This window comes from Salmo salar, chromosome ssa05, assembly GCF_905237065.1.
Source record: "Salmo salar chromosome ssa05, Ssal_v3.1, whole genome shotgun sequence".
Classification (NCBI taxonomy): domain Eukaryota; kingdom Metazoa; phylum Chordata; class Actinopteri; order Salmoniformes; family Salmonidae; genus Salmo; species Salmo salar.
In genome coordinates, this window is record NC_059446.1 from 30,131,625 (window position 1) to 30,203,713 (window position 72,089).

The following is a 72,089-nucleotide window of genomic DNA, read 5'->3' on the forward strand; positions in this document are numbered from 1 at the left end:
TTGTTTGTCAACAGGACAATGACCCAACACACCTCCAGGCTGTGTAAGGGCTATTTGACCATCAGATGACCTGGCCTCCACAATCAGTCGGTTCTCAACCCAAGTGAGATGGTTTAGGATGAGTTGGATCGCAGAGTGAAGGAAAAGCAGCCAACAAGTGCTCAGCATATGTGGGAACTCCTTCAAGACTGTTGGAAAAGCATTCCAGGTGAAGATGGTTGAGTGAATGCCAAGCCAAGCAAAGCTGTCATCAAGGCAAAGCGTGGCTACTTTGAAGAATTTCAAATATAAAATATACAGCATACAATTCTCAGGGAGAAGTACATTTTTAATAATCTAAAAAATATTCATATTTTTCCGTCATTGTCTTTTGATGAACGAAAACATGTTCTATCATAGTAGCTCAAAATTGATCAGAAATTACTACTTTGCTTTGCTCTTTGCAATTTAGTTTTTTGTTCTTCCTCCTCCTTGTACCCCTATTTTTACAGTACTGTACCCTGCATCTCACAAACTTGTCCTTTGTCTCTGTGATACTGTAATTCTTGTTCTTTGTTGATATGAACGTGCAACCTGTCAAAATCTATTGAGCAGTCAGTACTGTTAATAAATGGAAAGCACAATGTTCAGGGCCATACAATTTGTCCATTGTACAGTATACAGCCTACAATGCACTGTACTACAGTATACAATACTAAAAGGGACAAAAATCTAAGGAGTAAACATGTGATCAATGTGCTTCTTCTTGTCTTTGGGCTGGGTCAGGCCAGAGCACTTCGTCGACATCACAAGCAATATTCTCCCTCCTGAGGCAAATGGGGAAGAAGCCTCTTGTGTGCCGTATCCAGCCCTGACATGATTCCTCACCTATATCACCACAGGCTAAATGCATGGCTTGCAGCAGATTTACTCTGGTATAGGGTTGTCTATCATACACTTTCCATCTCCAAGAGGAGAAAAACTCCTCAATCGGATTCAGGAAAGGCGAGTATGGAGGGAGGTACAAGTTCATAAACTGCCCATTGATGTTAAACCATTCCCTTACCTGAGCAGCTCGGGGGAAACTGACATTTTTATTTATTTATTTATTTATTTATTTATTTATTTTATTTCACCTTTATTTAACCAGGTAGGCAAGTTGAGAACAAGTTCTCATTTACAATTGCGACCTGGCCAAGATAAAGCAAAGCAGTTCGACAACATACAAAAACACAGAGTTACACATGGAGTAAAACAACATACAATCAATGATGCAGTAGAAAAAAAATGTGAGCAAATGATGTGAGATAAGGGAGGTAAAGGCAAAAAAGGCCATGGTGGCAAAGTAAATAAAGTATAGCAAGTAAAACACTGGAATGGTAGATTTGTAGTTTGAAGAAAGTTCAAAGTTCAAATATAAAAATATGGTGCAAAGGAGCAAAATAAATAAAATAAATAAATACAGTAGGGGAAGAGGTAGTAGTTTGGGCTAAATTATAGATGGGCTATGTACAGGTGCAGTGATCTGGGAGCTGCTCTGATAGCTGGTGCTTAAAGCTAGTGAGGGAGATAAGTGTTTCCAGTTTCAGAGATTTTTGTAGTTCGTTCCAGTCATTGGCAGCAGAGAACTGGAAGGAGAGACGACCAAAGGAGGAGTTGGCTTTAGGGGTGACCAGAGAGATATACCTGCTGGAGCGCGTGCTACAGGTGGGTGCTGCTATGGTGACCAGTGAGCGGAGATAAGGGGGGACTTTACCTAGCAGGGTCTTGTAGATGACCTGGAGCCAATGTGTTTGGCGACGATTATGAAGCGAAGGCCAGCCAACGAGAGCGTACAGGTCGCAATGGTGGGTAGTATATGGGGCTTTGGTGACAAAACGGATGGCACTGTGATAGACTGCATCCAGCTTGTTGAGTAGGGTATTGGAGGCTATTTTGTAAATGACATCGCCGAAGTCGAGGATTGGTAGGATGGTCAGTTTTACGAGGGTATGTTTGGCAGCATGAGTGAAGGATGCTTTGTTGCGAAATAGGAAGCCAATTCTAGATTTAACTTTGGATTGGAGATGATTGATGTGAGTCTGGAAGGAGAGTTTACAGTCTAACCAGACACCTAGGTATTTGTAGTTGTCCACAAATTCTAAGTTAGAACCGTCCAGAGAAGTGATGCTGGACAGGCGGGCAGGTGCAGGCAGCGATCGGTTGAAGAGCATGCATTTAGTTTTACTTGTGTTTAGGAGCAGTTGGAGACCACGGAAGGAGAGTTGAATGGCATTGAAGCTCGTCTGGAGGGTTGTTAACCTCTTAGGGCCAGGGGGCAGTATTTACACGGCCGGATAAAAAACGTACCCGATTTAATCTGGTTACTACTCCTACCCAGTAACTAGAATATGCATATACTTATTAGATATGGATAGAAAACACCCTAAAGTTTCTAAAACTGTTTGAATGGTGTCTGTGAGTATAACAGAACTCATATGGCAGGCAAAAACCTGAGAGATTCCTTTACAGGAAGTGGCCTGTCTGACCATTTATTGGCTTTCTTTGACATCTCTTTCCAAAACAAAGGATCTCTGCGGTAACGTGACACTTCCCACGGCTCCCATAGGCTCTCAGAGCCCGGGAAATAGCTGAATGTGGTCATTCCAGCCCCAGGCTGAAACACATTATCGCCTTTGTCAAGTGGCCGATCAGGGGACAGTGGGCTTAGGCGCGTGCACTGGTCGCCCCCGTCTTTCTTTTTTTTCCTCTATTTACCGAAACGCAGATTCCCGGTCGGAATATTATCACTTTTTTACGAGATAAATTGCATAAAAATTGATTTTAAACAGCGGTTGACATGCTTCGAAGTACGGTAATGGAATATTTAGAATTTTTTGGTCACGAAATGCGCCATGCTCGTAACCCTGATTTACCATTTCGGATAGTTTCTTGAACGCACGAACAAAACGCCGCTGTTTGGATATAACGATGGATTATTTGGGACCAAACCAACATTTGTTATTGAAGTAGAAGTCCTGGGAGTGCATTCTGACGAAGAACATCAAAGGTAATCAAACTTTTGTAATAGTAAATCTGATTTTGGTGAAGGCTAAACTTGCTGGGTGTCTAAATAGCTAGCCCGTGATGGCTGGGCTATGTACTTAGAATATTGCAAAATGTGCTTTCACCAAAAAGCTATTTTAAAATCGGACATATCGAGTGCATAGAGGAGTTCTGTATCTATAATTCTTAAAATAATTGTTATGCTTTTTGTGAACGTTTATCGTGAGTAATTTAGTAAATTGTTAGTAAATTCCCCGGAAGTTTGCGGGGGGTATGCTAGTTCTGAACATCACATGCTAATGTAAAAAGCTGGTTTTTGATATAAATATGAACTTCATTGAACAAAACATGCATGTATTGTATAACATAATGTCCTAGGGTTGTCATCTGATGAAGATCATCAAAGGTTAGTGCTACATTTAGCTGTGGTTTGGGTTTATGTGACATTATATGCTAGCTTGAAAAATGTGTGTCTGATTATTTCTGGCTGGGTACTCTGCTGACATAATCTAATGTTTTGCTTTCGTTGTAAAGCCTTTTTGAAATCGGACAGTGTGGTTAGATAAAGGAGAGTCTTGTCTTTAAAATGGTGTAAAATAGTCATATGTTTGAGAAATTGAAGTAATAGCATTTCTAAGGTATTTGAATATCGCGCCACGGGATTAGACTGGCTGTTGCGTAGGTGGGACGATTTGGTGCCACCTACCCTAGAGAGGTTAACACAGTGTCCAAAGAAGGGCCAGAGGTATACAGAATGGTGTCGTCTGCGTAGAGGTGGATCAGAGATTCACCAGCAGCAAGAGCGACATCATTGATGTATACAGAGAAAAGAGTTGGCCCAAGAATTGAACCCTGTGGTACCCCCATAGAGACTGCCAGAGGTCCGGACAGTAGGCCCTCCGATTTGACACACTGAACTCTGTCAGAGAATTAGTTGGTGAACCAGGCGACGCAATCGTTTGAGAAATCAAGGCTACTGTGTCTGCCGATGAGGATGTGGTGATTAACAGAGTCAAAAGCTTTGGCCAGGTCAATGAATACGGCAGCACAGTATTGTTTCTTATCGATGGCGGTTACGATGTCGTTTAGGACCTTGAGCGTGGCTGAGGTGCACCCATGACCAGCTCTGAAACCAGATTGCCTAGCGGAGAGGGTGCGGTGGGATTCGAAATGGTCGGTAATCTGTTTGTTGACTTGGCTTTCGAAGACCTTAGAAAGGCAGGGTAGGATGGATATAGGTCTGTAGCAATTTGGGTCAAGAGTGTCACCTCCTTTGAATAGGGGGATGACAGCAGCTGCTTTCCAATCTATGGGAATCTCAGACGACACGAAAGAGAGGTTGAACAGGCTAGTAATAGGGGTTGCAATAATTTCGGCAGATAATTTTTGAAAGAAAGGGTCCAGATTGTCAAGCCCAGCTGATTTGTAGGGGTCCAGATTTTGCAGCTCTTTCAGAACATCAGCTGAATGGATTTGGGAGAAGGAGAAATGGGGGAGGCTTGGGCGAGTAGCTGTGGGGGGTGCAGTGCTTTTGAATGCAGTAGGGGTAGTTAGGTGGAAAGCATGGCCAGCCGTAGAAAAATGCTTATTGAAATTCTCAATTATAGTGGGCTTATCGGTGGTGACAGAGTTTCCTATCCTCAGTGCAGTGGGGAGGAGGTGTTCTTATTCTCCATGGACTTTACAATATCCCAGAACTTTTTAGAGTTTGAGTTGCAGGAAGCAGATTTCTGTTTGAAAAAGCTAGCCTTGGCGTTTCTAACTGCCTGTGTGTATTGGTTTCTAACTTCCCTGAAAAGTTGCATATCGCGGGGGCAGTTCGATGCTAATGCAGAACGCCACAGGATATTTTTGTGTTGGTTAAGGGCAGTCAGGTCTGGGGAGAACCAAGGGCTATATCTGTTCCTGGTTCAAAATTTCTTGAAAGGGGCATGCTTATTTAAGATGGTGAGGAAGGCATTTAAAAAAAATAACCAGGCATCCTCTACTGACGGGATGAGGTCAATATCCTTCCAGGATACCAGGGCCAGGTCGATTAGAAAGGCTTGCTCGTTGAAATGTTTCAGGGAGCGTTTGACAGTGATGAGTGGAGGTCGTTTGACCGCTGACCCATTACGGGTGCAGGCAATGAGGCAGTGATCGCTGAGATCTTGGTTGAAAACAGCAGAGGTGTATTTAGAGGGCACGTTGGTTAGGATGATATCTATGAGGGTGCCAGTGTTTGCGGCTTTGGGGTTGTACCTGGTGGGTTCATTAATAATTTGTGTGAGATTGAGGGCATCAAGCTTGGATTGTAGGATGGCTGGGGTGTTAAGCATGTCCCAGTTTAGGTCACCTAGTAGCACGAGCTCTGAAGATTGATGGGGGGCAATCAGTTCACATATGGTGTCCAGAGCACAGCTAGGGGCCGAGGGGGGTCTATAGCAGGCGGCAACGGTGAGAGACTTGTTTTTGGAGAGGTGGATTTTTAAAAGTAGAAGTTCAAATTGTTTGGGTACAGACCTGGATAGCAGGACAGAACTCTGCAGGCTATCTCTGCAGTAGATTGCAACACCGCCCCCTTTGGTCGTTCTATCTTGTCTGAAAACGTTGTAGTTAGGGATGAAGATTTCAGAGTGGACTTCCTAAGCCAAGATTGAGACACAGCTAGGACATCCGGGTTGGCAGAGTGTGCTAAAGCAGTGAATGAAACAAACTTAGGGAGGAGGCTTCTAATGTTAACATGCATGAAACCAAGGTTATTACGGTTACAGAAGTCATCAAAAGAGAGCGCCTGGGGAGTAGGAGTGGAGCCAGGCACTGCAGGGCCTGGATTCACCTCTACATCCCCAGAGGAGCAGAGAAGAATAAGTATGAGGGTACGGCTAAAGGCTATAAGAATTGGTCGTCTGTGACGTCCAGAATAGAGAGAAAAAGGAGCAGGTTTCTGGGGGCGATAAAATAGCTTCAAGGTATAATGTACAGACAAAGGTATGGTGGGATGTGAGTACAGAGGAGGTAAACCTAGGCATTTAGTGATTATGAGAGAGATATTGTCTCTAGAAACATCATTGAAACCAGAAGATGTCATAGCATGTGTGGGTGGAGGAACTGAGAGGTTGGATAAGGTATAATGAGCAGGGCTAGAGGCTCTACAGTGAAATAAGCCAATAAACACTAACCAGAACAGCAATGGACATTGCATATTGACATTAAGGAGAGGCATGCTTAGTCGAGTGATCAAAGGGTCCAGTGAGATTCAGACAGCTAGCCGGGCCATAGGTAGCAAGCTGGTGGAAGATGGAGGGAGGTCTGTTTTTAGCCACCTCGTGAGTTTCCATCTGTGGGTTAGTGGGGTTCCGTGTGGAAGGGGGGACCTGTCCAAGTTGGCAAAATAGTTAGTTATAGTGGCCCAAGAAAAGTGTCCGATAGACCTATTCAGATCGCAGCCGATAAGACAGCTAACGATTAGCCGGCCGCAGATGGGCGATCAGGTTACGTCGCGACAGAGGGGCCAGTTGTATAACTCCCTCGGGCAGATAACGTCGGTGGTCCAGTCGTGAAGACCCGATGGGGCTCCGCATCGGCAGTAAAAAGCGTCAGGATAGGTGATTGTAGCCCAGGAGACACTTCAGCTGGCTAGCTCAGGAAAAGCCCACGAGTGGCTGACGGAACTCTTCAGCTGGCTAGCTCCGTAATAATGTGTGTTAATTCCGTGACCGACGTTGCCAATAGTCACTCAGGTAGCAGCTAGTTAGCTGCAAGATCCAGGTGTAAATGTCCAGAGCCTGCGGTAGAAATCGGGGAAAGGAGAGAGAATAGGTCCGGTATGCTCTGGTCTGAGTCGCGCTGCACAAAACTGGCGATAGCTTTTCGAGCTAATGGATAGCTGAGGACAGCTAACCGTGGCTAGCTGAACTCCAACATTAGCCAGTGAAAAATGGCTAACCTCTGGCTAGCTTCTGTTGTGGAATTCAGATGAGGTAAATAATACTTTCTTTTTTAAATTGGTGAGGCGGGTTGCAGGAGAGTGCTTTGAGGTTGAGTTTTTAGAAGAAAAAAATGTAAAAAGATAAGTGAAGAAAAATATGTAAATATATATATATACACGGGACACGACAAGAGGAGGGTAGAGGACGTCTGGACTGCTACGCCATCTTGGAACATTGTCCCACACTATCACATAGGTGGGAAAGGGATTCTCATTTAGCTCTTGACCCTGCTGCTCTTGAACCTGCTGCTGAAATAAAATATCTCTTAGATTGGCAATAAATCTTAGAAGGTGCTGGGTGTTATATGGCCCGATTGTAACATTGTGATGTAGAACACCATGGTTGCTGATAGCAGCACAGATTGTGACAGTGCCACCTCGTTGACCAGGGACTTCAACAATGGCCCGCTGTCCAATCATGTTTTGGCCTCTCCTTCTCCTCTTTGTTAGATTGAAGCCTGCTTCATCCACAAAGATTAACTCATGGGGTCTGTCCAAGGATTCCAAGTCAAATATTGTCTGTGTAGAAATACAATATACTGTATGTAGGATTTTGTAAGTCGTACAGAGACAGTGCTATACTGTAGAGTACAATTAGGCCTACTGTATGCACTTCTGATTCACATACATTGTATGTACTGAAGAGTAATGTCATTCACATAGTATGTGTTAGTACTGTAGACAATCTGGATTACAGTAAATGTTTTTGAATGTACACTTACTTGCACATACTGAGCTCGCAGTTCTTTCACCCTTGGTGAGTTGCACTCAAAAGGTACTCTGTATACTTGTTTCATTCGCATCCTGTTACGATGGAGGACACGGTCAATTGTGGAAATGCTCACACTGTCGATTCCCTGGAAGTGTGTGTTGTCTTGTATCACTTGTTCCTGGATTTCTCTGAGTCGTATTGCATTATCTTGAAGGACCATGCCAACTATAATAGCCTCTTGCTCCCGAGTGAATATAGCTGTCCTTCCACCTGCATGTGGCATGCAGTACAATACATACAGTGATTAACTTTACAAATCTCTATTGAAACAGCTGCATATAGTGTAGTACAGTAAATTTGCAATTACAAAAATACAGTAGTATACTGTACCTGTTCTCTTCTCTGAATGTCCTTACTATGGTGGACACAGAAAATCGGCTCAAATTGGGTTGCACTCTAAGTCCTGCTTCCCTCATTATCAGTCCATGGACAAGAACATGGTCTATAACTGTTGCTCCAATTTCATCAGATATTTCCACTCTGTCTTCCTCTTCCTCTTCGTCCTCCTCTTCCGCTTTCTTGCCCTCCTCCTCCTCTTCCTCGTCGTCGCCCACCTCGCATACACACTCGTCCTCATCCTCTCACATTGTTTCTTCTATCCATTCTCAGACTTTCTCCTTCCCACCTTAAACAACCTGTTTGCTCTCTGAACTGGCTTATATTGGTTGTGTCGCATCATTTGAAACAGGTTACAGTTTTTCTCAATTGTTTACACACAAATACTGGTACTTGAGACACAATGACCACAACATGTAACTCATGCACCAACCCCCTGAACCAATTCTGCTAAACTACAAGCACAATTCCTGCTTTACACTCAAATTGCAGTTCTAAAACACACTTTTTTTCAAAACACTACACACAATTCTTTGCATTTGGCACAATTTTCATGCAGAAAATCTCTTGTTTTCACAATGAACACACTGCCATTCAAATATGCACACTGACTCATCACATGGGCAAACACCCGTCACACGGTTTTACAATTAGCAGTCAGAGCTTTAGCATAAAAGGGCAACAGGTGAGCTCTTCTGTTTTGGAGCAATGGATGCCAACATTGGAAACAGAGGCAGAGCCAGAGGAGTGAGAGTAAGAGGAGGTGGACGGGGAGGACAAGGACGAGGACAAGGACGAGGACAAGGACGAGGAAGGCCAAGGACCGTAATCTCTGATGAGATCCGAGCCACTTTGGTTGATCATGTGGTCAACCATGGTCTAACAATGAGGGAGGCTGGGCAAAGAGTACAGCCAAATTTGAGCAGGTACACTGTAGCATCCATCATCCGGACATTCCGAAATGAGAATAGGTAAGAAATCTACTCTCACTAGAAAATTGCAGTACTGCATATCAATACAGTACTCAATGAGTACAGTAGTACAGTATTGCCTGTGGACTAAAATAAAGTATGTTTCAAGTATTTGGGAAATGTATTCCTACTTTGTATTTACAGTATTTTACTATTTGTTTGGCAGAACTGAAAGATTACCAACACAAGGTGGTCGGAATGTGTTCTGTCTCCTGAACAGGAAACTGAAATCATGAACATGGTCCTAGAAAATAACGCCATAACATTACGGCAAATGCAAAGAAAAATAATAGAAAACAATGAGATATTTCAAAATATTGATAGGGTAAGCTTATCAACACTGGACCGTGTCTTGCGCAGAAATAATCTCAGGATGAAGCAGGTCTACAGGGTGCCATTTGAACACAATTCAGAAAGAGTCAAAGAATTGCGATATAACTATGTGCAAGTGAGTCCTATACAATCCCACAATTGATGCATACTCTCAACACTGTATAAATTATACATATTTCAGTATTGTAATCATAATGATTGTGCTTCACAATAGTGACCACTATTGTCTATTTCTGATATTGTCATGTGTGTTTCAGAGAGTCCTTGAGCTAGAGGTGGCTGCAGTGGAGCACCAGTTCATCTTCATTGATGAGGTTGGATTCAACCTCACAAAAAGACGAAAGAGGGGAAGGAATATCATTGGCCAGCGTGCCATTGTTCAAGTCCCTGGCCAGCGCGGAGGGAACATCACAATGTGTGCAACGATTACCCACCACGGCGTCATCCATCACCATGCTACCCTTGGCCCCTACAACACCGCCCATCTGATCACATTCCTGGACACCCTACACAACACACTCATTCCACCAGATCAGGTAGATGGCCCAGAGCAGCTCAGGTACATTGTCATTTGGGACAAGGTAAGTTTCCACAGGGCTGCTCTGGTTCGTAACTGGTTCACTGCCCAGCCACGCTTTTTAGTAGTTTATCTCCCTCCATATTCTCCATTCCTCAGTCCTATTGAGGATTTTTTTTCTGCCTGGAGATGGAAAGTTTATGACCGAAATCCACAAACGCGTATACCTCTTCTCCAAGCTATGGAAGACGCATGTGGAGATATAGCAGCTGATGCTTTTCATGGCTGGAATCGCCATGCTAGGCGATATTTCCCCCGCTGCTTGGCCAGGGAAAACATTGCTTGTGATGTGGATGAGGTGCTGTGGCCAGACCGCAACAGAAGAGAGGATGCAGCATAGTTTTTTAAAATTACATTTATTTTTTACTGTAACTGTATACATTAAATTCTTCTGTTTTGTATGTAGACCACTGTATGTGCAACTTTGTGTTGGTTGGGAATGGGATGTACACTGTCTACATTGTTTTTGTGGGAAAAATAAAATGTATTTGTGTGTTCTGAGTATAAAAACAATATTCTCAAATATTTTACAACACACTTATGTATGTACTGTCTGTAGTAATGGCAACACTGAACCAAAAGAAGGCCTAAGTCATTATGATGAATGGAGAAGAAGTGTTTTCCATTCATCATAGTTTTACATTGAGCACATCAGTGTGCAACTGGTTCTTATAAATGTCTATTCATATGATGGTTTGTGTGTGTCATTTGAAAACAAAATACAATTTTGATAAGAAATAACATTGTTTTGAATGTAAAGTTTCATTTTGCTAGAGAATTGAGGGGTTTTGCCCATTGTGTGTGTGTTTTTTGATTTGTGTGTAGAGTTCTGAGAATATGAGGCATGCTTTCAGAAAATGTGTGTAAACAATCGAGAAACTGTAAATCAATTTTGAGTGATTGTGTTCAATCAATGACATGTGTTCTCTATTTGTATTTGATTGTTGCCACTTGTGTTTACCATAATGGATTTCATGTGCATTAGAGTGCAGAATGTGTTTTGAGAATGAATGTGTTTAGAGTTTTGCTGAAAAGTCTAAGTGAGATCTGCAAATTGTGTTTTACCATGTGAAATGGTTTAAGGTACTGACAACAGACTGCATAATTAGCTAAATGAGTCCAGGCAACTGAGAACTTTGTTCAGCCAATAGGTTTTAGTGTTTTAGCAATTGAGAAAAACTGTAATAGTGATGGGAAGAGCTCTATGGGAGAATCTCAATTGCATACTCCTCACATCCTCTCTCCTTCTCAAAACCCATTGAATGAAAAAGTCAGAGGTCCCTCCCCTCTGACCTCCACCAATGGGTGTTGACAAGGAGGTGAGGAAAAAAGACACGAGTATGCAATTGCGATTCTCTCAATGGCATACTCCTTATGTCCTCTTTCCTTGTCTACTTCTCAAAACCCATTGGAGGAGGTCAGAGGTGCGGGACCTCCGGCTTTCTCATCCAATGGGTTTGAGAGAGGCGAGGAGAGAGGACGTGAGGAGTATGCAATTGAGATCTTCCCCATTGCTTATGATGTGCCTGTCCAATATGGACATATGAATGTCTTTCCATCCTTCCTGCCAGATACCTGGTTGTCTACCTTACAGCGAGGCCCACCTGTGAGTGCCTATGAGTCAAAGGAACAATAGCCACAGTCTCCAGGTAAAATCAACTTTCATTAAGAACCTAGTCACCCTGCTGTCTGGAGCAGGTGTGTGTGTTTATGTTTGTATAGTAGTGAATGGTAAGAGGGGAGGGGGGATAAAGAAGTACCTCTACCTGGATCATAGTCTGGTGCGTCATACGCTCCATAGTGTGAAATGTGATTTGCTCCCCGTGAAATAAAGTGTTGCAGTAACTCGGATTATCAGATTTTAATCCACTTGACCTTAAGGGCTCGGCATAGCGTCAAGGGAGCCGTGCCAGTGAGGACATTCATTTGCTGTCAAACATGATGATGGGATGAAAGGCTTAGTGTGTTATGTTTTTAAAAAGGAGAACTGGTTATTATGAAAGGAGTCCTCTTTCTGCTCAAGAGGGAGGTGCTTATTGCCCTCTTGTGGCGATTGAAGTTGAATGATGTTTATGAATGGCAGCATGAAAAAAAAAGAAAGTACTGGCCCCCTTTCTGTGACTACTTGGCCTAATAATGTTCCACTGTTTATGGTCTGAGAGAAAGTTCTAGATTGGTAGGCTGAAGTATAAACTGCATGCTTTTATGGCCTTTTCAGAATCTGTCAGCTGTATGCCTAGTCTCTAGTGCAATAATGGAATAGGAAAAATTGCCTCAATAAACCTGAAACCACAATTCAACATGCAATATTGTCTTTGTAATAAGGTAATATCTTGCAAGTGTTTGCAGGCCATATGTATTGGAGGTGGTAATGATGTGTAAGCACCTGTGCATTTGTTCAATACTGTTTGGCTATGTAAAAACTAACACGTGTGATGAATATCACCTAATTACTGCTGCACTAATGCTAAGTCCATAACATCTCGGAAATTTGGAAAATCCACTTGAACGCCCCTTCAACTCTTAATTACTAGTGGTTAACTTGGCTATCATTCCGCGTTCACGTGCTAGTCAGAACTAACAAACTCTTAACATTTGACTTGCAAACTTGTTGTAGAACGATGACATGGGAGTTTCCCACTTCGGAAGTATCAGAATCAACCAATAGGAAGCTTTACACAAAATCCTTACGTTGATAATGGTCGCGTTGCCCTGCCCAGACTTTGACTAATGCCAGATCGTACAATGCCTGGATAGGTATTTTATTTATAAGCTAACCACATGTTATAGCAATCTGGTGCCCGACAGCACAGTCAACGACATGGCATGCAACCATGTAACGTCTGAGCAGGGGAACATGACCTTTAAACTCAGGTTCCAAGTTTACCACTTGCACCTCTCTGACGTAATTTGTCAACAAAAAAAGACAGCAAGCATGGCGACATCTTCATAAGTTGTTGTTAATGGTAAGAACAAAATAGAAATTGTTGATACTAAATGTATTCTGTTCAAATTCCTTTTGATTTAGAAATTGAGGCAGATCTGGATATACTTTGTAATGAGAAAAACTATCACAAGCCTTCTAATGACCTCCATGTTGGATGGTATTTCCTAGTTGAATGCACCCAACACTAATTTACGACTTCACAACTGGTAATTACCACCTTACCACTTGGCTATGAACGATAGCACTAGTCTAGGAAATCTTGGCTTCTCACACACAAGGTTTGGAAGGTCATGTGAGATGAGTACTGCTGCACTGCAGGGAACAGGTAGGTCTACCTACTCTTAATTAAAATCAACTTGATTTTTCAAGCTGCTACTTAAAAAGTCCACTATTGCTCGATACTTTAAAATATTAACATTCTTTAATGCTTACCGTGTACATATGTGTGTCTCGTGCAGTCCAGGCATTGTCAGTAGGCAGGTTTACATTAGGCACGTTTCCATTGGTTGTATTCATTATGGAATCAGTTTACCGTTTAAGAACCAAACGGAAGCAAACAGAGCAAAACAAGAGTTTCTATTGGATAAATTCAGGTACGGTAGGTCCCTCTCCTACTGTTTAAGAAACGTTTTGCAACAGTAATGAATACACCTGTCACGTCCTGACCATAGTAAGATGTTATTTTCTATGGTAGAGTAGGTCAGGGCGTGACAGGGGGTGTTTTGTGTTTTTCTATGTTTTCTATATCTATGTTTAGTTCTAGTTTTCTATTTCTATGTTGTTGTTTTTGGGATGATCTCCAATTAGAGGCAGGTGGTCCTCGTTGTCTCTAATTGGAGATCATACTTAAGTAGTTTGTTTTTTTTCACCTGTGTTTGTGGGTAGTTATTTTCTGTTTAGTTATCTGTTACCTGACAGAACTGTTGGCTGTTCGTTTGTTATTTTGTCTTTAGTGTTCTGAGTTTAATAAATATTCATCATGATTAATCAACACGCTGCGCTTTGGTCCCCTCTCTACGACAGCCGTAACAACGCCCCAGCGTTTGGAGTAAACTGTTTCTGTTGCAGAATCAGATTTATATATATATATACAGTGGGGAGAATAAGTATTTGATACACTGCCGATTCTGCAGGTTTTCCTACTAACAAAGCATGTAGAGGTCTGTAATTTTTATCATAGGTACACTTCAACTGTGAGAGACAGAATCTAAAACAAAAATCCTGAAAATCACATTGTATGATTTTTAAGTAATTATTTTGCATTTTATTGCATGACATACGTATTTGATCACCTACCAACCAGTAAGAATTCCGGCTCTCACAGACCTGTTAGTTTTTCTTTAAGAAGCCCTCCTGTTCTCCACTCATTACCTGTATTAACTGCACCTGTTTGAACTCGTTACCTGTATAAAAGACACCTGTCCACACACTCAATCAAACAGACTCCAACCTCTCCACAATGGCCAAGACCAGAGAGCTGTGTAAGGACATCAGGGATAAAATTGTAGACCTGCACAAGGCTGGGATGGGCTACAGGACAATAGGCAAGCAGCTTGGTGAGAAGGCAACAACTGTTGGCGCAATTATTAGAAAATGGAAGAAGTTCAAGATGACGGTCAATCACCCTCGGTCTGGGGCTCCATGCAAGATCTCATCTCGTGGGGCATCAATGATCATGAGGAAGGTGAGGGATCAGCCCAGAACTACACGGCAGGACCTGGTCAATGACCTGAAGAGAACTGGGACCACAGTCTCAAAGAAAACCGTTAGTAACACACTACGCCGTCATGGATTAAAATCCTGCAGCGCACGCAAGGTCCCCGTGCTCAAGCCAGCGCATGTCCAGGCCCGTCTGAAGTTTGCCAATGACCATCTGGATGATCCAGAGGAGGAATGGGAGAAGGTCATGTGGTCTGATGAGACAAAAATAGAGCATTTTGGTCTAAACTCCACTTGCCATGTTTGGAGGAAGAAGAAGGATGAGTACAACCCCAAGAACACCATCCCAACCGTGAAGCATGGAGGTGGAAACATCATTTTTTGGGGATGCTTTTCTGCAAAGGGGACAGGACGACTGCATTGTATTGAGGGGAGGATGGATAGGGCCATGTATCGCGAGATCTTGGCCAACAACCTCCTTCCCTCAGTAAGAGCATTGAAGATGGGTCATGGCTGGGTCTTCCAGCATGACAACGACCCGAAACACACAGCCAGGGAAACTAAGGAGTGGCTCCGTAAGAAGCGTCTCAAGGTCCTTGTGTGGCCTAGCCAGTCTCAAGACCTGAACCCAATAGAAAATCTTTGGAGGGAGCTGAAAGTCCGTATTGCCCAGCGACAGCCCCAAAACCCGAAGGATCTGGAGAAGGTCTGTATGGAGGAGTGGGCCAAAATCCCTGCTGTAGTGTGTGCAAACCTGGTCAAGAACTACAGGAAACAGATGATCTCTGTAATTGCAAACAAAGGTTTCTTTACCAAATATTAAGTTCTGATTTTCTGATGTATCAAATACTTATGTCATGCAATAAAATGCAAATTAATTACTTAAAAATCATACAATGTGATTTTCAGGATTTTTGTTTTAGATTCCGTCTCTCACCGTTGAAGTGTACCTATGATAAAAATTACAGACCTCTACATGCTTTGTAAGTAGGAAAACCTGCAAAATCGGCAGTGTATCAAATGCTTGTTCTCCCCACTGTGTGTGTGTGTGTGTGTGTGTATATATATTATTGCAACCAACATGTAATGGAAAAGGCAGCTAGAGCCCCACAGTGGAGGTGTCATAATACCCATAAAACCTAGTGGTCAAACAGGGAAATGTTCCCAATTGTTTTTCCACCATTAATTTTTCTCATAGGGGATTTTAGAAACACTTAAAATAAGGCCTGTGTTTCATGTAGGTTAACCCTAGCGTGACGTTTTGATTACCATGTACAGTAAGTCTCTCTTGGACAAGGGGACTTATCAATTATATTCGGCTCTATTTACTCTCAGATTTGAAAATGCTAATTAGCATCAAAGTAGGCATCATGTAAATCGACAAAACCCTGCAAGCTCCTGCACGTCATATCTAGCTGAGACCTTTGCTAACAGATTGTGTCAATTTTAAAACTTACACAAGACAGTTAACAGAATTGTCCATGTTAAAGAAATGTAGCCAATTTTGTCATTACATTTAGCTAACATTAGATAGTTAATCCAGAGATTCTTACATTTGCCTTGATTCGGCAGTCTGGTCCAGCTCATGGCATTTGTAGTTATTTTTTATAACCACATTAGCAGCTAATTGGCATTTCATTTGGGGGGGGGGGGGTATATACAGGTGAATATATTAATTACCTTGTCCTAGAGAGATTTCCACGGTTATCAAAATGTCACGCCAGGGTAAACCTACATGAAACAGACCTTATTAAGTGTTACTAAAATCCCCTATGGGAAAAATTAATGGTGGAAAAACGATTGGAACAATTTCCCTGTTTGACCGCTAGGTTTTATGGGTCAAAGTAGTGGTATGTGATGGTTGGCAGGGTAATTTTCTTTCTTGTACCCTTTTTGTATCGCAAAAAAGTGTCATGTATTTACACTCCAGTCCAGTTGGTAGTGGCAATGCACCTTTTTGGTTCTCAACCGCCATTTAAAAATCACACGCGGGTTACCTGAGTGTGTTCACTTCACTTGAACATTTGCTACGTTGCGGAACGTTTTGTACTTACAGAATGACATGTTTCCCCAAAATGTTAATCCAAAATGTTATATGTTTGTTCCCTTCATTTGCGAAAAGTTTTTATTGACACAAGACCGTACAATGGAAACGCACAGTAGCAGGCAATTGTCTCTTATTTTCTATGCTAATTTCTAAATGTCGACAAAAAATTATTGGACACGTTCACGGAAACGTAGTTATTGAGTGTTGAAATTCATAGTTTTAGGTAAGAATGGTGTTGCAACAAGCGTCAAGAATGGTGTTGCAACAAGCGCCCTTCATAGCCTGGTTCCTCTCTAGGTATCTTCCTAGGTTCTGGCCTTTCTAGGAAGTTTTTCCTAGCCACCGTGCTTCTACACCTGCATTGCTTGCTGTTTGGGGTTTTAGGCTGGGTTTCTGTACAGCACTTTCAGATATCAGCTGATGTAAAAAGGGCTATATAAATACATTTGATTTGATTTGAATGCCATTCTACACAACCTGCCAAAATTACGCAGAGGGAGCCATTTGTCAATGGAGGAAACACTTTTATAAAATACATGTGGGCTACTTTAATGTTGTACAAAATATGATATGCCTCCAATGTGAAAACAAAATAAGTAATAAGCCACCCAAAAGTTGTTGATTTCTTAAACAAGAGGCTTGTGCAGGCGACTGCTGACTGACTGATCTACATATCTCCTTGAGGAGAAATGTAATTAAGTGAATGAGGGCGAAGTATCGGAGGTGGTAGGTGTGGTGACGTTCTTGGAGCCCGAGGCTTGCACCGAGGGTCAGGATGAAGATGAGTCTGACTGTAGGAGTGAAGTTTTTGGAAAAAGTGGACCCTTGCCTTTTGGCTGATCCATTTGTGGTTTCAGGGTGGGTGAAAAAAGTAGAGGAAGATGAAGATGAAGAAAGTAGAGGAAGATGGGTCAAGGGGGAGGGATCCTGAGAGGAGTGGTGTGACTGGTAGACATGTACTTGTACAGAGGGATAGGCCAACAAGTGATATTATGTTTCAGTAAGATTACATTTATAGCATTTCTAGCAGTGGTTGTCAACTGTACTGCAGGGATGGAACGTAAGTCGCGGAACATTGAGGTTGTGGTGGCAGTTGCAGAGAGGTATTTGGGTGTGCAAGACTTGACATCAGAAGAGTTACAGGGTGTGTTACGTCTTGGTGTCCCATCCTTTCAGGTTGTTGGCCTGAGGTAGGACTAAATAGATTGAAATAGTGGAGTACGGTGGTGTTATTTTTTATTTTATTCATTTATTTTTTGTTTGTGTTGTGTTAGATGGTAGGTTCTTTGTTTATTTATGTTTCAAGCAAAGTATAAGGGCGTTGTACTCCAGTCTAGTAGGTGGCGGTAATGCAACATGTTTTGTATGTCAACCGCAGTTAAACCTCATCGAAGAAGATGACAATGGCTATTGTGTTTTTGCATCTGATGCGTGCCCACGTCGTTTGAGCCAGATGAGTCTCCGTAGCTAAGTAAACATGAGTCACGTGCGAGGAAATATTGAATGAGAATTCTGAAAGCCACAGCTGTCGCCATCTAGCCACATTTTTTCTGATGGATATTGGTGTTGCAACAAGCGTATGTACATATAAATATACAATGCGTCTTTAAAGTCCATACTTTGATCGCTCATTAGCTGTCATGTCACCCTGTAATTGTAAGAGCTAGCTACTAGCTAATACCTGTGCCTATAGGCGACGGGTCGAAGAGCGTACACCTGTGCTAGCTATCAATCTAATTTGTGAAAATATCCAGTACGCCTGTAGTACCCAACCCAAGGAAGGTATATCTTGACAGAATGCGATGGGAAACTGTTGGGCTTATTGTTCTGGAATTTTCAGAAGAGAAGCAAACATTATACAACGAGGAGGCGGGTAAGTGATACGCCCTTTAAACCAACGTTGGCTAGCAAAGGTTAACTAGGCACAAGTATACAGTATTATCAGCGTAAAAAGCTCCACGGTGTCAAGGCTTATGCCGTGTTCAAAACAACTGGGAACTCGGAAATCTCCGAGTTTAGAATTGTGTTAAGAACAACTGGGAACTCAACCGCAATCCGACTGGAAAAAAATCGGACGGTCATGTATCTCGGAATTTCAACTCGGGAACTGACTTCACGACCTAAAGATCACTGACGTTATGATTTGACCTCGTATTTTTCCGAGTTCCCAGTTGTTTTGAAAGCGTAATTATAGCTACGAGTTAAGAGTCGCATGTCAAATAGCGTTACATTTCCCTGCGAACTAGCTAGGTTTTCCCGCAGCAAGCTGAAGCGTTCCTCACACCACTCCTTCATGTGGGTCTTGCCATACACTGACACACGGCTTTGTAAATGCATGGTGCATTTTATGCTGTATTCAATTACAATTGACTAATATAGAAAAACATTTTGTTGACAGACTCATTGCATCCAGCTTCCTTAAAGGAAAAGGACATTTCTGAGTAGGTTATAAACTGTAAACTTGATGTTACAGTTGTGATGCCAGGCTGTATCTGAGCAATTCCATGGTAAGAATTATGCTCAGACTCAGATTTTTCACATTAAAATGTATGCCAAACAAAAACCAATGATTGCAAAGCTCAACAAACCATGCAACTCTCTGCACAAGGACAACTTAACAATTTCCACTGAACATTTGACAAAAACAAATTTATTTGAACAATGCAGATGCATTTGGTAACAGCATGACTAGACTAACCACCATTCCGTGTCATTTCAGCAAGCCATGACACCCACCATCTAAGATTGTAAATAAATTGTTTCTGTAGGTAAGAAACCGATATTAGCATTCCTGAAACATTATTTTGTTGAAATATAATTTGATCATTGAGAAATTAAGCTAATTGATTGTGCCCAAATTTGACCTTTTTTTTAATTGATAGGATTCCCAAAATATTCAACACGTAGTACCCAACATCCAATTTGACCCAAACTTCTTCCTACCATTGAGTAGGACATGAGGAACCAATAAAATGGTCAAGTCACCCACGGACCCCCCACTCCCCACCCCAAAAACCAGTATACATTGTTCTTCTTCGATGAGGTTTAACGGCGGATGGCATCCAATAAATGTTGCATTACAGCCACCTACTAGACTGGAGTACAACACCCTTATACTTTGCTTGAAAAAAATATAAATAAACAAATACACTACCAAAAAAATGTATACAAAAATAACACCACCCTACTCCACTATTTAAATCTATTTAGTCCAACCTCAGGCCAACAACCTGAAAGGATGGGACACCACCACTTAACACACCCTGTAACTCTTCTGATGTAAAGTCTCGCACACCCAAATACTGTGGTCCAGTTGATAACCATTACTATGCTAAAAATTCTATCTTACTGAAACATAATATCACAACATAATTTCCCTCCCCCTTGACCCATCTTCCTCTACTTTCTTCACTGCCTCAGCATTTGACAACTTCTGCACTACTCTAACCCTGTAAACCTCAACCTGCCTCTCTCGCATTAGTAATTTACTGCTACCCCAGTTATCACTCCTTTCAATGGCGCCCTTTTCTTGAGCGCAAAACAATTCACATTTCTTGCCCCCATTCCTTTAATGCGGAGCGCCTTCTCCCTCGGACCAGCAGAAACACAAACAATTATCACAAGACCACTTCTGTTTACCCTCATCGATTCCACAGTACCCAATTCTATTTTCATTCACGGGATGGGCCGCAAAGCTAAGGGGCATTGCACTAATAATGGAGCTGACTAGGGAAACGTTTCTCGCTGTTCTTAGTGCCAGGCTGCATGTTCAAACTAGAACAGATTAACTAATCTTTATGCATCTTTGTGCTTTTGTTAATAAAATAATGATAAAAATACTCTTTCAAATGCTGACGTTTATTTAGTTATGGATCCATAAAGAATTACTATGGGAATAAATATCAATCCTCTATGTAATTATTGCCGGAGAGTCACGTCATATTTTTCAATATACTGTAGGCCTACCGTAGGCGACATGAGTCTGGTGTAGGTCTTATTCTTTTGAAGAGCATATTGAAGTTAGAAGCAATAGGATTTGAAACAATAGCCTACAACTATTTTAGCACCATTTCACACTGCTCTGAGACAAGCATGGGGACTGGTCTAGATAAATCAATGAGATTGTTATTTTCACTAAATTTCCGTTTGTGTATTGGTTAGACTACAATTAGGGTGTAGAAATGTTTTGCTCTTAGTGTAACCTTTATTTAACTAGGCAAGGCAGTTAAGAACAAATTCTTATTTACAAGGACAGCCTACTCCTTCCTCCCCATCAGGGAATTGAACCCCGGTCTCCCCTGTGCCCGCACAATACGGTGGTTTATTTAGCTAAATAGCCCAGTACTCTAGCCTGCTCCTGAATGTCACGTTGTACAGTGCCATATTTTCCGTTCCAGCCCAACGGAAATCCAGAGGGTTTTTCATTTTTCTTGGAATAGAAACACCATAATATTAATCAAATGGATTAACCTCTTACATCTAGACGTTCCGCTAGCGGAACACCTGCTCCAATATCCAATGATGGGCGTGGCGCGAAATACAAAGTCCTCGAAAATCCGAAAACTTCAATTTTTCAAACATATGACTATTTTACACCATTTTAAAGACAAGACTCTCCTTTATCTAACCACACTGTCCGATTTCAAAAAGGCTTTACAGCGAAAGCAAAACATTAGATTATGTCAGCAGAGTACCCAGCCAGAAATAATCAGACACCCATTTTTCAAGCTAGCATATAATGTCACAAAAACCAAAACCACAGCTAAATGCAGCACTAACCTTTGATGATCTTCATCAGATGACACTCCTAGGACATTATGTTATACAATACATGCATGTTTTGTTCAATCAAGTTCATATTTATATCAAAAACCAGCTTTTTACATTAGCATGTGATGTTCAGAACTAGCATTCCCACCGAACACTTCCGGTGAATTTACTAAATTACTCACGATAAACGTTCACAAAAAACATAATTATTTTAAGAATTATAGATACAGAACTCCTTTATGCAATCGCGGTGTCAGATTTTAAAATAGCTTTTCGGTGAAAGCACATTTTTCAATATTCTGAGTAGATAGCTCGCCATCACGGGCTAGCTATTTTGACACTCAAGTTTGGCCCTCACCAAACTCAGATTTACTATAAGAAAAATTGGATTACCTTTGCTGTTCTTTGTCAGAATGCACTCCCAGGACTTCTACTTCAATAACAAATGTTGGTTTGGTTCCAAATAATCCATAGTTGTATCCAAATAGCGGCGTTTTGTTCGTGCGTTCAAGACACTATCCGAAGGGTAAAGAAGGGTGACGCGCCCAGCGCGTTTCGTGACAAAAAATGTCAAAATATTCCATTACCATACTTCGAAGCATGTCAAACGCTGTTTAAAATAAATTTTTATGCGATTTTTCTCTTAAAAAAGCGATAATATTCCAACCGGGAAACCCTGTTTTCGTTCAAAGACGAAAAAATAAAAACATGGAGTCGTCTCGTGCATGCGCGCACCAGTCTCATTGTTCTCAGATCGACCACTATCCAAATGCGCTACTGTTTTTCAGCCATGGCCTGCAAAGTCATCATTCAATGTTCTGGCGCCTTCTGAGAGCCTATGGGAGCGTTAGAAAATGTCACGTTACAGCAGAGATCCCCTGTTTTGGATAGAGATGATCAAGAAGGCCAAGAAATAGTAAGAGGGCGCTTCCTGTTTGGAATCTTCTCAGGTTTTGGCCTGCCAAATGAGTTCTGTTATACTCACAGACACCATTCAAACAGTTTTAGAAACTTTGGAGTGTTTTCTATCCAAAGCTAATAATTATATGCATATTCTAGTTTCTGGGCAGGAGTAATAATCAGATTAAATCGGGTACGTTTTTTTATCCGGCCGTGAAAATACTGCCCCCTATCCATAACAAGTTAAGCAACATTTCTTAAAATCAGTCCCATGTACTATCTTCTTACAAAAAAGGTTTTAAATTCTCTAGTACAGCCACTATTGAAGGCTATCAATGCTTCTCAAAGATGCCCCCTTGTGGTCAAACTAGCACTAACTAGCATTAATGGTACCAGTGGTTCACACTTAAATAACGTGACATAGAATTCTGCGGCACCATGCAAGCTGCGCCGCAGTACGCTGCAACTTTAAAGGATGAACAATTGTAGTATGGAGCTGCAGCTTGGAGTATTCCTTCATCTTTGTAATGTATTCCCTGATTTTGTGTGTCCCCGTCCCCCCCCCCGTTCAGCAAAATTAGCCATTGAATTTGCTTGTAATATTTATATTGGTGTGAAAGTATCAGGCTTTGCCAACTAGATGCCACTGTTCCTGCTTGTGCCAACACCCATTTATCCATTTCGCTGGTCTCATTTCTTTGCAATTTTGTGTAGAAAACTAATAGCTTTTGCTCATGATAAATAAATTGTGTGGCCAAGCCAGTCCTTGATGAATGCATTTGTTTGTCTGATATTTAGACATCCTACAAGCCCAAAACTTTGGAGAAATTGGTTAATGACTAAATGTTGTCACAACCCAAATAAAATAATACAATTATAAACCATTCATGGCAGTCTTTTTTTCAATAACATGTGATAAGTGACATTTACCATTAAACACAGCCCAACCCAATAGCATTACAAAACACTATGCAATGTGTGTTTGGGACTTTTACCATTGGAGACCATAACATTGAAACCATTAGAACTGCTGTGTCCTAATGGTTTGCTTGTTCGCCAGTAATGGTCTAACTGATCCAGACCTTAATGGAAATAAACCACACACGGAGGGTCCGTTTCCTAGACACCAATTAAGCCTAAGAGAAGGACAAACTGAATTTATTTCCTGGGGGATTGGCTTGAATTGTGAGGATGACCACAATTTGTTTTCCATCGTGAGCAAAAGTTTTTTGGTTTTCTACCCAAAGTTGCAAAGAAACAGATGTGATCCATTTAATACACACAAGAGACCAGCAAAATTGATTAAAGGGTGTGGTGACAGTAGCGATAACAGCGGCATCTAGTGGGCAGAACATGGTACTTTAACAATGTATGGTAAATAATGCAAGCGTCTTCAATGGCTAATTTCTCTGAACGTGGAAAAAAACCCACCAGATTCACAAGGAATAAATTACATAGGATGAAGACGCAATACTCCAAGCAGCAGCTACCATACTACTTGTACTTGTCAGACATAATGCATACTGGTTGTCCGGGGTGGGATTGTGGGTAGCTTTGATAATTATATTTGATTCCTCATGTCTTAGTCGTTGTTAGGAAGAATTATGGTCCAAATCGCATATAAGGTACTATATTCATTGAAGATTTTATTAGTCCTATTAATTCAAATGGCCAATTTGCATGCAAACAAATGGCTTCATATCTCAGATCAAATTATAATTCAACAAATTCATGTTTCAGGAATGCTAAGAAACATAACTACAGAAACTATTTTATAACAATCTGAGTCTCAGCATCAATTGCCCATCTCTTCTGTTGAAAGAACTAGCAGCTATGACATGACTGACCGAAAGCATCCTAAATGGATGTTAATATTGTCAAATTTCTGTCCGTACAGGTCAAAATACTTTAGAAGCAGTACAACTGGGGAACATTATACAATAGAGGTATGATACTTACATTTTTCTGGAAGTAGGCCTATGTCATGTTTCATCATGCATCACTTGGTTGGAAAAACATGACGTACTTACAGTGCAATTCTGTCTCCCCACAGTTTGAAAACCTTGTTGAGAGTGATGAGGTAAGTGTGTGAACATGTAGACCGTATTTGTTAGAGTGAAACAATCCGAAAGTGTGCCATTGGCTGACGATACACAGAAGACACGACGATTGTGGGCCTGTTCTGTATGATTCTTTGCCCACTTTTGGTGTTTAAGTTGTCTTATTTTAATTTCAGGCAGAGAGCCCACAAAGCTGTCCCAGGTACGTTTTTGAAACTTTTTTGGGGGGGGACAGACGAATGCATATCAGAAGAATGTTAATCAGGGCTTGAACCAAGATGAGCTTGAGGTAATGTTTGTTTCATTTTGATACCAGGCCTATCAGTGAAGATGAGATCATCCACCTCAAAGAGCACCGGTATGCTGCTATTTCCGATCAGCAGACCTTGATAGATGAGAAGTTGCAAGCAGAGGTAGGCTTACACAAGAACAGTGTCTCTGAAAGGGCTGGAGAAATCATAGTACCTTTTTTTTTTTTTGCTTACAGATAATGGAAGTTTCAATTCAAAGGTCATTGCACTTCCTCATTTATGAACTTTGCACTGCCTTTCATGTAGCAAGATACAGCATCTAAGATAAGTTTATGCTTAGCCTACGTGCTCATAGCAGCCTTATTTTGGTTGATTTTTATTTTATTTGCTTTTCAGAATTGTTTTGCAATTTTGGTTTTCTGTTCCCAACTTTGTTCTTTGTTTTGTCATTTCTGCTCAGTTATTAGCACAAGAGGAGAAGTTAAGGCTAGAAGAGGAGGCTAGAAATGCTGCCCAGCGTGAGGCCGCCAGGCTGGCACGCGAGCGAAAGCTAAAGGAGGTGAGGCGGCCATTATTGAGTGCGCCTATCATCCCTTCACTACCTTGTTTCGCCTCACCCACCTTTTCCTTGGCTCAACCCCTGCTTCTTTTGATTAGTGTGGCACAGTACACCAAAACTTCTGTACTTTTTCCATATTACAACATATCAAACTGTTCGGTACTAGAATGGTTCGGTTGGTCGTTCTGTGTGTCTCACGTTTGGAAATCAACTAAATGTATTGCATTTATTAAATTATTTAATTAGCCAAAGTTTAACATAAGACCTGAACAGAACGCATCAGGGATGTGTATTCCCTGCCGCTTTCTGAAGAGGCAATGAGAATGCCCGTCTGTGTGTGGTAGCCACACATGTGGTGCGCGTGTGTAGCCATTAGTGATACTAATAATGAGCATCTTTGTGTAGATGGAAAGGCTTTCCCAAAAACCTTTCTAAATTAAAAGTTTATGCCTACCTGGCAGAATCATGATTATTTGCATCAATCCAGTGGCCGCTTGTTTTACAAACTCTATCACGTGAGCTACAGAAACACCGCTAACCAAACAACCTAACCAAACAACCATGCTAACTGCATGAGCACTTAAAGGGTAACTACATTCAAATCTAAACGTCTTAAAATTTTCCCAGACCTCAAAACTGGTCCCCTAATGTGGTTTAAGCATTGTTATGGACTTAGAACATCCAATTTTGTTTTTCTATTTCAAAAACTTGTGAGCACAGTCCTCCCCGCTTTCTTTTTTTTTGGCGTGGTATCGAGTATCGTGATACTTAACCTGGTATCGAGATAGAAGCCATAATTCTGGTATCGCGAAAACACTAGTCTTTATAACCACTTCAAGTACATAATATCACAAATTGGTGGTCATTCCTTTGTCAATCTAAAGAACTGTAGTCTATGGTATGTCTCTCAATATGAATTTGTAAATCGTACTCCCAGGCAAGTGTCCTTTTGAAGTAGTAATTTGCCTCAGTTAATTCACACAAAAAAGGGAAAGGCATTTGTCTACACTTAATTTCTTAACCTCAAATTAGCCTATGCATCCATTCATTTCCATTCTTTTGATATTTGAGTTGTTTCTCAATGCTGTGCTTTTTTATTATTCATTCTACAGTTTTTCCCTTGGTTAATAATTTTTTTTTCCATCTGTGTTTGCCTATCTGCCACCTTAATTTTAACACAGCCGGTAATGGCAGCATGTAACTAACAAATCTTCAAGTGATCATTATTTACATTTACATTTTAGACCAAGTGTTTTTCTGAGGTATAATTATTTTTCAATGCAACAGCTTGCACAACGGAAAAAAAGCAAGGCAGCAGTCCATCCAAGAAAGTGAGTATATCAACCAAGTAAAAATGGCTACGTCATGGTCCATGTGTGTCAGTGATGGTATGACCATGAAATTGAGTTGTTGACCGTTTCTCCTCCACTGGTTGGACTCTGTTATAGGCATGGCTCAGGTGAAGACTTTGATGTCTACCTACAGAATGTGAAAGTCATGTCAGAAGCCTTCAGGAGCAGCAGTGAGTCCGCTATTTCAGCACAACCATTTTCTGGAGCCTATATATTATATTCCGTGTTTGAAACGGTTCCTCTCAAATTGTGCATACAACATTCTATTTTAAGATAAAACAATTTCTGTATCCCTGAAAGTTAATCGTCATGCCTCATTGAGACTTCTTGCTCTTTGAAACCATCTGTGATTTGATAAGCCAGTGTTTGTGTAATCAGGGCTGTCCTCTGAGACTAATGTGATCACTCCCAACACGGAGAGCAGCTGGGACTTCAAGACCCGCTCCACCAACGATGACGGAACCTCACTGGACCTGGAGTGGGAGGACGAGGAAGGTGGGGGCTTGTGTAATTACTCATTGTCTTTTTGTTGTCCCCTTGGATGTTTTGTCACATGTCAAAGACATTCCCTGAACTTACTGTGCAGTTTCATTGAACAACAACAACAGGGATTGTTGAATTCAACCCTCCCAAAACCACCAGTTGAATGGTCATGTGATGTTTAACTAGATGTATCAAATTGTCCTTGTCTTCAGGGATGAACCAGGTGGTCCCAGCGTGGGAGAGGTCTAAAACCGAGGAGGACATACTCCGAGCGGCACTCCGGCCGGGCAGGAAGCAGACGACCAGCGGTACGGCCTCCGCCTCTGAGGACTCCAACGCCCTGGAGTGGGAGAACGACTTTGTGAGCGCTCACGGCGAGGAGAATGCAGAGGACTCTGAATACGAGTGCTTTGTCAACCCCGTCATGGATATGCACACCCCATCTGAGGAAACACCACCGGTAGAGATAACTGCACCAGAGACTGAGAAGAGATAGTCCCCATTGCCTGGGGAACCAGAGTCAAATCTTAATGTTATACCACATTGTGAATGTTTGATTCTACACCTCATCAACTTAATGTGTTTGTTTGTCCCCATTGGCTGGTGGACCAGTTTTTGATTTGACAATCTTCTCTTGTGTTAATTAAGCCTTAGTTGGCAACGTTTTCATGTCATCCAGTGCATCATTGAATCAAGTGCAATTTCCAGATCAAGTTTGGTGTGATAGTGATTGGGTTTTTATTTGTGAGAGGGCTATAGTGTTTTCACAGTTAAAATGAACTGAAAACAACATAGGGACACGTACAATAAAAGCAACAACAACCTATCAGTGCCTGAATCACTAGGAAATAAAACTTTCATAAATTGTTCATAGGATAGTTAGCTGACAAGGATTTTGTCTGTTACCAAATGAATATTTTAATCAGTGGTTCTCCAAGGATCATAGCTTGCCAGTTCTCTGGTATGAAACATGTAGAGAACCTCTAATGGAGTGGAGTATATCATGTAGCAACTTGTCTGTACACTCAATGTGTTTTTAATTGGAAAAATGCAAGTGCTAAGATTTGCTATTTTGTTTATCCTCTCAGTTCCAATTAACAAGTGACTCATCATGGACACATAGTACTACATTTTGTTATTTGTTAGTTTGAAACAAAATGTGTTTCAGTCAAATGCTGCTCAAGTTATGGACAGGTTTGTGTGCCCAACATTTTTATTTGTATTATGTACAGTGAAGGTTGGCTACATCACATTTGTAGAATTCCTTACTCCCCTATGTACACATTTATATCTTACAGCGTCAGACTTTTCGTTTCTTTTTTAAAAAGTTTAGGATTGATTTGTCATGGTGAGTAGCTCGTGAATTGTTTATTTTACGCTCAAGACCAGCTGATTACAAGAGAACATGGATAAACGTACATCTTGTCTCCAGTACTGCTCCTAACAATGGCACTGCCAATAGCGTACAACTTGGGCTCCAGCTCTTCAATCTCGCCTTTATTTCTGTTTTAGCACAATCATTGGACATTTTTCAAGACCTTTTAAGAATGTAACCCTGATCACTGGAATTGGACATGGTTTTATTTGATTGAAATGGTTGATGTGAATACATGGCTAGGAATAACGAAGAACTGTTTGGGGACTACAGTATGCTCTAGGAGGTTTCTATAGATGCATCAATACGTGTATATATAATTTCTTTGTGTGCACTGGTAAATTCGTTTTTGTCTTCCCTCACTGCAAAAGGAGACCCTCACTACACCCTTACTACACCCTTACAATGTGGAGATGATGTGCCTACTTTGGAGGCTTTTGCTTTATTGTACAGAATACTGTCTCACCTTGATTTTGCGATTGTTGTGACGTTTGTGACAACAGCGATTTCACCTGTAGTGCATCCCTACTGTACCTGGGGAATCCAAAGCGCCACCATTTAGGTTGTTTCACCGTATTGAGAGGGAATTTAACTTTCCTTTGTTTGTACTGCCTATAGCTTTACCAGCCTAGAAACGCAAGCCATTTGATTTTGCCAATTAAATCCAATTAGGCTTCCCTGTGGCTCAGTTGGTAGAGCATGGTGTTTGCAACGCCAGCATGGTGTTTGCAACGCCAGGGTTGTGGGTTCGATTCCCATGGGGGGCCAGTACGAAAAAAAGAAAGAAATGTATGCATTCAGTACTGTAAGTCGCTCTGGATAAGAGCGTCTGCTAAATGACTAAAATGTAAAGTGTAATCATAATTGGAGTGACAAATTACCACAGCTGCACCATTGGCCCAACTCCAAATTGCACTTCCCTCTATTTGTCTGGCATCAAACTCAATTCATAATATTTTGTCCACAGAAAGTGTTCAGACTGTAATAATGGGAGGGATTGTATTGCAGTTTATCTATGCACTGTTTGACTTACGGGAACTGGTGGGTCCAAACAATGGCTCGTTTGTAGTGTTTTCTAAGGATACTGTCCTTTTTTTACCTAAGTTAGCATGGCGTTAAGGGTTGGACACCGTACGTTACGGGTGCAATCACAAGGATTGATTAAACTGCTGTGTGCTTCATTCATATCATTCCACTCTTTAGAAATACATTTGTTACGGAGAATAATGTAAAGGGATTTCTGAAGTGAACCCGTTTTATTTGGCTACTTTTAATGGGTCATAGCACAGATTATGATAACTTACCCTTTTCAATTAATCTACTGATAAAGGACCTGAATCCTAATTTGAGATCCAAGCATGTTTTACACAGATTGCACACACAACTCTCATTGATATCAATGTCGGATTTTTGTTTCATTGTTCACAGGTTAGGATTACACCCATAGGCATGAGCCTTTAATTACTATTGCAAACAGAATGTATCAACACCTGTGCCATTCTGTTAATAACATGCCATTTTTTTTTGTTAAACTAAAATAAATTTTTGACCAACTAAAATAAGTCCTACTAACCTTAATCTGTGATAATTTTAGGTAATGTGGCAAAATGCACAATGCTGTATAAACAGTGTAGTTTTAGTGTATTGTATAATTGTTACTTTTATTTACATGCAATGGAACAATTTTTTTTTTATGGGTGGTTAAATCTCCAGCAGGTGGCAGTATTGCTACATGCATTCTTTGAGATTAAGTATATGTGTGTATGTATGTATGTATGTATGTATGTATATATATATATATAGATAGATATATATATATAGATAGATAGATAGATATAGTAAGTAACCTGAATTACAGTGCCTGATTGAAAGATGACTGTAGTCCATGGATCAACAACATCCCAGTTACTCGCTCTACAAAATGTCCCAAGTGGCTACAAGGAAGCTATTACTTATTACTGTTTGCCAACCAGATACTGTACATGTCAGACAAAATACTGTACCCCAGCAAATCTTGTAGCTGGAAGGAATTTTGAGCACTATCTTCCAGTCAGAACATTATGAAATAAAATGGTGTGTGTGTTTTACCCAGTGTGTTAAGGGAACACCTTGCCTATGACAAAATGTTGTTTCCTAACCTCCACCATGGAAATGTGAAGGTGAGCAAAATCAAGACAAACGACAGACTAGAGACAATCAAAGCCTTGCACCCGAAAACCTAGTTTCCCCCAAAGGATTGTGGGAGCTGGCAGGAGATAAATGAAAGAAGAGAACAGCTCAGACAATAAGAGCTTGGCTTTACTGAATTACTTTGAAAGCTTCCTTTTCCTGGATAACAAAAGTACTGTACTGTCACAGTAAATGCTTTACCTTCTTGAACTGTTAATGATCATTACTTTGAGAGATTGTTCTTTATTTCAAATGTCATCTAAAAATAGCAATACAGTTTCTAGTAGAACATTTTCTTTATGGCCAACAGCAGACGTGACTTATTGTAAAGTCACGTATTGAGTCCATACATCAACAGCAGTTTTTTTCTTACTCTTTCAATGTTTTTGTGACCCTACAAGGTGTTTTTGTGTTTTTGTGACCCTACAATATGGGACAAAAATGGCATACAACTTTTTGATTGTTACCCATGTTACACTGTTTGGAGCCTTTTTTAAATAAATACAAAAGTTGAAGACTATCATTCCTGAAATGTCATAGGTGGCTTAAAAACTTTGGGATAGCCTCCTTTTTTTCAATTTTCGTCTAAATGACATACCCAAATCTAACTGCCTGTAGCTCAGGCCCTGAAGTAAGGATATGCATATTCTTGTTACCATTTGAAAGAAAACACTTTGAAGTTTGTGGAAATGTGAATTGAATGTAGGAGAATATAACAATAGATCTGGTAGAAGAAAATACAAAGAAAAAAACTATTTTTTCTACTACTACGTTTTTTTTTCTATCACCATCTTTGAAATGCAAGAGAAAGGTCACAGTTCAAGCCATCACTCTGGTTGTAATTCTGATAGTGTTCAGGAGATGGCAGCAGTGTATGTGTAAAGTTTCAAATGGATAACTTGAAGTATGAGTGAACTACAAGACTTTTAGTGTGAAGTCCCCAGGTACATTTGGGCAAATCGTGGGATACATTCGCATTCACATTACATTTTTCTGCAAGAATATCGTCAAATCTGTATACTTTGACTTTGATTTAGCTTTTCAAGTATTAGTAGCCATATTATAAGTTCAACATTTGCCAAACAACCAGTTTTCATAACTGAATATTCTTAACATTTTTGTCCAAAATGAAAAGGCATGCTGTCGTACAAGGTTAGTAGCTACATTTTACGACATATACATGGTTTCCGGATACTCCCGTAAGCCCAGCTCATTGGCTATCTAGCTTGCTTTGTTTGACCTTGATTGGTGCTTATTTGACAAAGATACAGTCGTTCAAGTGATGGCCGCCCGTGTCATCAGCATGCCATGAAGGCGTCGCTCTCTGACCAAATATGGTGTCCAATAGGATATACTACACCCTTAATGATATAGTGAAGTCTTGTTACCTTCTAGGATCTCTGAGGAATACATACAAATGTGATTTGACTCGTTGAAACAACGTTTAGGGTGAGATTTTCACAGATTCCTTTCTTTGCAAATTGAACGAGTGGAAATACAAAATTGATCGTGCATGCTATATGGACTTTTTTAGGATATGAAAAAGGATTTTATCTAACAAAACGACACTTCATGTTATCTCTGGGACCCTTTGGATGATAAATCAGAGCAAGATTTCAGAATGTAAGTACACATTTCACCTTCAGAGATGAATTTATCAAACCTATTGCGGTGAATAAAGTGTTTTGTAGTTAGGAGCTCTCCTCAAACAATAGCATGGCATTTCTTCGCAGTAATAGCTACTGTAAATTGGATAGTGCGGTTATATTAACAAGAATTTAAGCTTTCAGCTGATATAAGACACTTATGTGTACCGACATTTGTTGTTTCTCTAAAATCTGCGATCTTAACATAACGCGCTGCATGATTTACAACTGTCCCTTTGACGGGATGCCGATCCTTATTAATATTTATTTCTCCAAGTGTAAGAGTATCCCTTGTGTACACAATGGTCTTCCACTCAATGTAAACATGGACCTCCATGGGGATCCAACCCTCAACCCTGTGCAACTCTTTAACCTCTCCCTTCACCCCCTCCATGATCGCTCTCACTTCTTTTCTCTCTTGTTCTCAACTGTGTGCTCTGACAGCTCTGTATTATCGAAGCTTGAGGCTGGATGTAAACATGGTCCTCAATTACAGTGCCTTCAGAAAGTATTCATACTGCTTAACTTATTCGCCATTTTGTTGTGTTACAGCCTGAATTCAAAATAAAAAATACAACAACAACAAAAAAATCACCCTTCTGCACACAATACCCCATAATGACAAAGTGAAAACATGTTTGTAGAAATTTTGGCATATTTATTGAAAATGAAATACAGAAATATCTCATTTACATAAGTTTTCACACCCCTGAGTCAATACAGTACATGTTAGAATCACCTTTGACAGCGATTACAGCTTAGAGCTTTGCACACCTGGATTGTACAGTATTTGCACATTATTATTTTTACAATCCTTCAAGCTTTGTCAACCAAGTTGGTTGTTGATCATTGATGGACAGCCATTTTCAAGTCCTGCCATAAATTGTCAAGCCAATTTAAGTCAAAATTGTAACTAGGCCACTCAGGAACATTCAGTGTCGTCTTGGTACAGTAAGCAACTCCAGTGTATATTTGGCCTTGTGTTTTAGGTTATTGTCCTGCTGAAAGGGGATTCATCTCCCAGTGTCCGTTGGAAAGAAGACTGAACCAGGTTTTCTTCTAGGATTTTGCCTGTGTTTAGCTCCATTCCATTTATTTTTTATCCTGAAAAACTTCTTAACGATAACATGATGCAGCCACCACTACGCTTGAAAATATGAAGAGTGGTACTGAGTGATGTGTTGTGTTGAATTTGTCCCAAACATAATGCTTTGTATTCAGGACATAAAGTTCATTGCAAACAGGATGCATGTTTTGGAATATGTTTTATTCTGTTCAGTCTTTTCACTCTGTCATTTAGTTGAGTATTGTGGAGTAACTACAATGATGTTGAAAATCCTCAGTTTTCTTCTTTCACTGCCATTCATCTCTGTAACTGTTTTAAAGTCACCGTTGGCCTCATGGTGAAATCCCTGAGCGGTTTCCTTCCTCTCTAGCAACTGAGTTAGGAAGGATGCCTGTATCTTTGTAGTGACTGTGTGTATTGATACACCATCCAATATGTATTAATAACTTTGCCATGCTCAAAGGGATATATTCAATGTCTGCTTTTTGATGTTTACCTAGCTACCCTTCTTTGCAAGGCATTGGAAAACCTCCCTGGTCTTTGTGGTTGAATCTGTGTTTGAAATTCGCTGCTTGACTGAGGGACCATACAGATAGTTGTGTGTGTAGGCTACAGAGATGAGGTAGCCATTCGAAAATCATGCTAAACACTATTATTGCACACATACAACTTATGTGACTTGTTCAGCAATGTTTTACTCCTGAACTTAAGTAGGTTTACCAAGCAAAGGGCTTGAATACTTATTATACATTAATTTGTAAAAATATCCAAAAACATAATTCCACTTTGACATTATGGTGTATTGTGTGTAGACCAGTGACACAACATCTACATTTAATCCATTTTTAATTTAGGTTGGAACAAAACAAAATTTGGAAAAAGTAATTGACTTTTTCCACATTTTGTTACGTTACAGCCTTATTCTAAAATTGATTAAATTGTTTTTTTCCCCCTCATCAATCTATACTTAATACCCCATAATGACAAAGCAAAAATAGGTTTGTAGAAATTTTTGCAAATGTATTAAGCATAATAAACTGAAATATCACTTAAGTGTTCAGACCCTTTACTCAGTATTTTGTTGAAACACATTTGGCAGCGATTATAGACTCGAGTCTTCTTGGTTATGACGCTGCAAGCTTAGCACACCTGTATTTGGGGAGTTTCTCACATTCTTTCTCTGCAGATCCTCTCAAGCTCTGTCAGGTTGGATGGGGAGCGTCACTGCACAGCTATTTTCAGGTTTCTCTAGAAATGTTTGAACGAGTTCAAGTCCGGGCTTTGGCTGGGCCACTCAAGGGCATTCAGAGACTTTTCCTGAAGCCACTCCTGCATTGTCTTGGCTTTGTGTTTAGGGTCGTTGTCCTGTTGGAAGGTGAACCTTCGCCCAGTCTGAGGTCCTAAGCGCTCTGGAGCAGGTTCTCTGTACTTTGCGCCGTTCATCTTTCCCTCGATATGGACTAGTCTCCCAGTCCCTGCCGCTGAAAAACATCCCTACAGCATGGTACTGCCACCACCATGCTTCACCATAGGGATGGTGCCAAGTTTCCTCCAGACGTGAGGCTTGGCATTCAGGCCTAAGAGTTCTATCTTGGTTTCATTAGACCAGAGAATCTTGTTTCACATGGTCTGAAAGTCTTTAGGTGCCTTTTGGCAAACTCCAAGCGGGCTGTCATGTGTCCTTTACTGAGGAGTGGCTTCGGTCTGTCCATTCTACCATAAAGGCCGGACTGGTGGAGTTCTGCAGAGATGGTTGACCTTCTGGAAGCATTTCCCATCTCCACAGAGGAACTCTGGAGCTCTTGGCAATTTATCGCATGGAATAGCCTTCATTTCTCCGAACAAGAATAGACTAACGAGTTTCAGAAGAAATGTATTTGTTTCTGGCCATTTTAAGCCTGTAATCGAACCCACAAATGCTGATGCTCCAGATACTCAACTAGTTTAAAGAAGGACAGTTTTATTGCTTCTTTAATCAGACAACAGTTTTCAGCTGTGCTAACATAATTGCAAAAGGGTTTTCTAATAATCAATTAGCCTTTTAAAATGATAAACTTGGATTAGCTAACACAACGTACCATTGGAACTCAGGAGTGATGGTTGCTGATAATGGGCCTCTATACGCCTATGTGGATATTCCATACAAAATCAGGCGTTCCAGCTACAATAGTCATTTACAACATTAACAATGACCACACTGTATTTCTGATCAATTTGATGTTATTTTAATGGACAAAAAATGTGCTTTTCTTTCAAAAACAAGGACATTTCTAAGTGACCCCAAACTTGCACTGTCAAACACTTTTTTTATTTAACTAGGCAAGTCAGTTAAGAACAAATTCTTATTTACAATGATGGCCTAGGAGCAGAACTGCCTTGTTCTGGGGCAGCTTGACAGAGTTTTACCTTATCAGCTCGGGGATTCGATCTAGCAACCTTTCGGTTATTGGCCCAACGCTCTAACCACTAGGCTACCTGCCGCATTAGAAGACCTGTGTTCTGTTGGTAGTCCCCCAGGCTCCTGAAGCAAAGGCTTTGCCTTCATACTCATACACCCCTCAAACCCCCTCCCACCCATCACACACATCACACCTGTCACAACCGTCACACCCTGTCACACCCCTCACACCCTGTCATACTCCTCATACCCTGTTACACCCCTCACACCCTGTCACACCCCTCACACCCCTCACACCCTGTCACACCCCTCACATCCCTCACACCCATCACATCCTCACACCCTGTCACACCCGTCACATCCTCACACCCTGTCACACCCGTCACATCCCTCACACTCATCAGATCCCTCACACCCGTCACATCCTCACACCCTGGCACACACCCCTCACACCCCGTCACTGCAGGAAGTTCTATGAAGCTACAGACACTGGGAAAGTTATAGCCCTGAAAGAAAGAAGCAGAGAGCGTTTGGGGGACATGAGGTCCAAAGCTATGTGTAGAATGGCAGGGTCATCTTTCACATCACCATGCAAACCTTCTGATTAGAAGGTCCTGTGTAGATTGTATTTTCAACCAGTAACTATCAGGAAATAACACTAACCACGTTTCCATCCACAGTTTTTATGTGAGTAAAGTCATAGCATATAAAAAAAATCACGACAGCTGTGATAGAAACAGGAAGTTATGCGGGAAATGGCGGTGGAAACGCCTTTATGCGCAAATATTGATATTATAAACATCTTTTATATCACCTTTATTTAACCAGGTAGGCCAGTTGAGAACAAGTTCTCATTTACAACTGCGACCTGGCCAAGTTAAACCAAAGCAAAGCACTGCGACAAAAACAACAACACAGAGTTACACATAAACAAACGTACAGTCAATAACACAAAAAATAAGAAAAATTGAAAAATTGATGTACAGTGTGTGCAAATGTACAAGATTAGGGAGATAGGCAATAGGTTCAAAAATAATTACATTTTAGCATTGATACTGGAGTGGTAGATGTGCAGATGATGATGTGCAAGTAGAGATACTGGGGTGCAAAAGAGCAAGAGGGTAAGTAATTATATGGGGATGAGGTAGTTGGGTGTGTTGTTTACAGATTGGCTGTGTACAGGTACAGTGATCGGCAAGCTGCTCTGACAGCTGATGCTTAAAGTTAGAGAGGGAGATATAAGACTCCAGCTTCAGAGATTTTTGCAATTTGTTCCAATCATTGGCAGCAGAGAACTGGAAGGAAAGGCTGCCAAAGAAGTGTTGGCTTTGGGGATGACCAGTGCACTATACCTGCTGGAGCGAGTGCTACGGGTGGGTGTTGCTATGTTGACCGGTGAGCTGAGATAAGGCGGGGCTTTACCTAGCAAAAACTTATAGATGACCTGGAGCTAGTGGGTTTGGCGACGGATATGTAGTGAGGGCCAGCCAACGAGACCATACAGGTCGCAGTGGTGGGTAGTATATGGGGCTTTGGTGATAAAACGGATGGCACTGTGATAGACTGCATCCCATTTGCTGAGTAGAGTGTTGGGCGCTATTTTGTTAATGACATCGCCAAAGTCAAGGATCGGTAGGATAGTCAGTTTTACGGGGGTATGTTTGGTGGCATGAGTGAAGGAGGCTTTGTTGCGAAATAGGAAGCTGATTCTAGATTTAATTTTGGATTGGAGATGCTTAATGTGAGTCTGGAAGGAGAGTTTACAGTCTAACCAGATACCTAGGTATTTGTAGTTGTCCACATATTCTAGGTCAGAACCATCCAGAGTAGTGATGCTAGATGGGCGGGAGGGTGCGGGCAGCAATCGGTTGATGAGCATGCACTTAGTTTTACTAGCATTTAAAAGCAGTTGGGGGCCACGGAAGGAGTGTTGTATGGCTTTGAAGCTCGTCTGGAGGTTTGTTAGCACAGTGTCCAAAGAAGGGCCAGATGTATACAGAATGGTGTCATCTGCGTAGAGGTGGATCAGAGAATCACCAGCAGCAAGAGCGACATCAGTGATATATACAGAGAAAAGAGTCAGCCCGAGAATTGAACCCTGTGGCATCCCCATAGAGACTTCCAGAGGTCCGGACAACAGGCCCTCCAATTTGACACACTGAACTCCGATTTGACACACTGAATCTGAGAAGTAGTTGGTGAACCAGGCGAAGCAGTCATTTGAGAAGCCAAGGCTATTGAGTCTGCCGATAAGAATGTGGTGATTGACAGAGTCAAGAGCCTTGGCCAGGTCGATGAAGACGGCTGCACAGTGCTGTCTTTTATCGATGGCGGTTATGATATCGTTTAGGACCTTGAGCATGGCTGAGGTGCACCCATGACCAGCTCGGAAATCAGATTGTATAGTGGAGAAGGTACGGTGGGATTTGAAATGGTCGGTGATCTGTTTATTAACTTGGCTTTCTAGGATTTTAGAAAGTCAGGGTAGGATGGATATACGTTTACAACAGTTTGGGTCTAGAGTGTCTCCCTCTTTGAAGAGGGGGATGATCACGGCAGCTTTCCAATCTTTGGGTATCTCAGACGATACGAAAGAGGTTGAATAGGTTAGTAATAGGGGTTGCAACAATTTCAGCTGATAATTTTAGAAAGAGAGGGTCCAGATTGTCTAGCTGATTTGTAGGGATCCAGATTTTTCAGCTCTTTTAGAACATCAGCTGTCTGGATTTGGGTGAAGGAGAAGCGGGGGGTTGGGCAAGTTGCTGCAGGGGGAGCTGAGATGTTGGCCGGGGTAGGGGTAGCCAGGTGGAAAGCATGGTCAGCCATGGAAAAATGCTTATTGAAATGATCGATTATCGTAGATTTATCGGTGGTGACAGTGTTTCCTATCCTCAGTGCAGTGGGCAGCGGTGAGGAGGTGCTCTTATTCTCCGTGGACTTTATAGTGTCCCAAAACTTTTTGGAATTAGTGCTACAGGAAGCAAATTTCTGTTTGAAAAAGCTAGCCTTAGCTTTCCTAACTGACTGAGTATATTGGTTCCTGACTTCCCTGAAAAGTTGCAGATCGCGGGGGCTTTTCGATGCTAATGCAGAATGCCGCAAGATGTTTTTGTGCTGGTCAAGGGCAGTCAAGTCTGGGGTGAACCAAGGGCTATATCTGTTCTTAGTTCTACATTTTTTCTACATGCTTATTTAAGATGGAGAGGAAAGCACATTTGAAGAGCAACCAGGCATCCTCTACTGACGGGATGAGGTCAATATCCTTCCAGGATACCCGGGTCAGGTCGATTAGAAAGGCCTGCTCGCTGAAGTGTTTTAGGGAGTGTTTGACAGTGATGAGGGGTGGTCGTTTGACCGCAGACCCATTACGCACAGAGGCAATGAGGCAGTGATCGCTGATATCCTGTTTGAAGACAGCAGAGGTGTATTTAGAGGGCAAGTTGGTCAGGATGATATCTAAGAGGGTGTCCATGGTTACAGATTTAGGGTTGTACCTGGTAGGTTCCTTGATAATTTGTGTGAGATTGAGGGCATCTAGCTTAGATTGTAGGATGACCAGGGTGTTAAGCAGGTCCCAGTTAAGGTCACCTAACAGTACGAACTCTGAAGATAGATGTTGGGCGATCGTTCACATATGGTGTCCAGGGCACAGCTGGGGGCTGAAGGGGGTCTATAACAAGCGGCAACGTTGAGAGACTAGTTTCTGGAAAGGTCGATTTTTAAAAGTAGAAGCTTGAATTGTTTGGACACAGACCTGGATAGTATGACAGAATTCTGCAGGCCATCTCTGCAGTAGATTGCAACTCCGCCGCTTTTGGCAGTTCTATCTTGTCGTAAAATGTTATAGTTAGGGATGGACATTTCAGGATTTTTGGTGGCCTTCCTAAGCCAGGATTCAGACACGGCTAGGACATCTGAGTTGGCGGAGTGTGCTAAAGCAGTGAATAAAGCAAACTTAGGGAGGAGGCTTCTAATGTTAACATGCTTGAAACCAAGGCTTTTACTGTTACAGAAGTAAAAAAAATGAGAGCGCCTGGGGAATGGGAGTGATGCTGGGGGCTGCAGGGCCTGGGTTAACCTCTACATCACCAGAGGAACATTAGAGGAGTAGGATAAGAGTATGGCTAAAGGCTAAAAGCGCTGGTTGTCTAGTGCGTTCAGAACAGAAAGTAAAAGGAGCAAGTTTCTGGGCGCAGAAGGATAGATTCAAGGCATAATGTACAGACAAGGGTATGGTAAGATGTGAGTACAGTGGAGGTAAGCCTAGGCATTGAGTGACGATGAGAGAGGTTTTGTCTCTAGACGCACCATTTAAGCCAGGTGCGGTCACCCCATGTGTGGGGGGTAGAACAAATGGGCTAGCTAAGGCATATTGAGCAGGGCTGGAGACTCTACAGTGAAATAAGACACAATTACTAACCAAAACAGCAATAGACAAGGCATATTGACATTAGAGAGAGGCACGTGTAGCCGAGTGATCATAGGGTCCAGTGAGTAGCTAGGCGAGCTGGAGGCACGGCGATTCAGACAGCTAGCAGGCCGGGGCTAGCAGGCTAGGAGATGGGCCTCAGGGGGACATCATATCAAAGTAAACTTGGAGTGGTCCTCCCATTAAGAATGGATTTTATTAGGCTACAGATTAAATAAATTATAATGAACTTCACTGGTGATCTTGATGCTCCTTTCCAATAAATATTGAGGGTCTGATTCTGGTGACATGATGATCGATGCTTGACTGCCATTTGACAAATATTCTCTCTCTTATCCCTAATAATCTCATCATGTAGACTAGCCTACCTGAGTTGTTGGCTAGAGTGCATGTGCCAAGACCAGAGTAGGCACATTTGATATTTAACGCAACAGTTTTTGTGACAAAACTATCGGTAGAGTTGAAAATGGAATGGAAACACATTGGAACACATTGAGAGAAAAAGTCAATTTGGTGGAAACAGCCACTGGTGGGAAAATGTACGTATTTTCTTAATGCAGATTTTAGAATCGTTGCATAAAAATCTGTTGCGAATTGGATGTAAACCTACTGTAGCTACTGCTCTAATTTTGTCACGTTTTTAAAGTGCTAGTTTCATAAGCTGTTGAACAATATGATATAAAACACAGGAAAAAACAGAATTTTGACTGTATTGGACCTTTAAAAAGGCATTGTCCATTCAAGTGATCTGGGATGTTGTAGGCTACTTCTCAATGTATTCCGAAATGAAAAGGTTGTCCACCATCTGGAACCGTGTGTGCAACACCTCCACAGGGAACATACTGTATCTATCTCAGCACATTTAGGTCTATGCATTTGGCTTGTTGTAAAATCAGATATCCCAAGGAAAACCTATTTGTGGAGATGGCGATCCTGGCCTTCTGGAATGAGATTGGCTTTATGGAATGAGATATGATGTAACATAACAGAAAGGGACACCCAATATCTGCTATTGGACAAACACACAAGAGGGATGTGGGATATGAAGGGTGAATTTGATAAGTGGCGAGGGACTTGCATTGGGAATTGGCATCCATTAAGTGTGAATGGCGTCTTAAGGAATAGAATTACCCCTCGGAGCGCTGTTCCCTTCGCCACACAAGCCACCTGTTCAATATTTATGCCTGCACACAGATGCATGCCTCTGCTAAGGGTGTTTTCTTCCCCAACCCCCATCTCCAATGCCAAGATGAGCACCACCACACTCCTATTCATGTCACCTTTCTCTAACATCTAAAACCCCACCATTTTCACCTGGATTGCCATGTTATGAGAGCATTTTATTCTCCACCTACGAGCTACGGTATAATTACCTGTAACAACTCTCACTCTTTCCTGTTAAATTGGTGGTAGCGGTAGGATTTGTCTCATATATCTCAGGGGCATTGGGGAAGAATTCACAGGTGAAGCTCGGTGCGCAAGGATGCTTCTCGGAGAGTAACCAGTGTATGCGAGCCTTGTGTTTATTTTCATTCGACTGGTTGAGCAATGCCAGTCAACGCATCGGCATACTTAAATAACGAGACAGTAAGATAATATATGATTTTTTCACAGTTTTGAGAACATAATGTAATCAAACCAAACAAAGACAGTTGATGCAACATTTCATGGACTGTAAATGGAATTGTGCTCCTTACAGTGCTGAAGCATAAAGGATGAAGTAGGAAGCTAAGGCATGGTCAGAAGAACACTGGACGTCTGTTCTGTTAATATCAGTGTTACACAATAATGAATAGACAGTGGTGGTGGGAGGGAGGCGGCAGGCTATTTCAACTCTCTGTTCCCTCAAGAGGCCATCAAGGGTCCCTTTTTTCTCAAGCCACTCATGACAACGAAGACAACACAAAAAGAGGGTCTCTCTTTTTCTTTGCTGGTAGGGGAGAAGGGGCAGGGGGGTTGGTTAAGGATGATGTGATGCCTGTGTGTGGGGGTCTTCTATTTGCATCTGTGCTGAGCTTGGTGCAAATGAGTACGATTCTCTAAAGTTTCCCAAGGTCAGCTTGATACCTTACAGCTGTGGGAGGAAGAAGGAGTCCTCTATTGCACAAAGAGGACGGTTTGGGAAGTCTAATGATGAACTTATTAAACCCCTTTTCAAAACACTAAACTCAAAACCATAATTCTATCAGAGCAAAGTTTGCATGTCATTTTAGAGAGAGGTGTAAAATAAAGACAGATGAGAATGAACCGACAGAAAGCTCCAATTCTGTCATTTGCAGATAATGTAATAACAGTGAATTTTAAGCAATGGCATGGTTTTGTATCAATATCTAAATAAAACATCCACAGAAAGGAACAGCTTGCGGGTTGTGACGGTTTTAATGCAGTTAATTAAATCCTTAAGAGTCTATTGACGGACCTATGCGTCAATCTAAGTAACATAATAAAAATGTCAGACCATGAGACATCCTGGAAATCGCTCTTCTCACAAAAATTTCTGTAGCATCCAAACGGTTTGAAAAGATGAGACTCTCACAAACACGATGGTATTCTCTGTTTTGCCAAGGCAGCTACTCTTCCTGGGGTCCAAACACATAACACTACCATGACATATCAAACAAAATATAAAACAGTACATCATATAACATTATTACACCACTACTGTACATATCTACAATACAAAATGTATAATACCACCATACAGCAATATTACAATGTACTGTACATGTGTGTAGAGTGTGTGTGCTAGCGCTTGTGTGCGTATGCTTGTGTCTGTACCTGTGTGTGTGTGTCTCTTCACAGTCCCCATTGTTCCATAAGGTATATTTTTACCTGTTTTTTTTTAAATCTGATGGTAACATGGTCCACACACACCAACACAGTCGTGAAGAAGGCCCGACAACGTCTCTTCCCCCTCAGGAGGCTGAAAAGATTTGGCATGGGCCCTCAGATCCTCAAAAAGTTCTACAGCTGCACCATTGAGAGCATCTTGACTGGCTGCATTACCGCCTGGTACGGCAATTGCATGGCACCCGACCGCACGGCGCAACAAAGTATGACCCAGTACATCACTGGGGCTGAGCTTTCTGCCATCCAGGGCCTCTATACCAGGCTGTGTAAGAAACACTCCCAAAAAATTGTCAAACACTACAGCCACCCAAGCCATAGACTTTTCTCTCTGCTACCGCATGGCAAGCGGTACCAGTGCACCAAGACTGGAATCAATAGGACCCTGAATAGCTTCTACCCCCAGCCATTAGACTGCTAAACAAGGCTGCTAAATAGTGAATCAAATGGCTACCCACTGCTGCTACTGTCTATTATCTATCCTGTTGCCTAGTCACTTTAACCCTACCTATATGCTACCTCAATGACCTCGCACCATGCACATCGACTCCGTACTGGTACTCCCCAGTATTTTTATTTTTACTCGTTATTGTTATTCATTATTCATTGTGTATTTATTCCTTGTGCCACTAATTCAATAAAAAAATATATATAATTATCTTCTTTAACTCTGAGTTGTTAAAAAAGGACCGGTAAAGTAAGCATTTCACTTTTAGTCTAAACCTGTGTTTACGAAGCATGTGACTAATAAAATGTTTTTAATTTTACTTCACCTTCATATCTGTGTCCTGCATCACATCATGCAACTGCAAAAACAAGATGACTGTCTCTTTTAATGGCTGTCTTTCATAATGGTAGAGGATGACAATAGTGCTGGCTCTATTAAAAAACATCCCTAAAGTGCCGTCCTTTAATCTTCAGGCAGGATTTGTAGAACGCAAAGTGTTCCTATTCCAGAAAGACACAGGGAAACTGGGCCTCTCTGCAAACCAAAGGTCTTAAGAGGGCTTTCTGCTTAATGGATTATGAGGCAGCAACTTGTCTGCCACAGGATAAAGAGACCTCCCACATAATGATTCCCATTTTAGACCTTTGGTCTGACCAAGTGTGGAGCCAAGGGATGTGGTAAAAGAAAAATGTGTTTCATTTAGAAGAATACACTTGCACACTTCCTGTGCATTATAATTGTATTAATAATGATTTATAAGCTATGCATCATAATGAAAGGTGGGTGTTTATAACTGCTCATAAACGTCTAGTAAAACTATATCCATAAAGTCCTCTGGCCAGGTTGTATAATGCATTATGAAGCACAATTATATAGTGCCCTATAAATAGAAGAAATTACGGATTTTTTTGCTGTGGGTCTTTATTACCTCCAATAGGTCGAGACTACCTTCTCAAGCTATGGTCACATGGTCAGGGAAAACCTCCTGGTCCAATACAGAACATGTATTTGAAAGTGTAGTTCCTTTTTATACCATAGGGTGCACTGTCATGTCAGACTACTGCTGTCAATAGAAATCACATCTGGTTCCAAAACAATACTAATGTCACCTTCAACAGTAATAGAAGATAGACCCAAATACCTCCCTCACTGCCTTGGTTTGCGGTATGCTGAATGTGTATAATGAAATCAGTTGTAGGCATTGGAGAGGGAGAGAGAGAGAGAGAGAGAGAGAGAGAGAGAGAGAGAGAGAGAGAGAGAGAGAGAGAGAGAGAGAGAGAGAGAGCGCATGGGGTGACAACAATAGGATAGCTTGGACTATTTTCCCCATGAAAGGTCAATTAATTGAATTTAGATACGGATGAGGGAGTTGACAAATATTGACATTACAACAAATTTCTATTTTTGACCTTTTACATGTTATCCAAGCGCCAGCTCAGGACAATGTGGAGGGGAAAAAGGCATTCAGGGGTAATTTTCCAAATCCATTTTTAGCCAGAAGCAATTGCCTCTATCGCTGGCTAGTGTGGATCGAAGCACACAGTTTTATTAAAGGTTCAGTTGTCTGCATGATGGGTTATCACGGCCCTGTGAGGGGAAGTCCAGTGTGGATTAAAAAGTGTGTATTCATAGATCCCATTGCCTCTGTTATTAGGCAAAAGGTCTAAATTACTGCAATAATAATTATTTGTATACACACACATACTTGCAGGCACAAACATACACGCAGACTTATCTCTGGATTTAATGAGGGAATGTATAGTGGAAAAACCAGTTACCAGTTGCAGACTGAACAAGGCTTAATTTTCTGTCCTTGATTGTGTAAAGAGAAAAAAAGTAATTATCTTATTTCAATGAGGGTGCAATTCTTGAGGGCTGCCACGGGTGCAACGGAAAAGGTTATGGGACTGCTGCTGCAGAGATTATTTCCCTGGAGTCTATTATTGCTGGAGCAACCATAGATATATGAATGCCTCGAAGCACAATAGGTACCTCATCAGCTCTGGTGGCCTCCTTGGTAGACGGAGCCCCGCAGAAATGTTTGTCATCTCAAATGGTGTAGTTCTTTTGTTTCTGACAGGCACAGCTCCAATGGGGCCATCTGTAACAAGAAGTTAAATAAAAAATCCACAGAGGATTTTTTCTGTTGCCCATGCAGCCATGTGTTTTGAGTAAAAAATAATGCAATTTCTGTTTAGTCCACTGGGATTTGTAGAAAGGATTTGCGGTATGATTGCTGTTTTGGAACTCTTCAATGTGTATCAAAGGCCTTACAATTCACCAGAACCATATTATTGACATCATTGAGTAAAAACACAATAATTGACATTTGCTGAGTGAAAACCTCTGTTCTTATGTCACACCTTTGCCTTGAGGCATGGATAAAATTAGATAAATGTATTAAACCCATAGTATATTAAGTCATCTAATTTTGATGGATAAGGACCTACAGTATGTGGAGCTCATATCACCCCAGTAAACCCAAAATCCAATATTAAAGGGCAGGAATGGGAGAAGAACTCTTCTTGGGACGGACTCAGAGCGTAGGAGGCGGCACTCAACGTCTCATTGAGAGTCCATTGAGACTTAAAGGAGTATTTCTTCCCCATTCAGCTTCATTGTTTTTTTCCTCCGACTGCGTCTCCCGGGAAACTGCCACTCAAATGCACGTCTCCCTGAATGGCCACATGGATCCTGTTTTGACAGGAGAGTGTCTTTCTTCTCTGGACTGTTCTAATGCCTGGAACTTCGTGATTAATTTAGAGAGAGCCCCCTTATCTCATGTGGAGCTCAATGGACACTGTGGCGCTCAAAGGACACTGTCCATCAAAATGGTGGTGCCCATCGTGGACATACTCATAGAGAAAACACTATAGGTTCCAAAGGAGGGGACGGGTGTCACGCCCTGACCTGAGAGAGCCTTTTTATGTCTCTATTTAGGTTTGGTCAGGGTGTGATTTGGGTGGGCATTCTATGTCCTTTTTTCTATGTTTTTGTATTTCTTTGTTTTGGCCTGGTATGGCTCTCAATCAGGGACAGCTGTACATCGTTGTCGCTGATTGGGAGTCATACTTAGGCAGCCTGTTTTCCTTTGGGGTTTTGTGGGTAGTTGTTTTCTGTCTTGTGTGTTCACCTGGCAGAACTGTTGACTTTCGTTTTCTTGTGTTATTTAAAGTGATTCATTAAAGTTAATATGAGCACTTACCACGCTGCATCTTGGTCCCCTCTGTCAGACGATCGTTACAACGGGGTCCAAAGAATGGAGACATCTCAATACCATTGCTCAGAAACATTTCAGTTAATGAGATGTGGGGTAATTTATGGCCCTATCATCCAGTTTATTAGATGAGTCTTGCCAACACTACACTTTTATTATCCTGAAAGCATAAAGTGAAAATTACATGAAACATTTTCCTTAAAATAAATAAAATGCTAAAACTAGGAAAATAATGTGTTGATGTATGTACTTGGCCAAGACTACAGTATGTTAACAGCCTATATTGTGCTGATAATTGTATATTAGGTAGTATGCCTTTAAGGCTACAGGTATTAGTCCAATCAAAGAAAAATACAGATGGGTAGATGGCGGAAGCAGAAGTGTAATTTGAAGTTGAAAGCACGTAGAGTACAGTTAGCGAGAAAGATTAGTGGACAACAGTGAATTCCAAGAATGGAAATAAAAGGGCTAAAATAGTTGTGTAAAATGAGTCTGAGTGTTGCTTGTTGGAGTATGTTTTTTGGATAAGGATGTTTATTTGGGAAATCCTTTTGACGTCACAAGGATGGTGAAGAGGCATTGGAATAAGTGGACGCAGTAAAAGTAACCAGGAGTGGTATGGTGTTGATATCGTGTGTATCTAAAGAGAAAAAAGAGCGTGCATTGTGGCTCGCGAAATTATCAACGCATGACGTGGACATCTTTGATTTTCAGAGCAGGGCACTGGTGAAAGGTGTTCTCTGCTATCCCGTTGGACATTGATGATCAATATCTTAGACAGAACATGTCCAGGAGTAGTTAATACACGTCACATGACCCAATTGGAGACTTAGAAAAAGGAGCAAAGTGTATCTGTATTATTTATGTTTGAGTATTTACCACCCTATGTAAAGCTGGGATATATAAGATACGCTGTAAGAGCGTTCGTGCAAAACACGATGCAATGCAAGAAGTGTAAAAAGTTTGGCCATGTGTCAAGTCTTTGCAGACGGAAGGAATATGTTATTGAAGAGTATGTGAATGTAAAATGTTGCAACTGTGGTGGGGATCATATTTCTGAATTGCCTGAGTGTTTTGTCAGGGTGAAAGAGGTTGAGGTGTCAAGTATCAGGGCTGTGCAAAACAATCTCCTATGTGGAGGCGGTGAAGAGAGTTGAAGGGGCAAGAGGCCACAGTTCTGAAGAAGATATGGTGGTGGATACAAATGTTAAACGTCAATCAAGTGATCTGGATACACTTGTTGGGAAGAAGGTGGATTTTGTAGCATTTACAGTGCATTCGGAAAGTATTCAGACCCCTCGACTCTTTCCACATTTTGTTACATTACAGCCTTATTCTAAAATTGATTAAATATATGTTTTTCCTCATCAATCTACACAAAATAACACATATTGGCAGGTTTTTAGAAATGGTTGCAAGTTTATAATTTTTTTAAACAGAAATACTTTATTTACATAAGTATTCAGACCCCTTGCTATGAGACTCAAAATTGAGCTCAGGTGCTTCCTGTTTCCATTGATCATCCTTGAGATGTTTCTACAACTTGATTGGAGTCCACCTGTGGTAAACTCAATTGTTTGGAAATGATTTGGAAAGGCACACGCCTATCTATATAAGGTCCCACAGTTGACAGTGCATGTCAGAGCAAAAACCAAGCCATGAGGTTGAGGGAATTGTCCGAAGAGCTCCGAGGCAGGATTGTGTCGAGGCACAGATCTGGGGAAAGGTACCAAAAAATGTATGCAGCACTGAAAGGTCCCCCAAGAACACAGTGGCCTCCATCATTCTTAAATGGAATAAGTTTGGAACCACCAAGACTTCCTAGAGCTGGCCTCCCGGCCAAACTGAACAATCGGGGGAGAAGGGCCTTGGTCAGGGAGGTGACCAAGAGCACGATGGTCACTCTGACAGAGCTCCAGAGTTCTTCTGTGGAGATGGGAGAACCTTCCAGAAGGACAACCATCTATGCAGCACTCCACCAATCACGCCTTTATGGTAGAGTGGCCAGATGGAAGCCACAAGCAGCAAGGACTGGGAGACTAGTCAGGATTGAGGGAACGTTGAATGGAACAAAGTACAGAGAGATCCTTGATGAAAACCTGCTCCAGAGCACTCAGGACCTCAGACTGTGGCGAAGGTTTACCTTCCAACAGAACAACGGCTCTAAGCACACAGCCAAGACAATGCAGGAGTGGCTTCGTGACAAGTCTCTGAATGTCTTTGAGTGGCCCAGCCAGAGCCCGGACTTGAACCCGATCGAACATCTCTGGAGAGACCTTAAAATAATTGTGCCACTGACAGAGCTGACAGAGCTTAAGAGGATCTGCAGAAAAGAATGTGAGAAACTCCCCAAATACAGGTGTGCCAAGCTTGAAGCGTTATACCAAAGAACACTCTAGGCTGTAATCGCTGCCAAACGTGCTTCAATAAAGTACTGACTAAAGGGTCTGAATAATTTTGTAAATGTGATATTTCAAGTTTTTTTTATAGCTTTGCAAAAATTCTATAAACTTGTTTTTGCTTTGTCATTATGGGGTATTGTGTATAGATTGATGAGGGAAAATAACTTTTTAATCCATTTTAGAATAAGGCTGTAACTAAGCAAAATGTGGAAAAAGTCAAGGGGTCTGAATACTTTCCAAGTGCACTGTATAGCCAGAGTTATTAATTGTACTGCACAAGTGTCCAAGAAGTCCAAGAAGCTGGACATCATTATATCTGCAGCCAAGAAGTTTTTGATTCTTCAAGACATAAAGGCAGAAGCACTGCAAGGAATACTGTTGCCATCACAGGATCCTTCTGAGCCTGTGTAGGGACCTGATTAAAACAGAAAATCAGGCTGATTTAGTTTATTTAACATTTTGTTATTGATAGTTTGTATGGATTTTTTATCATTTTTATTTTTTACCCCACATTTTTCCTTTTCAGATCTTTGTTATCCACCTGTACAGTAGGTGGCGGAATGCGCATATAATGCCATTATACCGAAGAAGAAGAAGGCGGCTACAGGTATGGGTGTAGTTGGAGGTGTGTCCAACCTACAGATGCCATCTTGAATTTAGGCTGCAGGTACATTGTTTGGGGAGAGCATTGTTTTCTACTTGTTTGGGATTTTAGGCCTCTTTTCGCCTATGTTCCACTCTGCTTTGGGGGACATTTCCTTGGATTTGGACTTGAAGTTCCTTTCAAAACTCAAAGACCCAAACTGGAGGATCTGGTATGACTAAGGTTTTGTGGATTTGTTCTTTGTACTGTTGGCTCTGACAAAAATATATATTTTTTTATGTTTGAATCATTATTTTGTTGCTTACGTTGAACCTCTATGATATTCATACTGTTATAGCCAATATACTCTTATTTCACTGACCACATCCCCCAGTCTTTTATTTCTGTTAAGTTTATGGTTCATACAAGTTTCCTCCAACCTGACACTAGAGACACCATAACGGTTATCTCAAATCTTTTTGTTGCGTTACAAAGTGGGATTGAAATAGATTTAAGTGTAATTTTTGTCATTGATCAACACAACATATTCCATCATTAAATTATTATTTTTTTTTTTACATTTTACCTTTATTTAACTAGGCAAGTCAGTTAATAACAAATTCTTATTTTCAATGACGGCCTAGGAACAGGGGGATAACTGCCTTGTTCAGGGGCAGAACGATAGATTTTTACCTTGTCAGCTCAGGGATTCGATCTTGCAACCTTTAATATTGTCAAAGTGAAAAGGCCATTGGTGATTTTAAAACAGCTACAGAGTTCAATGGCTGTGATGGGAGAAAACTGAGGATGAATCAACAACATTGCAGTGATTCCACAATAATGACCTAAATTACAGAGCGAAAAGAAGAATACAAATATTCCAAAACATGTACCTTGTATGCAACTAGGCACTAAAGTAATACTGCAAAATAAAAAATGCTAAGGAATACATGTTTTGGTTTAAATGCAAAACCTAACATTTGGGGCAAATCAACACAACACATGACTAAGTAACTGCCTCCTTATTTTCAAGCATGGTGGTGGCTGCACCATGGTATGGGTAAGCTTGACATTGGCTGGGGCGGATGAAAATAAACAGAAGGGAGCTAAGCACAGGCAAAATCCTAGAGGAAAACCTGGTTCAGTCTGCTTTCCACCAGAAACTGGGAGATGAATTCACCTTTCAGCAGGACAATAATCTACAACACAAAGCCAAATCTACACTGAAGTTGCTTACCAATGTTCACGAGTGGTCAAGTTACAGTTTTGACTTAAATCTGCTTGAAAATCTATGGCAAGACTTGAAAACTGCTGTCTAGCCATGATCCCTATAACTAACACCTTGACAGAACGTGAAGAATTTTGAACAGAATAATGGGCAAAGGAGACAGGCAAGGGCAAAGAACAAAAATTGAACTTTTTCCTTTCTTCCTAAATTGATGTACCTTTACAATAAGGGAAAGTATAACAGTCTTCAGTGTAAATGTAAATGTATCATAGTGATATTTGTTTTACACAGGCAACCAAATTCAGAAATTTTGCTAATTATTTCCATATCTGATACCCATATTTTCCGTAATGTGTAAACAGCAATAACAAAAAATTATACAATCTGATCTTTAGACTTCAGATTTATACCACCTACATATGTGGATCTGACTCCTGATACAAACCCCATCCTCCATATACGACCTCTGTCTGGATGCTCTGATCAGATTATTTCAACTCTGAAGTCGATATTTCTTGTTGCACATTACCTGCCGTAACCATGACAACCACCACAACAGTGACAGGAAATTAGCATTGCATCCGTGTGCTACTTCAGAGGCTACTGTACATCAGTGTGAATGCGCAAATCTTATATGGGTCACATGTAAAACTGAGTGTGCACAGTCAAGAAAAAATATTGGAATGTTGAAAGAAAATCAGATCTGGATTCTTAGGATGGATGTGTAACCACTGCATAAGTGAGACAATGATTCAACCAGTTTTTGTGGAAGTGCCAAAATGACGTACTTTGGTGTTTTTTTTCCTGTCAGGTCCAGATTTGACAGGCCTCAGATCAGATGTGCACTGCAGCAATTCACAGCATCATTGCTAATAGGGAATGCATTACATGGCAGATATATCTTTGACAGCTCTTATAGACGGGTTGGTTGTCTTCAAAATCCTAACACATGGCCATCTGCCACATTGATGCGCATGTGATGTCTATGGTTGGGGAAATCACCTGACTCCAAGAGCTTGCTGAGAAAAGCATCATATTCTATGGTTGAATATGGCACCTTCTTGACTTGTCAGTGCCTAATGAACATGGTAGATGTGCCAACTAGTGGCTGTCTTAACCTTTCTCTGTTCTATGGTCTCTGGAGAATTCCTGGGCTATCTCCTTTTCTCTTAGCATTTAGCTTTTTCTTAGATTTCCTATGATATGGGAATATTTTCTCTCTCTCTCGGTTGCAGAATTTCATCAAGGGAATCGATTTTCCCCTTTCTTGAAAGTCAAATGTAATCTGCCACAGCCATTTTAAAGCTGGGTGATTTGTTTCTCCCTAGTGTTCTGTCAGTACCCCTAGGATAATTAGGTGATTTGTTTAGCTTGCCTCTTAGGTGCTCATTTGATATAGCCGGTCACACATTGAGCGGTAGTACAAAATGAGCGCTTTGGGAAATACGTTTACACACCATTAACCACACACTTATAGAATTGGAGTCTGAGGAGCTGTAGAACATTCATGCTTTGTTTGGAATCGCATAACTCCATACTATCTCTATGGTCAGAGTTGGGTAGGTTAGTTTCTAAATGTAATCCGTTACAGTTACTAGTTACCTGTCCTAAATTGTAATCAGTAACGTAATTTTTGGATTACCCAAACTCAGTAACGTAATCTGATTACATTCCGTTACTTTTAGATTATTTTCCCCTTAAGAGACATTAGAAGAAGACAAAAACCTATGTTACCAATTTAATGGCATCTATTTCAGGATAAACCAATGTTAAAGTTTACATAGCTGGCCATATATGGATGTTCAATTTTACTTTATGGGTTGGTTATGTAGGCTTCTTCTAACCCATCGTTCTCTACTACATATAATAGTACGATTAAATTATATCTTTACATTAAAAACCAAAGTCTATCAGAATTCCAGTTATTCCAATAAATGTTATACCCCTTGATCTTCAAGAATAGGACTTGGAAATATGGAAGTATAGATTATCCAAATTGTTTTACCTGAGCATGACCCCAAAACTAAGGACTTATTAGCCAGCCCTACTCTGCTGTCTATGATTTTGTTGTCATTGAGGACTGATTGGGCTCATTGATTCGAGTTGAAAAATAAATGCTGTGCTCATGGAATGACATGCTTTGAACACTACTGAAAAATGCTATTTACATGTGAAAATCAATGCCATATGCTGCCTATTGTTTACCTTTTTGTTGGTGACACTTTGATATCTTGATAATATGCAGCTGTTTGAAGGGCAAATACAAAGATGAAACAATTGCAAAACGGCACCCCGTCTCTGTTTTGGTGAAAAAGCTGAGGGATGGGCCTGGAGAAATGTAAAAACTCTCAGATTACTAAACAGAGCTATGGATGCAAGGACTGACCATCCATGATATACAAATGATTGTTTTAACCATGTTATGAGGCTATACAGTCTTTGTTAAAATTGTAAATTGGAGTTAAAACAAGCTTATATTTTGGGTCCTTGTTCTCGACAGTCGAACTAAGCTCATGAGGCATTTATAAGTTCTATTCTTCAAGAATCAGTGGATATATATATATATATATATATATATATATATATATATCATTTATAAGTCCAAAAATAGATGTAGCAACTACAGATTGCATCTTTTAAGTCTAACAAAAGTGTGGAAGTTTGATCATGCCTATCATCAGGCCTATGGATTTTTATTTATCAGGATGAATTAGATAGAGGAATAAAAGCCACACTGTTATTCCATACGCCTGGATCCGCACTATGCAGCTGTTGCAAGAGCGCATTTTTCACTGGCAGTCCACTGGTTTCAAAAACAATGATTGATAGGCAGCTTAAACTTCTTGAATTCAACCATTATTGGGTTCAAATGCACATTTAGATTTGTGAACAGCGATCCACAACAATCACAATCTGTAAAACGCAAATAGCTAAATGAGAGAGCAACAGTATGATTCACAACGATGCCCTATGTAGATATCAATAATACGTGATATCCGTATCGCCGTAGACCACACCACTGCTGTCATCCTTACCGCTAAGCCTTTATTCAACTTGGATAATCTTTGGATGCCGACAGCAGTCGCACCATTGGAAGACATAGCTTGGACTGTAGCCAACAAAAGCCTATTCCTGCTCTTTTCCCGCGATCCATCGAACACATTTGGTGTGTCATTATAGTGGTCTCTGGCATGTGGTCAGACTCGCTCAGGTGGAACACACTTAAACCTTTTTCAATGCTGATTTGATTGAAATTGAAAAACAGAGAAGTGTCAAAGATTTTTTTCGCAAACATCCTTTCTGAATTTAAAAGTAATCCTCAAAGTAATCATCTAGTTTTTCAAAAGTATCTGTAATCTGATTACAATATTTTAATTGGTAACGTAATGGATTACAGTTACCGTTTTTTGTAATCCCTTACATGCCTACAGTATAATGAGTATGTGGTCGTTTTAGTATGTAGAATATGCATGTGGGGTAGTATGTTCATATTAGTACGATGGAAAGACTAGGATTTCATGCTGCATCAACTGATCGACTGTTTACATGGGGGACAGTTAACTACAGGAAAACAACTACAGTAAACTACTAACACAGTAAACTACTACAGTAAATTACTAACACAGTAAACTACTACAGTAACCTACTACTACAGTAAACTACTAACACAGTAAACTACTAATTAACTACTACAGTAAACTACTAGCACAGTGAGCTACTACTCTTGACTGCCAATGCTGCACTGGGCAAAAAGTTGAGAAAAGTACTGTGGGAATTTAAGAAAAAAATTCCAGGATGTAGATTTTGATATTTATTTTTTTTACTAAAAGTTCTTATAGAAGGACATCTTTGCCTGACATCCTCAACACTATACCCAGGGCAGTGAATAAGGCCACTGCTAAGCAAATGATGTAATGGGGACACCCTGTAGCCTCCAGGATTCCTGCAAAGTGCCAAGTTATCAATTTTAACCGCCTAGAGCTATCAACTAAGTACATTTCAACAACCTCCTACTTGTTTTTACCTACTGCCATCATACATCTTCTTATTCAGGACCCCTATGTGGTTTTTGGGATACAATTATCCTTCAAAATGTTACCGTGATTCTGGAAGATGTGTTTGTGTGTGGGAGTAGTGGGACTCTGAATAATACATACTTAATTGCATTCTCAAGAGTAATTCAAATGTTAAAATATACGCTATATATACAAAAGTATGTGGATACCCCTTTGGGTATTTCAGCCACATTCATTGCTGACAGGTGTAATCTCCATAGACAAACATTGGCAGTAGAATGGCCTTACTGAACAGTTCACAGACTTTCAACTTGGCACTGTCATAGGATGCCACCTTTCCAACAAGTTACTTCATCCAATTTCTGCCCTGCTAGAGCTGCCCCCGTCAACTGTAAGTGCTGTTATTGTGAAGTATAAATGTCTAGGAGCAACAACGACCCAGACGCGAAGTGGTAGGACACACAAGCTCACAGAATGGGACCACCGAGTGCTGAAGCGCAGTAGCGAGTAAAAATCGTCTGTCCTCGTTTGCAACACTCACTACCGAGTGCCAAACTATCTCTGGAAGCAACATCACAAGAACTGTTTGTCGGGAGCTTCGTGAAATGGGTTTCCATGGCTGAGCAGCTGCACACAATCTTAATATCACCCTGAGCAATGCCAAGCATTGCTGGAGTGGTGTAAAACTCGCCGCCATTGGACTCTTGAGCAGTGGAAATGTGTTCTCTGGAGTGATTAATTACACTTCACCATCTGGCAGTCTGACAGATGAATCTGGGTTTGGCGATGCTAGGAGATAGCTACCTGCCCGAATACATAAAGGTTGGGGGAGGAGAAATAATGGTTTTGGCTAGACCCCTTAGTTCCAGAGAAAGGAAAATCTAACGTTACAGCCTACAGTGACATTCTAGACTATTCTGTGCTTCCAACTTTGTAGCAACAGTTTGGGGAAGGCCCTTTCCTGTTTCAGCATGACAAGGTCCACGTGCAGAAAGCGAGGTCCATACAGAAATGGTTTGTCGAGATCGGTGTGGAAGAACTTGACTGGCCTGCACTGAGCCCAGACCTGAGCACCATCAAAAACCTTTGGGATGAATTAGAACGCAGACTGCTAGCCAGACCTAATCGCCCAACATCAGTGCCCGACCTCACTAATGCCCCTGTGGCTGAATAGAAGCAAGTCCGCGCAGCAATGTTCCAACATCTAGTGGAAAGCCTTCCCAGAAGAGTGGAAGCTATTATAGCAGCAAAGGGGGGACCAACTCCATATTAATGATTTTGGAATGAGATGTTGTCCACGAGCAGGGGTCCACATACTTTGGTCATGTAGTGTATCTGCAACATTGATTTAACGTTGAAATGTCCTCTTAACATTTTATCTTGACTTGGTTAATAGCATGTAATAATAACTTGCCTTTTGAATCAGTGCCACAGAGAAGTCCACGCATAATTAACCTCAACACTTCGTTAGACATTTTGTATTAGCATATATACATCTGATTAATTATACAGTACTAGTCAAAAGTTTGGACACACCTACTAATTCAAGGGTTTTTCTTTATTTGTACTATTTTCTACATTGTCGAATAATAGTGAAAACATCAAAACTATAAAATAACACATGGAACCATGTAGTAACCAAAAAAGTGTTAAATAAATCTAAATATATTTTATATTTGAGATTCTTTGAAGTAGCCACCCTTTGCCTTGATGACAGCTTTGCACACTCTTGGCATTCTCTCAACCAGCTTCATGAGGTAGTCACCTGGAATGCATTTCAATTAACAGGTATGCCTTGTTAAAAGTTAATTTGTGGAAATTCTTTCCATCTTTATGCGTTTGAGCCAATCAGTTGTGTTGTGATAAGGTAGGGGTGATATACAGAAGATAGCTCTATTTGGTAAAATACCAAGTCCAACTTATGGCAAGAACAGCTCAAATAAGCAAAGAGAAACAACAGTCCGTCATTACTTTAAGGTCAGTCAATCCGGAACATTTAAAGAATTTAGAAAGTTTCTTCAAGTGCAGTCGCAAAAACCATCAAGTGCTATGATGAAACTGGCTCTCATGAGGAACGCCACAGGAAAGGAAGACCGAGAGTTACCTCTGCTGCACAAGATAAGTTCATTAGAGTTACCAGCCTCAGAAATTGAAGCCCTAATAAATGCTTCACAGAGTTCAAGTGACAGACACATCTCAACATCAACTGTTCAGAGGAGACTGTGTGAATCAGGCCTTCATGGTCGAATTGCTGCAAGGAAACCACTACTAAAGGACACTAATAATAAGAAGAGACTTGATTGGGCCAAGAAACAAGAGCAATGAACTTTAGACCATGGAAAATTTGTCCTTTTGTCTGATGAGTCCAAATTGGAGATTTCTGGTTCCAACCACCGTGTTTTTGTGGGACGCAGAGTAGGGATGATCTCCGCATGTGTGGTTCCCACCGTGAAGTATGGAGGAGGAGGTGTGATGGTGTGGGCTTGCTTTGCTGGTGACGCTGTCTGTGACTTATTTAGATTTCAAGGCACACTTAACCAGCATGGCTACCACAGCAATCTGCAGCGATACGCCATCCCATCTGGTTTGGGCTTAGTGGGACTATCATTTTTTTTTCAACAGGACAATGACCCAACACACCTCCAGGCTGTGCAAGGGCTATTTGACCAAGAAGGAGAGTGATGGAGTGCTGCATCAGATGACCTGGCCTCAACAATCTCCTGACCTCAACCCAATTGAGATGGTTTGGGATGAGTTGGACCGCAGAGTGAAGGAAAAGCATGTTGAGCTCCATTACTGTTAAAGCTGGATTAATTGTTGACTGGCACGTTTGTGTGGCAGTGAGGGGTGTTGAATGAAGAGAGAAATAGATACTGTAGGGCTGCCCACTCCCAATGAGAGGTACCAGATGTGTTAATTCAGGATTGTTTTGACAACTTACATGTTTTCATAACTGTAGCAGATCTTATTTGTGTGGATCAACACAATATTCTTCCTCGTCATGCCAATATACTGCATGCGATCTGAAAAGTAATTTGTGTCTCTCCAGGAGCTTTGAACAGCAACAGGAATAATTATTACATTGGAATGAGTTTGATGAAAGCAAATGTTCAATTATGAAATTTGAATCGCTCTATAAAAATAGCCATAACCTTGTGTGTGGGATGAATATCAACTAAAGAATCCTCCTGCACATCCACCAGTCACATACGCTATTAAATACTTATTGCATCTCAATTAGAATTCTCTGTGCAGAGTGAGCCCATTGCATTCTGCCATCATAGGAAGACTATAAGTCATGACCCCTCTTCTCATATCCTCCCTCCTACTCTACAATAACATACTGTAAGTTATAGCAATATTCATTAAGATATGTTGAAGCTGGGAAGATGCTTAAATTAGACAAGTATATGCGGTGTCTTTTGCTGTTATGTCTGAATTTATGACACGTTGAATCATACCAATGTCAATTCCGAGGTGCCTGAAAAGCGTCTTTATGCTTGTGTTTTAATAAAGAAAGATCGCCCATCGCTGTTCCCCTGCATTAAATCTCCATAATGAATAAAAACAGAAAAAATATACGCCATTAGTGGATGGATTACCATTTTTATTTAACTCATTTGATTGTGTCTGTGGTGTTTTTTTGTTTCGCTTAAACTGCCAAAGGGATGGGGTAGGTTGCCGCCAACAAACATAAACTTCTGTGATAGCCATCTCAAGATGCAATACACTGATTGATACCTTTTAGTTAGAGTTAGGCACGTTTAATAGTGTACTGTACAGTCAAGAGGAGACATGCAAAATTGAACGTATTGTATTATGGTCTTTGTTTTACTATCTTGAGAAGCATGTACAGCAATGATCCATAGCATGCTTGTGTATGTGTGTGTTCCACTGCCTGCGTTTTATAGCATAATGTGCATTTCCATGTAAAAGGACCCAATACCAGTTCATAGGAACATGTCAAGTTGGGTGTCAAATGAAAGCTAAGAGTCTATGTTTTAGAAATTAAGGCATATATAAATGTTTTAACCATTTTCCATCCGAAAAATGTGGAATCAGCAAAGGCTTTGATTTCTAGTCTAGTCGTCTACCAGGAAAAGTCTTAAAAGGTATTATAAATACATAACAATGCAATACTACTGAAGTAAAGACCCCTGCTGACTAATATGAACACTTATATTTAGTTTTGGAGTTTATGAAAAATTGCTTATGCCTTGAAATTCCATTACCAAAACCACATATCTTTAAGATATTTTCTCATTTCTCTCCCTCATGAGAAGGGAGCATGATGAAAGTTCACAGAAGTAACAAGTAAAGGTAGACCTAACAATTACTTTGGGTTTTTACTGATATCAAGTTAGTTTATTAATTATTAAGTAATTAAAACCGATCTGTAAGGGAATTTCTGCAACTGAATTGACTACAATGGGATATCATGGTAGTCAAATCAAATAAAATGTTATTGGGCACATACACGTGTTTAGCAGATGTTATTGCGGGTGTCGCAAAATGCTTGTGTTTCTATCCCGACAGTGCAGCAATAGCTAACAATTACACAACATATAGCCAATACACACAAATCTAAGTAAAGTCATGGAATTAACAATATATAACTATAAATGGACGAGCAATGTCAGAGCGGCATAGACTAAGATACAGTAGAATAGGATGGAATACAGTATATACTTATGAGATGAGTAATGCAAAATATGTAAACATTATTAAAGTGACTAGTGTTCCATTTATTAAAGTGGCCAGTGATTTCAAGTCTATGTATATAGGCAGCAGCCTCTAATGTGCTAGTGCTGGCTTTTTAACAGTCTGACGGCCTCGAGATAGAAGCTGTTTTTCAGTCTCTCAGTCCCAGCTTTGATGCACCTGTACTGAACTCGCCTTCTGGATGATAGAAATGTGAACAGGCAGTGGCTTGGGTGCTTGTTGTCCTTGATGATCTTTTTGGCCTTCTTGTGATATCGGGTGCTGTAGGTGTCCTAGAGGGCAGGTAGTTTGTCCCAGGTGATGCGTTGGGCAGACCGCAACACCCTCTTGAGAGCCCTGTGGTTGCGGGCGGTGCAGTTGCCGTACCAGGCGGTGATACAGCCTGACAGGATGCTCTCAATTGTGCATCTATTAAAGTTTGTGAGGGTTTTAGGTGCCAAGCCAAATTTCTTCAGCCTCCTGAGGTTGAAGAGGTGCTGGTGCGCCTTCTTCACCATACTGTGTATGTGGGTGGACCATTTCAGTTTGTCAGTGATGTGTACACCAAGGATATTGAAGCTTTCCACCTTCTCCACTGATGTCCCATCGACGTGGATGGGGGGATGCTCCCTCTGCTGTTTCCTGAAGTCCACGATCATCTCCTTTTGTTTTGTTGACGTTGAGTGAGAGGTTATTTTCCTGATACCACACTCCCAGAGCCCTCACCTCCTTCCTGTAGGCTGTCTCATCATTGTTGGTAATCAAGCCTGCTACTGTTGTGTCGTCTGCAATCTTGATGATTGAGGTGGAGGCGTGCTTGGCCACGCAGTCATCGGTGAACAGGGAGTACAGGAGGGGGCTGAGCACGCACCCTTGTGGGGCCCCAGTGTTGAGGATCAACGAAGTGGAGGTGTTGTTTCAGGAAGTCCAGGACCCAGTTGCACAGGGCGGGGTTCAGACCCAGGGCCTTGAACTTAATGATGAGCTTGGAGGGTACTATGGTGTTGACTGCTGAGCTATAGTTGATGAACAGCATTCTTACATAGGTATTCCTCTTGTCCAGATGGGATAAGGCAGTGTGCAGTGCAATGGTGATTGCATCATCTGTGGGTCTATTGGGGCGGTAAGCAAATTAAAGTGGGTCTAGGGTGACAGGTAAGGTAGAGGTGATATGATCCTTAACTAGTCTCTCAAAGCACTTCGTGATGACAGAAATAAGTGCTATGGGGTGATAGTAATTTAGTTCAGTTACCTTTGCTTTCTTGGTTTCAGGAACAATGGTGACCATCTTGATGCATGTGGGGATAGGGAGAGATTTAATATGTCCGTAAAGACACCAGCCAGCTGGTCTGCGCATGCTCTGAGGACGTGGCTAGGGATGCCGTCTGGGCTGGCAGCCTTGCGAGAGTTAACACACTTAAATGTCTTACTCACGTCGGCCACGGAGGAGAGCCCACAGTCCTTGGTAGCGGGCCGTGTCGGTGGCACTGTGTTATACTCAAAGCGGGCGAAGAAGGTGTTTAGCTTGTCCGGACATGGCTGGTTTTCCTTTTGTAGTCCATGATTGTCTGTAGACCCTGCCACATATGTCTCGTGTCTGAGGCGTTGATTTGTGACTCCACTTTGTCTCTATACTGACATTTTGCCTGTTTGATTGCCTTGCGGAGGGAACAACTATACTGTTTGTATTCTGCCATATTCCCAGTCACCTTGCCATGGTTAAATGTGGTGGTTCAGGCTTTCAGTTTTGCGCGAAAGCTGCCATCTATCCACGGTTTCTGGTTAGGGTTGGTTTTAATAGTCAGTGGGTACAACATCTCCTATACACTTCTTGATAAACTCAGTAACCGTATCAGTATATTCAGCAATGTTATTTTCGGAAGCTACCCTGAACATTTCACAGTTCGCGTGATCAAAACAATCTTGAAGCGTGGATTCTGATTTGTCAGACCAGCGTTGAATAGTCCTTAACACGGATACCTCCTGTTTGAGTTTCTGCCTATAGGAATGGAGGAGCAAAATGGAATTGCGGTCAGATTTTCCGAAAGGAGGGCGGAGGAGGGCATTATAGGCATCCTGGAAGTTGGAGTAGCAGTTGTCGATTGTTTTAGCAGCGTGAGTACTACAGTTAATGTGCTGATAGAACTTCGGCAGCCTTTTTCTCACATTTGCTTTGTTAAAATCCCCAGCTACAATAAAAGCGGCCTCAGGATATGTGGTTTCCGGTTTGCATAAAGTCCAGTGAAGTTCTTTGAGGGCCGTCATGGTATCGGCTTGAGGAGGATATACATGGCAGTGACTATAACCAAAAATAATTATCTTGGGAGATAATATGGTCGGCATTTGACTGTGAGGTATTCTAGGTCGGGTGAACAAAAGGACTTGAGTTCCTGTACATTATCACAATCACACCATGAGTCGTTAATCATGAAACATACACCACCGCCCTTCTTCTTCCCAGAGAGATATTTATTCCTGTCTGCGCGTTGAACTGAGAACCCAACTGGCTGGACCAACTCAGACAGTATATCCCGAGAGAGCCATGTTTCCGTGAAACAGAGTATGTTGCAATCCCTGATATCTATCTGGAAAGAAACCCTCACCCTGAGCTCATCAACTTTATTATCCAGGGACTGAACATTAGCGAGTAATATACTTGGAAGCGGTGGGTGGTGTATGCGCCTCCTAAGACCACTCCGAGTACCTCTCCTCTGCCATCCGTGTTTTGGTTCGCCCTCTGGAATCAATTCCATTGCCCTGGGTGGTGGAAACAAAGGATCTGCTTTGGGAAAGTTGTATTGCTGGTCAAAATGCTGGTAGTGCTGGTGAGTTACTGCCGCTCTGATATCTAATAGTTCTTCCTGGCTGTATGCAATAACAGAATAAAAATTCACGGCTAATAATGTAAGAAATAATACATTAAAAAAAGAAATACTGCAAAGTTTCCTAAGAGCTAGAAACACGGCTGCCCTCTCTAAAATGGCGCCAACCGTTGTGTTCACAGTACAGTACAGTAAAAAAAGGAGAGTAGAATTCAGTAAAGAAAAATATAGTTCAGTACAGTACAGTAAAGAAAAGTAGAATATAGTCCAGTATTGTACAGTCCTGAATGCTACTGTACTCCACTGAACTCTACTGTACAGTACTGAACTCTACTGAGCTCTACTTTGATGTCCAAACTTGTAAAACATAGATGTCTGTGAATTGTTCAGATATGGTCTGGTCCGGGTGTAAATCTCCTTCACTTACTGTAGTTCAATAACCAAAATAGATTTTTTTGAAGTCAATGTGTCATGTCATAGCTGACACCCCATTCTTCTGCAGATATCGCTGAATCTTAATTAAGATATTTTTGTAAAATGTTCAGTGTAAATTGTTAAATTAGTCTTTGTGCATAGAGTTGTATGGTTTGTTAAACTTTGAAATCAATGATTTTTGTTTAGCATACATTTTAAGATAAATATCTGAGTCTCCGTTACCTTGGAATTGCCCATATCAGTTTGTCCCTATCAGGAGTAGCTGTCACCCTCCTTTAGAGATGCTGTGACGACTAGACTTGGTATTCGATGGTAGTGTGGGGGCTTGAATTATTTAATGCCAGATGGTGTCCTCTAACACTGGGATTAAATACTAAAGCAATTCCCATCACAAGAACCCATCCACACATCCGCCACGCTGGAAGGAATTGTAGCCGACAGTGAAAAGCTGCTCCCCCACATTTGATGTGTAAGCTCTAAGTCTATTTCAAAGTGGAATTATGCGAGATGTCAATGAACAGAACACTGATGTTCATAGTCATGCCCACCTTTGATGTCAGTCCTAACAAACTCAGAAGCCTGTCTGAGGGGAAAATGAGACACATCTCAAAGCCATTAGTGCCCTTTAATAAGATCACATTTGATTGCTGTGTTAGTGGCACATCATTTTTATACCACGGTGTTCTGGTCTTGTTATCTTGCTGGTACAGAATATATTTCATTTTTTTGTACCTCTGCTTAGTAAACGTTCCAATAAAAATGATTTCCCATAACTGCTACAAGCCTATCTTTACAACCAACTGGGTGTCAGGCTTGTCCTTTTGCCTAAAGACAGCAATAGCCTGAGCTAAAACCATGGCTCTGGGAGAAAATATTAGTCTTCAGGTCTCAAGCAAGATTACTCATCATGTGAGCGTAGCTTACCTAACCACCTATGCTACACAAACAAGCACCTTTATTCCTTCCTACTCAACAAGTTCCTTATTCTTCATAACTGATTTATAGTACTCATATCTCCCCCCCCCCTTACCCTCCCTCCCTACACCAGCTGCATGTCTTCTCCCACCTCTCCCAGTAACAACATAGCCTGTCCTCAGACCATCAGGGTCAGCCCTCTTGATGGTACAGTACGCACAGAGAGGTAAGTGGTTCTATTTATACATGATGTGGGCGATGGCAGATCCCATGTGTATTTCTGTTGCTAATTGAGCCCCAATACCAATGACCTCTGTGTCTATCCGACCCTTTCATGTCTCCACCTACCACTCACACTGAGTAATTGGTATAGTGAAAGAGAGTATGACAGGTAAGACACTGGGGGCTGACGTCTGTATCAGTGTGTGAGGGCAGTGACTGACAGACCTCTGCTGAGGTAACGATGTAACTGTACGGTGTCATGGCTTGTTGTGTTGGTTATGAAGGCTGCATGTTTGACGGCCCACCCTGGAGTCATAATTTTCCAACACTCATGCATGTCCTCCTGTGCAAGAGTGCAGTCTGCAGATGAGGGTTGCCAACCTTCCCGGTTTGGCCTTGAGCGTTGTGGACTCATTGCAAGCCATTGCTCTTTTAGATTAAGCTAATGGTTATGAGTTTAACAAATTGGAATTTGGGTTCTGAAAGGTAAAATTTAGATTTCTAAAGGAGATTCAATTTCTATATGGACAATTTTTTTTAGAAATATCAAACATCTAATTTGATATTAAAATCTATGAGTATGGATGTTTTAATTTTTCATTTGTCTTAGAAAACTCTGGTTAAAGACCTTCATGTCCCGAATTTAACTATCTTTGCCCAACCTATTCAGTTACAGCATAATTACAGCATATTGTCTTGCCATGCTGAGTGTGTGTCATTCAATCTGCTATAGTTCCGTGCTCATATTTTTCCCTTTCTTCCCATGGAGGATGAGAACACAATAACTCTAGGTCGTTTTTTTCTTCCAGGGGATACGGCTTCCCGGGGGATGGCAGCTCAAATCTGGGGGAACAAAAACACATCCATACTCGGCAGTGCTTTTGTCACTCCTGACAGTGCCAGGGTACCAAAGGGGCCCTCCATAATGAATTGTATTAAATGGGAAAGTAAGACGGTAAAGGCTCCCTCAAAGGAAAATGCTAATGCACAATGCAGGTACAGTTTGAACTTCAACCAGATCAAAGATTAATTGACAACAAAGATTAGTGATAAAAATGCTTTGTTGGAGGTGCTTTTTGGAAAATGGCTACGCTTGAGGGATAGTACTTAGTCATATGTTGTCTTAATATCAGCAACGTGGTATATTTACATTCTAAGGCCATATTTGAGTCTAAATATTAGAAAGAAAATAATTCACATGGCATGATTTTTAGACACAGACTAAAGTATTTCATTATAAACATTAGTTCATAGTAGGGGGATCATTTAATCAGCACTCATGCTTATTCATAGGTTGCACCTCCGTCATTCAGTCGCGTCATGCCATTGTTATGAACGTTCTCAAGACGCCCTCTACCGGCGGCGCCATAATGGTGCCCTAAATTGGTGATAAACCCAGTCATTCTGTTTTGTCTAAATTACCCTATAGTGCCTGGAAATACAATTACATTGCTAAAGTAGTCAAATATTTAGTAGGAAACAACTTTGCCAGCATTATCATGTTGTCAAATTTACTTTAGACAGATGGCAATGTTGTCATTAGCTAGCAAATTTTGTCAAAATTAGCTAGCAATGCTAACGTTAGCTAGCTAAAATCCGTTGGCCTCCCCTCAATATTAGCTAGCTAGCTAACGTTGTACTGAATTTAAAATCAATGTAGAGACATCAAAATGATGACAAAAGGTTTTTCTACTAGTTATTTGCGTCCTTTTGAATGTCACTATATTTCCAAGCCACTGTAGTGCACTTTTGATGAAATCTTAATCCGCACTCTTTGACGATGCGTTGAGTGGAATGCTTAGTCAGGCATCAGTCCAAAACAAACACTCAAAAAAATATTGTGACAAAACATGCAAGAATACTTTTTTCGATTTCCCTCGATATGACCCTACGCATGAGAGAATGCCTTTTATGACTACATTTTAATGTATAAATTACATGTATTATACAGCGCCACTGTTTTGATTTACTTTTTTATCGAGCTTTAGATTTCGGCGGTATAATGAGATGGTGGCAGCAATAACACTATTCATCTCCTCACGAAGTGTCTCTCTCTCACTTTCTCTCTCTTTCTCTGTCTCTGTCTCTCTCTGTCTCTCTCTCTCTGTCTCTCTCAATTCAATTTCAATTTAAAAGGCTTTGTTGGCATGGGAAAACATGTTTACATTACCAAAGCAAGTGAAATAGATAATAAACAAAAGTGAAATAAACAATAAAAATGAACAGTAAACATTACACTTACAAATGTTCCAAAGGAATAGACACATTTCAAATGGCATTATGGCTATATACAGTGTAGTAACTATGTGCAAACTGTTAAAGTAGTTAAATAGTTAAAGTAGAAAAGTGAAAATAAATAAGCATAAATATGGGTTGTATCTGTCTCTCTCTGTCTCTCTCTGTCTCTCTCAGTCTCTCTCTCTGTCTCTCTCTGTCTCTCTCTGTCTCTCTCTGTCGCTTTCTCTCTGTCTCTCTCTCTCTGTCTCTCTTTTTCTGTCTCTCTCTCTTTCTGTCTCTCTCTGTCTTTCTCTCTGTCTCTCTCTCTGTCTTTCTTTGTCGCTCTCTCTTTGTCTTTCTGTCTCACTCTCTCTCTCTCTCTCTCTCTCTCTCTCTCACTCTCTCTGTGTGTCACGGAGCTTTCTAGCTCTTCTTTCTGTTACAAAGACTTATTTATTTTGTATCCATATGATTTCCAGTTATCCATATTATTTCCAGTTATCCATATCTCATTAAGAGATGGGGTCTACCTGACATCACCTTGCTGTCTGAGGGATTGGATGTACAGTAGCAGACTAAAGTAAACAAGCTCAGAGTCAGAGAATGCTAACGTAGATCATGATAGTACAGAAATCACAGATCCATTACATCTTCCTAGAAGAGGAGGGCATGCCCATTCCTGCGTAAGTAGCCATGGCTGAAATGATCTGACTGGCTGTGGGATCACATATGGTATGCTGTAGGAAGAAGTTGACAAATGGTTGGCAACGCTGTTACTACACAGTCTGAAGCCATGTGCCACAGCTTAAATGTAAAGTCTGATATTTTCGATTGGTCCAATGACAGAGATTCTAAACAGATTTTTGAGAGCTGTTTGTTTATCTATATTTATTGCATCAGTACTGTGTTTTTGTTCGCATTCATCAGTATTGTCCAGAAGGCTGTAATGCAAGGCAGATTTTGAGTACGGCTCCTCATAACATACAACAACATGTTTTTGTGCAACTTCCATAAAGGTAATACCAGAAATGGCAAATGTAAGGCCACCCTCAACGTTGTCAAATTATGCTCGGATCGTGTTGTATTGCCCTCAGGATTTGCCACTCTCAAGGGCCCCAGGAGTACTGCCACTCCGCTGTGAATTTTAAAGGTCACAACAGTCTGGCTCTCAGCAGAGAAAAAACATTAGCCTATGGCCTATTAAGAATATTGTTTTCAATCTATGCAGCCCCTTACATGCCTTTAAAGCAGCTCACAGTGGGGCAACAATAAACAACAAGCTGTTGTTGATGCCCTTGGTGCCTCTCAATACGCAGAGAGCATAGATAATGGTATTCACTGATTCACCGCTCCATGTATTTCCCTTTCTTTTCAATGGATCAACTATGCTTTACTTATACTTTAACCTTCACCTTAACCAATGAGAGCTGTATCAATAGCAGACACAGGGGCCATAGTCAGATCACGTGATGTCTTGGGGCACCATTACCTTAAAAGGGCCACAAACAAAGACTACAGTTCCCAGAGGCCCACACTATCTCTTTCTGAAATATGCCTTAGCTCATTGGGAGTGATTTTAGAAATGCTTCATTAAGACTAGAAGAAATTGCAAAGCAACATGGGCATACTTTGTGTTATATTTCTAGGTGAAGAATAATGCAATTCTGTCCACATCCCAAAAAATGTATCTGATGTAAACACTTTGACAATTTGTGTGCTGCAAGACTAACCCTCCTGTTGTGTTCGTTTCATGTTAATTAATTCTGTGTTCCCGGTCCAAAATGACCGCCCCATTATAGCTGATTATAAATCCATAATAATACATATATTATCACCTAATGTTGCCATAGATCTTTCTAGCAACTTAAGTTATTGTGAACATTTGTCACGACTTCCGCCGAAGTCGGTTGCTCTCCTTGTTCGGGCGGTGCTCGGCGGTCAATGTCACCGGTCTTTTAGACATCGCTGCTCCACCTTTCATTTTCCATTTGTTTTGTCTTGTTTTCCCGCACACCTGGTTTACATTCCCTCATCAATCTACGTGTATATTATCCTCTGTTCCCCCTTTGTCTGTGTGTGCAATTGTTCGTTACATTTATTGTGTGACACGTCAGGCTGGGTTTTCCGGGTATTGTTTCAACCCGTGGTATTTTATTGTTGTTTTTTATTTATTGTGACCAGTGCGCATTTTCACTTTTGCCTTTGGCTGGAGTGTTGTGACGCTGTTGCGTCCAACTTTTGCTTCTGCCAATTAACCTCTCTAGGGGAGGTGGGACGAAATCGTCCCACACTATTCAACAGCCAGTGACAAATCAGAGTGCCAAATTTAAAACCACAAAATGTCATAATTCAAAGTTCTCAAACATAGGACTATTTTACACCATTTTATAGATACACTTCTCCTGAATCGAACCACGTTGTCCGATTTCCAAAAGGCTTTACAGTGAAAGCAAAACATTAGATTATGTTCGGAGAGTACATAGACACAAAAAAACACACAGCCATCTCCAAGCAACTAGCATGCATCACAAATACCCAAAACACAGCTAAATGCAGCACTAACCTTTGATGATCTTCATCAGATGACACTCCTAGGACATTATGTTATACAATACATATATGTTTTGTTCAATCAAGTTCATATTTATATCAAAAAACAGCTTTTTTTACATTAGCATGTGATGTTCAGAACTAGCATACCCACCGCAAACTTCCGGTGAATTTACTAAATTACTCACGATAAACGTTCACAAAATACATAACAATTATTTAAAGAATTATAGATACAGAACTCCTTTATGCAATCGCTATGTCCGATTTTAAAATAGCTTTTCGGCGAAAGCACATTTTGCAATATTCTGAGTACATAGCTCGGCCATCACAGCTAACTAATTTGACACCCACCAAGTTTGGGACAACCTAAACTCAGAATTACTATTAGAAAAATTGGATTACCTTTGCTGTTCTTCATCAGAATGCACTCCCATGGACTTCTACTTCATCAACAAATGTTGTTTTGGTTCCAAATAATCCATAGTTATATCCAAATGCCACCGTTTTGTTCATGCGTTCAGGTAACTATCCAAACTGTGACGCGTGAGCGCATTTCGTGACAAAGAATTTCAAAATATTCCATAACCGTACTTAGAAGCATGTCAAACGCTGTTTAACCTGTTGGGGCTAGGGGGCAGTATTTGCACGTCCGGATAAAAAAACGTACCCGATTTAATCTGGTTACTACTCCTGCCCAGTAACTAGAATATGCATATAATTATTGGCTTTGGATAGAAAACACCCTAAAGTTTCTAAAACTGTTTGAATGGTGTCTGTGAGTATAACAAAACTCCTATGGCAGGCCAAAACCTGAGAAGATTTCAAGCAGGAAGTGGCCTGTCTGAGAAGTAGTGTTTCATCTTGGCTCTTTTTATTGAAGACTCAGGATCTGTGCAATAACGTGACACTTCCTACGTCTTCCATAGGGTCTCAGAGCCCGGGAAAAAGTTGAACGATATCGAGGCAGGCTCTGGCTGAAACACTTTATCGCTTTTGGCAAGTGGCCACTCAGAGTACTATGGGCTTAGGCGCGTGCCCGCTTCGACCGAATGGTTTATTTTCCTTTGTCTGTTTATCTAAATGCAGATTCCCGGTCGGAATATTATCGCTTTTTTATGAGAAAAATGGCATAAAAATAGATTTTAAACAGTGGTTGACATGCTTCGAAGTACGGTAATGGAATATTTAGAATTCTTTTGTCACGAATTGCGCCATGCTCGTCACCCTTATTTAGCCTTTAGCATAGTGTCTAGAACGCACGAACAAAACGCCGCTGTTTGGATATAACGATGGATTATTTTGGACCAAACCAACATTTGTTATTGAAGTAGCAGTCCTGGGAGTGCATTCTGACGAAGACAACAAAGGTAAGAACATTTTTCTTATAGTAAATCTGACTTTGATGAGTGCTAAACCTGCTGGGTGTCTAAATAGCTAGCCCTGTGATGCCGGGCTATCTACTCAGAATATTGCAAAATGTGCTTTCACCGAAAAGCTATTTTAAAATCGGACATATCGAGTGCATAGAGGAGTTCTGTATCTATAATTCTTCAAATAATTGTTATGCTTTTTGTGAACGTTTATCGTGAGTAATTTAGTAAATTCACCGGCAGTGTTCGGTGGGAATGCTAGTCACATGCTAGTCACATGCTAATGTAAAAAGCTGGTTTTTGATATAAATATGAACTTGATTGAACAAAACATGCATGTATTGTATAACATAATGTCCTAGGGTTGTCATCTGATGAAGATCATCAAAGGTTAGTGCTACATTTAGCTGTGGTTTGGGTTTATGTGACATTATATGCTAGCTTGAAAAATGGGTGTCTGATTATTTTTGGCTGGGTACTCTGCTGACATAATCTAATGTTTTGCTTTCGTTGTAAAGCCTTTTTGAAATCGGACAGTGTGGTTAGATTAACGAGAGTCTTATCTTTAAAATGGTGTAAAATAGTCATATTTTTGAAAAATTGAAGTAATAGCATATCTAAGGATTTGAATAACGCGCCACAGGATTCAACTGGCTGTTGAGTAGGTGCTAGCCCATAGAGGTTAACATGCATGAAACCAAGGCTTTTACGGTTACAGAAGTCAACAAATGAGAGCACCTGGGGAGTGGGAGTGGAGCTAGGCACTGCAGGACCTGGATTAACCTCTACATCACCAGAGGAACAGAGGAGAAGTAGGATAAGGGTACGGCTAAAAGCTATACGAACTGGCCGTCTAGCACGTTCGGAACAGAGAGTAAAAGGAGCAGGTTTCTGGGCACGATAGCATAGATTCAAGGCATAGTGTAAAAACAAAGGTAAGGTAGGATGTGAGTACATTGGATGTAAACCTAGGCATTGAGTAATGATGAAAGAGATATAGTCTCTAGAGACGTTGATGAATGCTCCAAGCCTTTGTAGACGAGATTTTCAGGGACCTGCACGGGCAGGGTGTAGTGGTGTATATTGATGACATTCTGATATACTCCGCTACACGTGCCGAGCATGTGTCCCTGGTGCTCAGGGTGCTTGGTCGACTGTTGGAGCATGACCTGTACTTCAAGGCTGAGAAATGCCTGTTCTTTCAACAGTCCGTCTCCTTCCTAGGGTACTGCATTTCCACGTCTGGGTTGGAGATGGAGAGTGACCGCATTTCATCCGTGCGTAATTGGCCGACTCCCACTACGGTAAAGGAGGTGCAGCGGTTCCTAGGGTTTTCCAACTACTACCGGAGGTTTATCCGGGGTTTTAGTCAGGTAGTGGCGGCCATTACCTCACTGCTGAAGGGGGAACTGGTACGTTTGCAGTGGTCGGCTGAGGCGGACAGGGCTTTTGGTCACCTGAAGGCTCTGTTTACCTCGGCTCCCGTGCTGGCCCATCCGGATCCCTCTTTGGCGTTCATGGTGGAGGTGGACGCGTCCGAGGCTGGGATAGGAGCCGTGCTCTCTCAGCGCTTGGGTAAGCCACCGACGCTCCGCCCCTGTGCTTTCTTCTCGAGGAAGCTCAGTCCAGCGGAGCGGAACTATGACGTGGGGGACCGGGAGCTGTTGGCTGTCGTCAAGGCCTTGAAGGTGTGGAGACATTGGCTTGAGGGGGCTAAACACCCTTTTCTCATCTGGACTGACCACCGCAATCTGGAGTACATCCGGGCGGCGAGGAGACTGAACACTCGCCAGGCAAGGTGGGCCATGTTTTTCACCCATTTTAGTTTCACCCTTTCTTACAGACCAGGTTCCCAGAACGTGAAGGCAGACGCACTGTCCCGGCTGTATGACACGGAGGAGCGGCCCATGGATCCTACCCCCATACTCCCGGCCTCCTGCCTGTTGGTGCCGGTAGTGTGGGAGCTGGACGTGGAAATTGAGCAGGGTTTGCGTGCAGAGCCCGCTCCCCTCCAGTGTC

The 72,089-nt window shown here is 41.2% G+C and overlaps 1 protein-coding gene across 1 annotated transcript; it reads left to right on the forward strand.

The window, feature by feature from the left end:
• The first annotated feature begins 18,079 nt into the window (after positions 1-18,079).
• LOC106604579 (AP-1 complex-associated regulatory protein) lies at positions 18,080-31,078 on the forward strand. Its single transcript, XM_014199353.2, has 10 exons — positions 18,080-18,509; positions 24,204-24,252; positions 24,360-24,386; positions 24,543-24,568; positions 24,683-24,779; positions 25,078-25,176; positions 26,464-26,507; positions 26,625-26,698; positions 26,907-27,023; positions 27,224-31,078. Exons 1-10 carry the CDS (start codon positions 18,439-18,441, stop codon positions 27,505-27,507), a joined length of 888 nt encoding a protein of 295 aa, XP_014054828.1. The 5' UTR covers positions 18,080-18,438; the 3' UTR covers positions 27,508-31,078.
• Positions 31,079-72,089: the final 41,011 nt, after the last annotated feature.

Bases quoted from the DNA above. Each gene is read 5' to 3' on its own strand.
- LOC106604579 (XM_014199353.2), top strand. From the start codon at position 18,439: ATGGGAAACTGTTGGGCTTATTGTTCTGGAATTTTCAGAAGAGAAGCA. The intron at 24,569-24,682 runs GTACGTTTTTGA...TTTTGATACCAG, and splicing joins AGCCCACAAAGCTGTCCCAG to GCCTATCAGTGAAGATGAGA. The intron at 26,508-26,624 runs GTGAGTATATCA...ACTCTGTTATAG, and splicing joins GCAGCAGTCCATCCAAGAAA to GCATGGCTCAGGTGAAGACT.